At 28.9% G+C, this 72089-nt stretch overlaps 1 long non-coding RNA gene across 1 annotated transcript; it reads right to left on the bottom strand.

Moving 5' to 3' along the window:
- Positions 1-11928: 11928 nt before the first annotated feature.
- Positions 11929-67873, bottom strand: LOC129969458 (uncharacterized). Its single transcript, XR_008784519.1, has 3 exons — positions 67731-67873; positions 67536-67633; positions 11929-12170 (listed from the first exon to the last, which is right to left on the bottom strand). It is a non-coding gene; the product is annotated as an uncharacterized LOC129969458 (long non-coding RNA).
- Between the last annotated feature and the right edge of the window lie 4216 nt (positions 67874-72089).

The following is a 72089-nucleotide window of genomic DNA, read 5'->3' as shown; positions in this document are numbered from 1 at the left end:
ACCACCACAAGCATGTTACTAATAAGAAACAAATAGTCATGGCATACAGTTCAGTCGTGATGGCAAGTGTTTCGAAACAAAAATAACACATTTACAAAATTAAGCTCTCATTAAACTAGAATTGTTAAAAGGAAATAAAAAAAGTATATACTCCTTTCCGGAGGTTGTTATCTGGCTTATGAAGTTACCACCACAAGCATGTTACTGATAAGAAACAAATAGTCATGGCATACAGTTCAGTCGTGATGGCAAGTGTTTCGAAACAAAAATAACACATTTACAAAATTAAGCTCTCATTAAACTAGAATTGTTAAAAGGAAATAAAAAAAGTATATACTCCTTTCCGGAGGTTGTTATCTGGCTTATGAAGTTACCACCACAAGCATGTTACTGATAAGAAACAAATAGTCATGACATACAGTTCAGTCGTGATAGCAAGTGTTTCGAAACAAAAATAACACATTTACAAAATTAAACTCTCATTAAACTAGAATTGTTAAAAGGAAATAAAAAAAGTATATACTCCTTTCCGGAGGTTGTTATCTGGCTTATGAAGTTACCACCACAAGCATGTTACTGATAAGAAACAAATAGTCATGACATACAGTTCAGTCGTGATAGCAAGTGTTTCGAAACAAAAATAACACATTTACAAAATTAAACTCTCATTAAACTAGAATTGTTAAATGGAAATAAAAAACAAATACAAAAGAATATATATATATATATATATATATATATATATATATAAATAATTGGTGGACAGACATGATGCTCTAAAAGTGTTTTTCAGACTTATGAAGGGGGTCCAAAACATAGAGATTCACCAAAATAACAATTTTTTTTATAAGAATAATATTTTCTCATTGTGTACTTTGTATATGCGAGAAAGTTAAAAAAAATGAAATAATTTGGGACACGATTGTTTAATCACGCGCATGCTTATTTAAGTAACTAATATTCCAAATATGAATAAAAGTGACAATGACTTTCCGGAGTAGGCATTTCATTAAACACTCTTACCCCCATGTAAAAAAATGTATTCATAACTGTCGAAACGCAAACATTCCTTACCCAAATCCAATCGATGTCAGACGAGGCGAAGACAGAGAAGACAATTGGAACACACGCCCTAACAAGGTTCTTTCGGAGAACATATTGGCATCGGCACCGTCTCCATATTTCAAATGTTCCGATCTCTATCCCCACAGATAATGACCTCAAACAATGAAAGGGGAAACAGTTCCTTCTCCACCCTGCGGCATGCACGCGGAAAGCACGAAATCGAAATATGAATATTTCCACTCGTCCATCCAACATTTTTTTCTTTTCTTTTTTATTATCTTTTCCTTTCGGTAGAACCCAATGGTAATGATGTTATTGTTTATTTTGCCGAATGTGGTGCGCGAGAAGAAAGGAACAAATAAGAAAGTCACAGGGCAGTAACAGTCGATAGAAAAGACACTTGGAACCATTTCAGAGGACCAGTGGAGTAAAGAAGCATATGAGGCTGGTAATCGAATTTTGTTTGGTGTGTTCTGGTGCTAAATAAGGGAGTGTGTCGATGACGTGGTGATGAAAGGAAGGTTCTTATCTGGTTTACTTATTCATTCTTCTTGTTTAGTTATTATGCATTATAGGAGGTGGTAGATCTTATCATCGATGCAAAGAATGACATTAAACTGTTAAGATTAATGCCATTACATTAAACTGTTAAGATTAATGTCATTACATTAAACTATTAAGATTAATGTCATTACATTAAACTATTAAGATTAATGTCATTACATTAAACTATTAAGATTAATGTCATTACATTAAACTATTAAGATTAATGTCATTACATTAAACTATTAAGATTAATGCCATTACATTAAACTGTTAAGATTAATGCCATTACATTAAACTGTTAAGATTAATGCCATTACATTAAACTGTTAAGATTAATGTCATTACATTAAACTGTTAAGATTAATGCCATTACATTAAACTGTTAAGATTAATGTCATTACATTAAACTATTAAGATTAATGTCATTACATTAAACTATTAAGATTAATGTCATTACATTAAACTATTAAGATTAATGTCATTCTTTAAACTATTAAGAATAACAAAGACTACAAACAAATAATAGACTAGATCTTTAGACCATTAAAAACTATTAAGAATGATTAAATGATACTCAATTTTAAAATCCATCGTTATAATCCACCATTAATTTTTTTGTTGCCACTTTAGCGAAAGGAAAATCACTTGCCTTGTGGATGCGGCTTGTGCTATCACCACATCGCTCAAAAGCGCTGTTCTTTCTTCTATTCTGGAAGTTTTGCAAGAGCTAAGAAAACTAAAATTTTCGTAGCTAGTAACAACTATTTCTATTTTCGCCCATTCTAATACGAACATCAAATTGCATTTTCTCAAGGGATATGAAAAATAAATCAGAAACATTTGCCACTGGTTGCGAAAATTTCAATTTCTTTTCTTTGTGTTGCAAAATTCTAAAATAGAGGCAATGGTTTTACTTGTTAAGAGATATGTTCTTCTACTGTTATTGTTCGATTCATTTTTACAGGGTTATATCGAAATCGTGTTAAAAGAAACTTTCCTATAGAACGGAGTTAAAACGGTATAGAAGAAAATTCTGTTACTCAAGATGTTCACATATTTTTTTTAAAGTTTTATCGAGATTAAATAGTCGGAAGAGTGTTTTATAGAAGAATTATTTCAATTTCGACGTCCTGTCTATGAAAGCTATATTGGCAGAATGCTGTGTTATAAAAAGACTGATTGCATTATGTGAGTAAGTGTTGGTAATTTTTCTATATATTACTGAAGTACATTTTTGCAAATGTTCGAAAATAGAAGTTTCTTGTTTTATTCCATTCCAACTTTAATAGATTCTTCAGCAAAATATTTTAAAACTTCAAATTTTGATAGTCATATAATTCATGCATAATATTATAAAGGCCTTCAGTCATAACGTGATATGTATCTCTCTAATTTTCTGTTAGTTCCGGTAGAATTTATGCTTCAAATGAAAATGGAAATGACTAAACTGCAATTCATATAATAATATTTTTTACTGAAACAAAGCATTTTTTAATAATATGATTACTGATAGTAGAGTCACTGAGCCCTTAAACTTTATGTGCACTAAAGAATATCTTTCTTAATTTATGTAATATCTCAAGAATTTGTCCACAAAATTTTCTCAGATTCATCATGAACAGATCGATTAATTAATAATGTTTAGTTTTTAATGCATCAAACACTAAAAAAATAAACAGAATCGTCGAAGAATGTTAACCCTAGCCTCATTACTGTTGGGAGAAAAATAAACTGAAGCCTTACTCATTTGGCGGTGGGAAAAATGGAAGATTATTTTGGCGGAAAAGTTGGCGGTGGTGAAAATGGAAGATTTTTTTGGCGGGAAACTTAGTTATTAATTAATAATTAAAATTTCAGAAAAGGGACCCCAGGTGCACATTCCCGACCTCTAAGGTATACATGTACCAAATTTGGTAGCTATAAGTTGAATGGTCTGGCCTGTAGAGCGCAAACACACACACACACACACACATTGAGCTTTATTATAAGTATAGATTAAAAAAAATTAATAAGATTTAATCCTCCTTTATCTGCAATATTTAATAAATGTATCAGCAAACTGCATCTATTAGTGCGTTTAAAGTAATGCAAATTCAATTTTTACTTTCCTGATTTACTACATTTTAATTTTTACATTACTAAGAATCACAGTCATAAAAATGATCATAACTGGCTAAATGTGTTATAAAACAAATGCATTATCATTATTCTTAAAATTCAATGTAACTATTGAAACATTAAATTGATTGCAAATTACAAATGTTAATTTATTTACGCAATCAATTACAAATACTGAATTAAAATATGACAGTATCTTCGAAAGATGTTTAATATTTTTAAGTATTATCGTAGCAATACTATGCTGTAGAAGTGATACCATAATTTTTACGTTATATTATATAGAAGCTGACTGACTCTCTCATGGCACATGTGAAAGCCAGAAACAAGCGTCGAGGAAGAATGGTACTGGAGAGTTGCATCGAAAACTCTTTCACGCGGCAAAATCCACTCCATAGTAAATCATATTCATAAATACCAAGACCTCTTCACAATAACTGAGGCCAAAATGTCACTTGTCAAAATCAATTAAGTTATTCATTCAAAAGTGCAGTTCTCACGAAAGAAATCAAAACACAGGACATCGACTGAAGCTACAGATTTCTGACTCTACAATATTTGTTTATATGCTTATACATCTCATACAGATGCTCACAATGTAATTTATCAATTTTTCCTTTTCAGTTAATAATCTCATTTCCCTGTAAGTTCAACCCATTGTCACCCTTTGTTTAAGTATTCTTATCCTCTCCATTTAGTTATTACTTCACAAAAAATTGAATACAGTCGTGCAGGATTTGACACACATGGGATTCTCTCTGGAGATCTCTGGATGGTTTGTCGTCTCTTTCAACTTTTTTTTTTTCTTCCTTCCATCTTGTGCTCATCCAACTGGTTAGTTAACTTAATGTTACGTATAGAAGCTGTACTATCAGAAAATAGAAAATAGAAAGATCAATTGCAATTTCAGATGTAATTTTTATTATTTTATTCTTTATTACGAAAGCATATGCTCAAAATTTCGAAATTAGGAACTTGAAGATCTGTTTACATCCTACGGAATAACTCATGAATTAAATTTGATTTTCATAAACATGTTTGTAATTGAGATACAGTTTCAAACTATTAATCTCATTTTTTTTATTTATTATATTGTAACATAATACTTTACAAGGTGTATTTTCATTATTCACCCTTTTATTTTAAAATTTTATTATCAGTATGCCATGATATTTATTTCGACTACAGCAAATATACTTTTTATAAATTTTGGCTGTGATCTGAAAAGCTATATTTACAAAAATTCTGGAATTAAAAGCAAGCGATTTGCTCCATAAAACATCAAAAAAGTATAGAATGTAAAAATAAAATTCTATTTTTATCTAATTTTAATTATTAACTTTAAATGTTATATTATTTAATATCTCTTTTGGTATCTACTTAGACCAAATAAACCAGGAACATTGCATGCAACCAGTGGGAGAGGCATCCATAAAATGCTCTAGCATATTCTCTAATAATCTACCATATCCTTTCCCTGCGAATTAAAATATGGTCTTTAGGCAAGACCATAATCGCTACGAATACTCTGATTTTTATTTTCAATATGATAGTAGTGAGGTTCGCAGTACATTGGGGCGATTTTGCGATGAGCGAGGATAGAACCTGTGGTCTTGTGGTTCACAGCCCGGTGACATGACCATGATACAAAAGCAATTGTTCGTGCAGCGTAGTTGTTAATTGGCTTATAAGCTTTCACCACAGACTTTCCAACCAGTGAGTCGGAGGGGAGACGAACGATATGGTTGTTGAGTGGTGATATGTTTAGCTGTTGATTCTAGTACGCCTGTACCCATTTGAGTAGCGCCACGCGTTATGGCGAGCGACCGTGTGTGGGTGAGTGGTTGCTGTTGCTGCGTCAAGTGAGTCCGACAACTTTGTGTTGATGCGTCAAGTGAATCTGACGACTTTGGTTTGGTGGGTAGATGGCGCGATAACAGCTGTACGAAGGTTGAAGGTTCACCGTCCGAGGTCACCAATGTGGTGGTTTTGTTAAGAGTGAGAATAGAACCTTGGCCTTGTGGTTCGCAGCCCAGTAACATGACCATGATACAAAAGCAAGTTCTCGTGCAGCGTAGTTGTTAACTGGCTTATAAGCTTTCACCACAATACTAAAAAAAATAGGTACCTGTGTATTTACTGCATCTTTTAATGAGCAACAGATAAGAGGGATCAGTTTTTCTGGCGTAAATCTGATGTTTTTACAGAATCTAATTTACGATCTTTGGATTTTTTTTTCGATTATTCGCTAACAAGTGGTTAATACACAAGTATTATAAAATAAAAAATTATTTTGGTGGCTTTTTGAGTGCTTTGGTGGCGTTTGACGTCAGTTATAGTCACAAGTTCATGTACCAAATTTCATTTATTTAAGCTTTGCGTTTTAAATTATAGTGAAAGTATACATAGGCAATGAGTCACACCTCAGACAGATTTGATTCTCAAATTGTCACGGGATATGTCACTGTAAGTGCCAAACTTGTCTACCAAATTTTATTTACCTATTTCTTTATGTTTTGTAGTTATTGTTTCAATTATACTGCGGCAGCCTAACAGACTTCATCTCAATGAAATTCTTACAAAATTTCATAGAAAGTATTAAGTCCTTATACCTAATTTCATATATCTAGCTCAAGCATTTGTTAGTTATCATAATTTATGTAATTTAGAAATGTAGGAATTCAAAGAAATCTCGTGAATCAATTTGTTTAATGCTTTTATATTAAATATAGTATACTTTGTGTGCTTCGTATACGAGAAAATAATCAAAATTTAGATTATTGAAAGACTAACAAACTATCTTTGATAATTATTTTTAATTGAAATAGTAGTTATCTAATAACAGTAAACTATTTTTTAAGATGATATTGATGAAGTATTTTTGTCCGGAAATAATCTCAAAAAATTTAATAAGACAATAAAATATGTCGGGAAAATTGATTTTTAAATGGGGGAGGAATATTATATAACTCCAAGAGATTTTACTCCCTTGCTTTTTCTTTAATAAAGAAAAAAATATGGCTTTTTCAGAAATAATACGAATATTAAAGAATGTTTGAGCGAATCTGGCGGGAAACTGTTTAATGGCAATACATGATTAATTGATTGAAATTTCAGAAATAAAATATTATACAGACTCGTAGAGATATATATATTTTAAATATCCTGTAAATTAACTATTCTTTTTGCTGGTTATCGAGATTTAAAGGTGTTTAAAAATTGTTTTCCTTCTTTGGCCAATTGCCTGTTGTTCGTTCTTAGCAATATTTACACTGACGTTAATTTAAATTTTTCGAATTATTTTCTAATATTTGAAATTCTTTACTTCTTGTTAGTACCGTCTTTTAAGAGATAATACTACTTTAGTACTAATTATAAAAAAAGGGTTTGTGAAATATGAGAAGTTGACTATTAGGTTTCTTAATATTAAACGGAGATTATCATTTTTTAAAGACACTCAGTCTATTAATTCATAAAGACGCTCATTAGGCCTTCGATACCCAGGGGCTTTAGAAATATATCAAAGTAAATCGATTTTTTTTCAGTAAAAAAAACTCAAGTTTCATTATAGTGTCATTTAAGGTCATTTGGAGGTTAGCCAAAGGCACTTTGGAAATTTCTCCCATTTTCTTATCTTAGAAAATAGATGTTCAAGCCTCTGAAACCCATTGCGCATTCTCGCATTTTTAATATTAGATAGCTTTTACGAATGTTGAAAATTTTGTCTGTAATTTTGTAATATCAAATCTATTTACTATTCCTAAATGATAATTTCAATGTAATTCTTTTATTTCTGAACTTTCAAAGCACAATAATCTTTAAAATACCTTTAAAAACTATATGTTTAAAATGCATCTTAATGAGATAAAACGAAATTTAACTAAAACCTATTCTTTTGTATTTCACTTATTATGCGTTTATTAACTAATTTAGATTAGTTATTAGTATTCTATGCAGCAAATGTAATTGTCTTTGTGTTTTGTTAAGAATACTGATGCTCATAATCGACAAAGTGTAAGGAAAGCGTGTCTTCGCGAGTTGATATTGTCAGTCACTGCATAATACAAATGAAAGCATTGAAATTTTTAAAAAAACTATTACTACAAATTTAATATTAACTATTAAATCTCCCTCAGTAGAAAACATTGAACAGATGTACATAGAAATTTTGATACCAATTGAAATAAAATTAACTGAAATAATGCAGTTTATATTTCAACTATTTCTGTTCATTAGTTCTGAAAATATGAAAAAGGCTTCGAATGAGATAATCATACGTATTTTAAATTTACATATCTCTCCCTAAATGTTTGCGATTTTTGAATAATGGAAAGGAGGTTGTGTTACACAGATAATCATATAGCGGACAGATATAATTCTATCATTTTTTAATTCAGGAACATTTTAATTGATAAAGAAATAGAAATCTTGTCCCCCTACTCAAATATTTGACAAAGACCGGCTTGAAGACCTTCAATTTTTCATCAGGAAGTTTTTAGTGTGAATTTATTATATCAGTAAATCAATTTATACTGAAAACTCCTCAATGTGTGTTGATTAAGTAAAAAAAAGACAATGTTCGATGTAATGTTACAACAATTTACAAAAATAATCGTAATATAAAAACAAAATTAAACTTCTTATTTGTGTCAATAGTTTTAAATTTTAATGATAAATATGTATTTTGGAAGTATAATATTGTTTTATTTGTATTTCATAACGTCGTTAATGGATATAATTTTAAATAAAAGCGGTCTTGAAAGACGGCCTTGAATTTGTGAGATTTTATGTTTACAAAGCTAATAAAAATAAATTAATAAACTACCAAAATACTATAATAACTTATAAAAATACTCCTTATTATGTTTATAAATCTAATAAAAATAGTTCAGGTATCGTCCTCGTCATCTGACCGCGGTTCCAAATTACGAAGTCCATCCCAAAATAGCCATAGTGTTGCTTTAAAACGTGACGTTAATATAACTAAACTAAACATCTCTTTTAAAAAACTTTATGTACCAGTTTACGATTTTAATAACATTTATTAACATTTATTATATATAAAATAACACACACCAGAACCAATACAGCAAACAATAATAATAACATTGGGGTTAGATATGCCATGAGGATGTATATTAGCTTTAAATTTACTACCATTCTGACCAAACCGCTACAAATAAATTGCTTAAGGCTCGTTTTTGGATTACAAGACTGAGTTTTTTCGACGAATGTACTTCATTAATGGGTGACAAGCATAAAGAGGAAAAATCTGAATTCACCCATTAATAAATGTAAACATCTTATCTTTTCATATTTCCTCTTACCACCTTTTTGATAAAATAAACGCTTCCTGACTCATGCGCAAAGGCGCAGGAGGTTTCTGAATCGGCGAATGAACCTTTTTTTTTATCCTCGTCCTTTCACATTTCCTCTCATCACCTTTTTTTAATGTAATAAACGTTTCCTGACGCATGCACAAAGACGCATATTTTGAGAATCAAAGAATAAACAGCGTTATATAATAAACTTCTCACTGCTTGTTTATCTTATATGCATATTGTATTATGTCCATCATGCATATAATTATAGAACGCTCAGAGCTTAAAATTCATCGTTGCAATTTTCAATTACGCTTCATTTTTATCGTCCTTATTAATCAATTCTCCCCCTCCCCCCTTTGCATACCTTTAAGATTTTTTTAAATAAAAATTGGAAGTAATTCCGAAGCTGAACCGATTTTCCAAATCAATTTCACACATTCCCCATTTTTATACTTTCATGATCAAAGTGTCAAAGTCTTAAATTTTTGCTATAAATTTTCCATTTCTGGAAATATCTTAGTTAAATACATTGCTATTTATGTGTTGATAAATTTATTAACTATACTAGCCACGAAATTATTAAATAATGAGCTTTACTCCATAACCTAAGAAAAGTCAAACAGAAACTAAATTTCTCACATTCATTTCTGTTATGTAAAACTATTGCTTCGACGCAATGCATCTTCAAAATCACTAAAACGTTGCATATGTTAAGAAAATGCTTTGCTGCATCTGAAAAAAAAAATACTTTAATTTAAAATTTTACGAGATGCATTGCAGAATTCAAATTCTCCTTGCTTATATTGCAAGTTTACAAAATTTGTTTCTCCATGTCTATCCCAGTTCATTCTAAATAAGTGCTATTGCGTTGCTTATGTAAAATTTATCTTGGAAGGCCCATAGACATTTTCCTTTAGAGCATAAATTCCTTTAAACAAGATGTCGACATAAATTTTTCTTGGCAAACTTGGCACAACTAGGTCGTCTAAAAACAAATCTACGGCAGAAAACTCTGAAAATATTCATTTTATCAGCAGATATACTCATATATACATAACAACACACGTAAACTTCATAACGCACTTTGAAAAAGAAGCCAACAACAACTTTATAAAAGAAGGAGACACCGTCTCCTATTTTGTTATTTCTTCTCCAAAGCTATATATTCGGAAAAACATACTCGATCTACTATGCCTCTAGAAACAAAACAAAATGGCAGTAAGTCTATACAGGCTTCCATTTCCTTCCCATGAAACAAAAACAAGCTATCTAACAAAAATTTAACCGAATAAGTTTCCTTTCTGCGTTTCAAAAGAGAGGGTTTCCCAGTTTATTCATCGCATTGAAAAGCTGCTGTATTTGCATTTTTCCGAATCGGTTCGAACGAAATGAGAACGGGATGCCCCCAGGCGTTTGCAGTCCATTCTCCCATGCAGTTCAAGCTATGTGGAACGAAATTCATTTCGGAGTCGAATAAGAAATAATAAATAATCTTCGAATTTCTTATCATCTCCTCCAACCCCCCTAAGGAATAAATTATATTCACTTAAAGTAAATGTTTTGCATAAGCCCCAGGCGAAGGATGCTGTATGATTCGATGAACCGAAAGATATTTATTGTCTTTCCTGGATACTATTGGAAGTGGATTTTAAATGGAGTGTGGTATATCGGAATATGTGAGAGAATTGAGTCCGTTCCCGGAAAATCAATTCGGTTCGCCAGGAACGTATTTATAATAAATGAAAAATTCCTCGCCGTTCATAAATTGATGAAGTAATAAGTTTGGATTATTATATGCCGATTGATGACACTTGTATTTGTTCTTTTTTTTTATACATACGTATATATAAATGGAGAGAGAATTTAATAATGTGAAACGGTATTTTAGAGAGGAGAAGTAGGTTCATTTACATAGTTCAAAAATAAAATTGTTTTTCTTTAGGTAATCTAGTATTCTGAAGATAGCTTTTGAAATTCACTCTCATGTTCTATCTAATAAGCTATTTAAAACTGGAAACAATATTTGAAATCTCTCATTCAATTTAGATTGTAAACATTTTCGAAATAAGAGGAATTAAAAAAATAATTATTTGAGATGTTGAGCAATAAGTTTTTGGTCTCTAAGCCTATTTTAAGGGCTCTCCTCGTTTCAGTTAAATATAAATTATATATATAAATTCGAAGAGTTACTATTCTTGATTAACTTTATTAATAGACTTTTTTCATATGAAATTCGTTTTAATATCAATGTCCTGTTTGGTAAAATTGAGTTATTTGCACGTTACCTTAAAGATGTAGTTAATAATAAGGCTCAAACAACAACTTATTACAAGAGATATTCTGGATGTAAAGTGTTTTATAAGGTTTTTTTCCCAAACATTTCAAATATAAGCTCTTTAATGTCTTTTGATGTCCCGAAGAGTTATTATCGTTGTTTAACCTTTTTAGCAGTTATTTTCGGTACATATGGGAGTAAAATGATATATTTGCTGATAATATTTTTGTGATGAATGATTGTAATTGAATGTTAGATTCCATTTATAAATGATATATAAGCTAGTAGTCAACATTTATTTTACCATGATAAGGAGGGTACACTAATAGGTGGGGGATCTGGCTCATCCCATCGATGGCGGGACGTACTTCCTTCGGGGAGAGTTGTACCGTGGCCGGTGACGGCCCTTAGGACTCAACCACAGTTCCCACCAATTGCTGTTGCGGCGGTCCGGTCATTCAGTTTTATGGTTTAAATCCGTGTGCCTTAGGGCGGGTCGGAGAGTTAGATGGTTGACTTACCATGATAAGGACCCCCCCGGGGGGGGCACTTCGAATTGAGGATGAGATGCTTCCGGCATGGTGGTTGGATTTCGCCACCCTGGAGGGTACACTAATAGGTGGGGGATCTAACTTCTCCCATCGATGAAGGGACGTACTTCCTTCGGGGAGGGTTGTACCGTGGCCGGTGATGGCCCTTAGGACTCAACCACAGTTCTCGCCAATGTTGCTGTTGCGGTGTTCCGGTCATTCAGTTTTTAAGGTTTAAATCCGTGTGCCTTCGTGGCGGGTCGGAGAGTTAGATGGCTGACTTACCATGATAAGGAGTACATCAATAATAACCTGAAATATTTAAAATAAAATAAGATAAAAAAATTCTTTTTAAAAAGTATATTTTCATTAGATTGATATCCATTGTAGCTTAATGTCTTTATATTATTGCTATATTCCCTCCCCTGATATTTCAATTAATTGATATTATATTATTATTTTAATTGATTGGTACTCCACTGATTAAAATATTATTTCATTCTGTTGACTCTCAAGTAATGATAAAACATATTGTATATATGTATGTGGAGAGGTTTTTTGACCTAGAGCTGCCAAATTTAGGACAAAAATGTTTTAAATTTGGCTCTAGTAGCTTTCTATTTATCTATACTAATAATAAAACTGCACACGTGTGCATGTGCGGGCGCGCAGGGGTTGGCGCTCTATAGGAAAGACCCTTTGACCTGCAGCAAAATTTGGCTTATATATAGTTAAGGAGGGGATGTGCACTTTGGAATGTTTTTTTTAAATTTTTAATTAATAAAAAATTAAGTTGTATTTAAGACCAGAAAAGAGATTTCTTCGCAGTCTGAAAATTTCCTTTAAAATAACAATTTATTTGCTGTGCCATTTTTTCCTTCATTTTGGTGGTATCATTAAAAATTTTCTCAATTATTCTCAGTAACAGATTCGAAGTAGTTTCGTTATTTAATAGAAAAATTTTCGGCTATTCTTGAAAATTCAGGAAGAAAGAATGCTTGTTATCTGTGCAGTTTTCATAAGGTATCAGAAATTGAAATTACCTTTAATGGCACTATGATATTATGAGATTTGACACCATCAGGTAAGTTCATAATCATAAAAAACAAAAAACAAAAAAAGATGTAATTCTATTAAAATAACTCGCCTTTAAAAATCTGTCACGATTTGGTATTTTGTTGAGAAAGTCATGAAAATTGCATAAGAATATGAGATTTAAATGAAATTAAATGAAATCAATATTCTCTGCAAACTAGCAAGTATCTAAAGAATATTACTAATAAAAACATATATTTAGAGACATCTTTTAATTGCATTTTTAGAGCCTTAGCATGTAACTCTTTACTATAAAATATCTTGATAATTTAAAATCAGTTTTTCTAATTGTGAGTCAAATGGCGCCTTTCATATGTAAATAAAATTTAACTAAAATTAATCCATTGTCTGATGTTTAAGTTTTTAAAATATTAAAATATGTTTTTGACATCAAGAACACGCAACAGAAAAGAATTTCAAAATTCCATCTGGTGAAATTCATTTACAAAATTACATTTTTACAAACTTGAAATATATCAAGAGAATTAAGAATATGAAAAGAAAAAATATAGTCTTTCTTCAAGAAATTTCTCTAAATGAAAAAAAAAAAGTTCGGTATTTGAAATTTATTCTAGAATTTCATTCAATCAAATAAATAGTGAAATTGAATTTTTTACTTGGATTAGATCTCTCGACACAGAAAACTTCTCATTTCATGTTTTCTACTTTGTTTTATCTGTGGAAACAGTCTGCAAAGTGGTAACAATCAGAAGAAAATAGAGCACTTATTAGCCCCAATAAACAAGCACAAACATAAACCAGACACAATAAAATTTCCCAAGAATCTCTTCTTTCCCGCCGAAATTCTTAAAAGTTAATTTTACAGCCTCCACTCCAATATCAACAACAGCTTTGGCGAAACACTCAACTTCAGATGAGTAAGTTTTTACCGTGTATTTGCTGGCGAGGTCCAGAATAATGCAAGAACAACAGGAAAAAGCCTTCCAGCACGAGCTAATAAAAGAAACATATTCGCCCCACATTTTAGCAAAAAAGTTCGTGTCTGAAAGAAAAAAAAAAGTTTTTAGAGTCCCGGATTTGTACTTTTTGTCCCACTTACTAAGAACGTGCTTTTAGCCTCGACGTCTTGCCTTAACCGGAGTCGTAAAATATTTCTTTCAGGATTATGGTAGATATTTATGGCTCTTTTTCAAAAAAGATAAATCGATAGAAAAATTTGATGACTTTGGAATCACTGTATAGTTTGTCTTTGTATGTATGACGACGTTTCGAAAAGGTTTCTATGAAAAAAAAATATTAAGGTATCATCAGTTTGTGCCTCTTGATTTTATGAATATTTCGAAAAGGCAAATATTTTAAAAGGAACGTCGGAATATTTATCTAGATAGAGATCCATATTGTGGCCAATATTTATTTTAAAATGTTACACATGAAATATGGATAGCATGTACTAATAAAACGATATATTTTTGTAGGACTTTTATTCATTTTTTTAAAATGATTTTTAGAGTATTAGTAAACATTCTTAAAATTAAACTACGCATGGCATTTCAAAAAGCTATTTAGTCTTTACAAATTCTTTTGAATATGTGAGAGATAATTTATAATAATTTAAAAGTATATATTTTACTCTCTATATATTATTATAAATTAATGCGGTTTTTTGAGATGTTTCTCTTAAATTATTTCTACATAATTTAAAAAGACAACAAACTACTACAAGTAACAAAACTGCTACATTAAATTCTATATAAAGCAATATCGAATATCTTATATAATTTATTTTTGTATTAAACTGTATAAAAATTAAAATACATCGTGTTGAGCAAAGGAAATTCGTGATATCAAGGTATCAAAATATGTAAAATCTTCTATGATACTGAAAATTGATGCTGAATTATGCGACAATTATTTCTACATAATTTTAAAAGACAACAAACTACTACAAGTAACAAAACTGCTACATTAAATTCTATATAAAGCAATATTGAATATCTCATATAATTCATTTTTGTATTAAACTGTATAAAAATTAAAATACATCGTGTTGAGCAAAGGAAATTCGTAATATCAAGGTATCAAAATATGTAAAATCTTCTATGATAATGAAAATTGATGCTGAATTATGCGACAACTATTTCTACATAATTTAAAAAGACAACAAACTACTACAAGTAACAAAACTGCTACATTAAATTCTATATAAAGCAATATTGAATATCTCATATAATTTATTTTTGTATTAAACTGTATAAAAATTAAAATACATCGTGTTGAGCAAAGGAAATTCGTAATATCAAGGTATCAAAATATGTAAAATCTTCTATGATAATGAAAATTGATGCTGAATTATGCGACAATTATTTCTACATAATTTAAAAAGACAACAAACTACTACAAGTAACAAAACTGCTACATTAAATTCTATATAAAGCAATATTGAATATCTCATATAATTCATTTTTGTATTAAACTGTATAAAAATTAAGAAAAATCGTATTGAGCAAAGGAAATTCGTAATATCAAGGTATCGAAATATTTAAAATCTTCTATGATAATGAAAATTGATGCTGAATTATGCGACAATTTATTTGTTTATTGGTATATGCCATTGATAAAATAAGCTTATAAACCCAAGATTCGTTCGAGCAAAAGTGGAATCTGATATAAAGTTGTCTTGTTAATATTAAAAAAATCTAATACAACAAATTATAAATTTATTTCATTTTTCTATTCCTTATATTACACAAATTTTTGTATTAAGGACTTAAAGAATCACGGAGTTATAAGTAATTAAGTTATGAAATAAGAAATAGTTTAATATTTGTATAAGTAATTAAATTATTTTGTAGTTTTTTTTTTAAATTTTATTACAATAATTGAATGAAACAAATAATTGTTAATAAACGATATAACATAGATAGTAGCTCATTAAGCGTATGAAATAAATTTTGGAACACAAATTATTCGAATATTACAATATGTAATTTTTTTTTCAAATATTGAATATTAAATGTATGTTAATATCATCAAAATTATTTAATTTTTATACTAATTTGAATTTAACATTGTTTAATAATATTTTATGTTTAAGAAAGTAAATGGTTCTTAATTAATGATATATCTCAAGCAGCTTTTTTTTTTATTATCATTTTAGTATTTGAGAAAGGTTTGAATGTAGATGCGATAGTAGGTAATAAGAACACTCTACCGTTCAGTGCAATAACAAAATTTAATTACAAATTTAAAAAAATAATTAACATTTTAATATTTACATTATTGGGATCTTGGAATCAGAATCTGCAATCGATTCTTTTGCCTTCATTAAATAAATCAACGTATTCAACATAGTGTTACAAAGGAACATTGGCCTTTACAAAATTTTGGAAGATCTTCTTCAGTTTGTATTTGAATGTTATTTATTTTGTATATTTAAAACAATATGGGTCACATTATATATATATATATATGTGTGTGTGTGTGTGTGTGTGTGTGTGTAATTAATTTCCAAGATTTTTTCTTAATTTAGCCCATAGTTACTTCATTCTAAAAATATTCTCTTATTTCGTGATCCAATTCCACTTTCAGTTTAATTAATTCCTCTGAAAAACTAATGCGCCATCAGTACTACGTATGAAATGACAGTGATACTTCCGTTGCCCTTGTCAAAGGTCAACATATGTATTCCATTGGCGCGTGGCTGGAAATCCCATGATATATAAGACTAGTGATCATTTGTTTCGTCCCGTTTTTGACTTCTTATTTTGTGCCGTGCTGTGACGGACGTGCCTTGTCCACGTCTGCTTGTAAATAATTATGCTTTCCCGGAATGGATATTAAAATGAAATTCAAAAATACAACGTCTCGTTGAATTTTTTGTCTTCAAACCTTCATTCTGCTTCAACCAAAATAATGTTATATATATAATGTGTGTGTGTATGGGTTCCATTTTCGTGATATATTTCGATTAAAAAAACAATGCCATTTAAGAATATGACTAGAATTGTGTAGTCATTATCAGAAGAGACAACTACCTGCAAGCATAGAAAGATTCGAAATATTCAAACTTGCCACTGATTGATGAAAATGTGATGATGTGATAACATTCAAATGTAAATATATTAGAATTTAAAAGAAAAGGGAATGATTACTCTTTTCAAAATCTGTCTGAGACATATAGCTTTCAGAAACAGAAGCACTTGACTATTCGTAAGCTCCATTGCATCCTCCTCAAATTGGCCCTGTATGAATCACTAACATTATGAATTAAAAATTCCCGGAAACAGTTCACTAAATTTCTCACGAAATAATGTTATTATTCGATGTAAAAAACTGTTTTGAGAAAATGTTCGACATATTTCTTAATGATTAGTGCCATAATTTACAAAAACTCAGCTTAAAAATCATAACGTAATATTGGCATGCCTTTCGTAATGCTTGCGTACAATAATGATTTTCACTTGAAATAAATTCATTTTATCTGATAATACCTCAAAGATTATGCATCACACAGAAAATATTTTTTAATACTTGGAATCCTGTTACTGAATATAAAGTCAATTTTTATATTTTAAGTACATAAGATTAGAAGAGAAGAAATTTTATGGAAAAATTTATCTTCTATAAATTGAGCAAATTTCACTCTACATTATAATATTTTTCCTTCGCTGGATAAAACATATTCACTATGAAATTAAAATTTTGAAAAAAAAAAAAATTACTAAAATAACTGCCTTTTTCAAAAAAGTGAAATGAAACGATAAGTGAAAATACACTTAATTATATATTTAAAAATGCTATTAATAACAGTTTATCGGTATTTATAGAAATTATTATTTTTTTGAGAAAATGAACTGTTAGCGACAAATCTTTACAGCATCATAATATTTTATAATACTAAAACTGAAATTTATCAAAACCTTGCTTTTAGTAAAACACTACCCATCTCTCGTCATTACCATAGCAACAGCATAATTTTGCTAATAAAACAATCCCTTTATTAGGTTCCAGCTGATGACAAGCTAACAATTTCACGGCAGCTATTTTGCTTTAATTGCGTTCTTCGTCTCCCATATCTAGTGTTCTCTATTTATTTCGGTTTCGACCCAAAATTCATTTATCTAGATACAGCTTGTCCAAACCCAATCTCAAATTCCAGTACTTAACTAAATTATGGAAAGTGTCCATTTAGCCAAACAATGTCCGGGGCCCAAAACTGAGCAGGAGATGCATATATCCTGTACGTTATTACGTGTTTCTCTAATTATTATTACTTCACAGAGCTACGACCTTAATGCAGCTGAGAGAACTGTAGACGTCTCTGATGTCTATTAACTGTTAGTAATGAGAAAGTTCACTAGCGGCCCTATTTATTCTCTCCGACCATGGATGCCCATTATTTCACTTCAGTATCGGAATTAAATTCACACTGGCAGGGAGTGGTCTATTGGTATGGACATCCCTCCAGTGCGGCATTCAAGGAGTAATGCGAACGGGAGTTTGCACTACGACTTTATTATGTCTACAACAAATGCACGTTGGTTGGTTTGATGTATGTCTTTGTACAGATGATATTAGATAACATTACGCGTATCATTATACAGATGAATCCGTTATGAAATGCATCTGAAATATGAATGCATTAATGTCAAACGAGACAGAATGGTTTAATAGCGAGTGCTGAATTTACATTGGATCTCAGAGTATGAATATTAACTGTCTTGGGATGAAATATTCAATGAAACTGAGTGTTGTTCCCTGTAAGAAGCTCATTTACAAAAAAGAGGGAAAGTGAGACCATAATTTTAAATTATAATATTGTTTAATGTAAATTCATTAGAATAATGCTTTTTTTAAAATCGAATGATATGATTCAAGTCTATTTTTAATTCCATCATCAATGGATTATCTCTCAAATGCATATTTCTGATAATTAGGTAAATATCTATGCACTGAAAATAATTGATACTGGATTTTTTAAATGGACTTTTGTACACAAAAAAATTATCCTCCCACCTCAAATGATTGGTTCTGTTTTGCTAATTTTTGTTTCCCTTAAGAGATCAACCCCCCGGGAGCACCTCAGAATGAGGATGAGATGCTTCCGGCATGGTGGTTGGATCTCGCCACCCTGGAGGGTACAGAAATAGGTGGAGGATCTGACTCCTCCCATCGATGACGGGACGTACTCCCTTCTGGGAGGGTTGTACCGTGGCCGGTGAGGGTTCTTAGGACTCAACCACAGTTCCTGCCAGTGTTGCTGTTGCGGCGGTCCGGTCATTCAGTTTTATGGTTTAAATCCGTGTGCCTTCGGGGAGGGTCGGAGAGTCAGATGGCTGACGTCCCTTAAGAGATCGCAACATCTAAATATGTCATCAATGGTCGCTTATACTCTACCACATTTCATTTTCAAGAATGATTTCAAAAATATTACTTCTTTGTACATTCTCAATACTCTGCCATGTGAAAATGCAGAAATCTTAGATGAAATATAAAGAACAGCATTTGATCTACAGGATTTATTTTTCGTTTTGAATCGACGGGATTATAATATTCCGACATATTCCAAATTTTTTACTTGTGGTCAGACGACAAGAATGAAAACGAAAATGACTCTCACACTTACTACTTGCATGCCATGTCGATATGAAAATAACATACAAATACAAATCGAGTAACACAAATCTATTCAAATCTTGAAAATCAAACCTAATACCTGGTTTACACCATCATATCAACATGGTTTTTACAAATAATGATGCATATTTCTATAATCTGTTTTACTGGATTTCAATCGCCATGATTATTTGCACGTTCAATCAAATTACAGAAAATGCAATGGCAAGTTTCAGTATCCCTTTAGATGATAATTTGTTTTTTAGATTGGCGTTCTCTATCTAACAGAAGAATATGGGAATGTTGAGAGCATAATATCTATTTTTTTCTATTATACTTTCGGTTTAGATTAGTTTTCTACAGAATAGTACTTATCGATACTTTTAAAAAATCGAATTAATGTCTATCAATGTAATCGATTGATCTATTGATTATAAAAGTCATTGGTAATTATCATTATTATAAACTTAGAGCATCAGATTAGGAATTTTAATGCAGTAAAATTAACTATTGTTTCAGACACGAAAAGAATGTTGAATTAATTATTAATCGTATTTAATAGTACATGTGAAAAAAAGTGTAGCATGTAATTTTAAAATTAAAGTTCTTATAAGATTTTAAATTATGTATACATTTCAAAATTCATATTCTTTTATAATTGAACTGAAAGAAAATTTAGATATTTCCGCAACTTTATTCTTATAAATAATTCCTAAACACCAGAACATCAAAAAAAATTTTAAACAGTCTTCAAATATTAATTCAATATAAAAAAAAGTATATCATCATATCAAAATAACTTTAAATGAAATATGAATTGTTTTTTGATATATATTTTTTCAGCCTTAATATTTAATTACAAATTTATTATTTTTCATATGTTAAAATTTGTTATACTAAAGATTTCAATTGTACTCTTCATTTGAACAATGAAAATTGGGGTCCAGATAAAGAAAAAAAAAATTAATTATAATTATTTTTTTCTAATCTGTCTTATATTAAATATTCTTAAATAAATTTTTTTAACATATCTTTTGAAATTTAAATCAGAAAGTTATTTGGACCGGTACAGCGATAATTGGCTTTTATGCGATTGAATCTTTTTTGGTTCGAAATATAATTATAATCTGGTTAACCAAAGCCATTTGAATCTGTATTTATTATTTTATGGTCGATAAAGCTGAATCATTTTGGAAGTTATTTTATGTTAAATAATATTTAAACCACTCCCAATATCTTTTTATAAATTTGTTCTCGGCAAAAAAATTTTTTTGTCTACTCATCTTGATTTTAATTAGATTTTCAGAAGATTTTAGAATTAAAAAAATAGTATTTTTTAAAAGGATATACAGTCGTAGCGCATGAATAGATTTTCTGTTGATAGTTACACACTATTTTTACTATTTTTATCACATTTTATGCACTGGACAGGTGCAGAAAATACACACGCACCAAATTAAATTATGAATGCACAATTAAAAACCATGATACATTCATTTGTTGCAAATCATTCAAGAATACCTTCTTTTCAATAGTATTATTTTCTTAGTTTATATTTTTAATACATTATTCATAAGAAATGTAGATGATACGTTTTCATTGTTCACTATTGTATTACGTCCTTTTAAAAGGGAATTAGCTATATTTTTAAAAAAGGAAATATAAAGATTTACTTTTGCGATAAATTAAAATTATCGAATATACGTAAGCATTTACGCATATTCAGTTTAAGTGATATATGTAAAATATACGTCGAATATACGTAATAATATTTCTAGGTATATTCGAGAATTTTAATTTATCTCAAAAGCTATATATATTTTTCATACTTTATTTTTTATTTATGAAATAATATTCAGTTTAAGTGATATATGTAAAATATACGTCGAATATACGTAATAATATTTCTAGGTATATTCGAGAATTTTAATTTATCTCAAAAGCTATATATATATTTCATACTTTATTTTTTATTTCTGAAATAATATTCAGTTTAAGTGATATATGTAAAATATACGTCGAATATACGTAATAATATTTCTAGGTATATTCGAGAATTTTAATTTATCTCAAAAGCTATATATATTTTTCATACTTTATTTTTTATTTATGAAATAATATTCAGTTTAAGTGATATATGTAAAATTTACGTCGAATATACGTAATAATATTTCTAGGTATATTCGAGAATTTTAATTTATCTCAAAAGCTATATATATTTTTCATACTTTATTTTTTATTTATGAAATAAATTTTAGATTTCATTCTTAAAAATATGCTTATTTAAAAAAAAATTGCCAATTTTTAAAAATAAATAAATGAAAAAATCATTCTTTTGAAAAGTCTTTCTTTTTATAAATTTTAAAATGAATGCAAATGAATGATTTTTTTTAACTTTTTTTTCAAATCTTTAAACGATTATTTTAAATCTGAGAATTCCCACTTGAATAATGACATTCTTGATAGTTCTATGACTATCTTAATTTTAAGAAAGCATTTGCAAAACTAAGAATTAGTCATGTTTCAGAAAAACAATACCCATAACAAAATTATTTTTATTTTGGAAATAAAAGTATTATCCTTAATATCTTGTTACTTTAAAGTTCTATTTAAAATTACCGTTCGTAAAAAGAACAAAGAGGATTTTAGATTTTTGTTTGATTAAATGTAACCAACTTTTTTACAATTAAAATTTCAACATTGAATGATTAATTTAAGAAGATCTGTCTCTGTGCTTATATAATTAAATGACTGATAAATTTTTGTAAGTCATATTAAAGATCTATCATTATTTGAAGTTATCTAAATATATAATTCATTAATTTTTATAATCCATGCTTAAGATTTGTCATTGTTTGAATTGACGCAATCAGATACAAACCATATTTAAGATCAATTGTGATTCAATTTGAGAATCATTAATAGATAGAAAATGGAAATAGTTAAATATTGCATATAAACAGTTCCTTCAAAAATTTTGAAGGCCCACATAAATTTTTCATCATAATATGAAAAAAGTAAGAGAAAAATCCCCCTGAAACTGTTCTTTTCTTTTAAAAAGTCTCTGGGAAGAAGTACATCTTTAAATAATGGCAGCACAAATATGATTTCATACATTCGTTTTGCTTCAAGCATCTGCAATACAAATTCCATCTCAGTTCCCTTGTTTCAAAATCCATTTCAACCTCAACTAAACTAAGAAAAAAAAAGAATATATTTCCACATGAAGTTATCCAGAACCGCAGAACAAATACAAGACAAATCTGAACTTATGGAACTATAATTTAACGAAAGCTATGCGGAAGAAAAACCAGAATTCCTTCTCCTCCTAGTGTTTGCTGATTCTTTTTTCGTGCCCTATGGTATTTTGGTCTTTGTTCAATATAACAGAAGGTTCCGTTTGATTTGAAGAATTTGACCCGGAAACTTATATATCCATATATATACATCAGCAAGGATATATGTGATGCCAAATCCCAAAGCTTGGAAAAAGAATTTTTCCTCCTACATTTATTTATTTATTTCTGCGTTCGATTGAAAGACTTTTCAATTTTTCAACATTTATGAAATCGTTTGCTTTTTGGTGCGGGGGCCAATGTTTTAAGAGACTATTTGGAATATTATTGAATATACTTTTCCTTTTGCAGTGTGTTTTCTGCGATAAGTTTAACACCCGATAGATGACTCATGTCGTTCCATCCAATAAGTTTGTATGCTTATTTTAAACTGCAAAATAATAAAAATAACCGTCTTATTTTTTTTCGATATAATGCCATATTTAGCTTTACTTTACAATTGATACGATCATAGTTCTGGTATATCATTTACTCATACTATCAACTTTATAATGAATATCCAAGATTTTTATTTTAATAAGTTTGCAATTTCCTGTAAATATTTTTTCGACATTTTGTTATATGACAGCTATAAAAAATAGTTTGGTGAAAAAAATAATACAAATAGAATTAATGGCAAACCTTTTGCATTGCTATCGTCAACGATTTACATTGCTATCTTACGGTTCTTTCATTTTCACATTTAGATATGGGGCTAGACATAGTGCCCATTCTGCATATTGTTGTTTTAGACAAACAATCTCTTTGTCTGTCTGTCTCTTCGTATGCATCAAATATCTAAGAATATAGACAGGCATTGAGAATACATGCAGAATATAATGTCAGTTTATCGAAACTTTCCTTGTTATCGGAATATGTCCTTATTTTAGAAAACACACAAATGCTAGCAAATAAATTTATTTTTTTGTTCGGTATTCTAGTTCTCCTCTGAGATGTCATAAATGGCCTGTTTCGTAATTTTCTCTTCCCTTCTTTATAAAGCTGATTTTGCAACTGACGGCCAATCAAAATGAACAACATTATGTCTGATTAACAAATTTTTTTGAAGTCATTATGATCGGATGATGTACTTTCAGACAAATAATATATAACAGATCTACTATATTGAATAAATTTGCCTTTCTGAAATAATTTTTTTAAATCTAAATGTGTGTTTAGTCCCTTAAGGTGTAAAAATAAGCATATCTCTGCAATTATTTTAATAGAAATATGAAAAGTTGTGTTAGCAAGATGAATGTAAGACAAAATATTTTAGTAATGGACACTTTTAGGCAATAGAAGATGTATAAAAATCAATTAATTTATTTTTTACTATTACCCATCACAGTTTATTTTATGCAGTTTCCCACATTAAGTATTGTAACTTTGTAAGTGGAAGTATATATCTAAGTGCAATATATAGGGAAATAAATGTTTATTCCAATATTGGGGGGGGGGGCGAAGGAGGCACTATAAAAATAAAACGAGATATATAAAAGAGAGAGAGGAAGAGAGCAAATATACAACACATACTCGAGGGTGCAGCATCTAATATCTTAACCTCCTCCATTGTTATGATTTCATTTCATTTAATAATATATTCAGTTGAATTTTCTTTCTAGCTTATCTATTTTTATATTGCACATTCTATTATATGTCTCCAAGTGCATTCATTTAGGTCTTATTTTCACATTCTCTTAGTATGTTCTTGTAAATGCACGCTATAAACCATGCCTATTGTTGTAACTTACATAAATAAATCCATTTACAATTTTTAATTTATTGATATATATCAGTAAATAGATTATTTTCACTTTTGTGAATATGTAATGTACTGATACTAATCAAATAGAGGAAATATATTCACTATTCAGTTATTGTCTATTTCCACTATTTTCGTAAAAATATTTTTTTAAACTGTTTGGATTAATCGATGAAATTTCTTCATGCAATGGAATATAAGTGATAAAGAACGCTTTGATTTTATAATATTTAAATTTTTATAGAGAAATTTTCTTTTATTTATCTCTAGGTAGTTGTATTAAATATAGATGAATTATGCTAACAGGAAAGTTTTCTAATAATTCTCAAAAGATGACTTAATAGATATTAAAATAGACCTAACAGATATTATTTAAGTGGAATCATTCTTTGTATATCAACATCTTACGAACACGGGCTGTAGATATAGTTTATGAAGGCTGTAGGGAGGAAAGGAATTTTTTTTAAACTTTAAAGCAGAAATTAGAGCATTTCTGTAATTAAATGTTCTTAGAAATAAATGAGTTAATCAGCAAAGTAAAATATGTGAATTTTCTATTGGAAGCAGAGCAAAAAATAATTGATTTTTTTAAGCATCTGTACAATAATAAATATCATTCAATTAAGTTTATTTTTATATTAATTATGTCAAGAAGTTTTTCTATTAATTGATTTGAAAACTGTTTTATTCTTGTGTTATTTAAATCATGTCAATATATTTTGCAAACTATCTATGAGACTTTTATAGTAAGATAAACAGAAAAATAAATATTTTTAAACTTAAAACATTCTAATGGAATTAATTCGTTTAAATCTGTGTACTGTTGGGAATAAAAATGTAATACATTTCTTTATTAAACAAAAAACTATGTAAAGTTAATGAAAAAAATTCAGAACCTGTAAATAATGCAAATATGCAATTCATGTGTAGACTAAAAGTTACAACACCCATATGATTTACGATTGACTTAAGCTAATAATTACATTTAACAAACTTCAGACTATTATTAAATATCTCAAAGTAACTTCGCTTCACTTTAGAAAACTTAAAAATATTGATAAAAATGTTTTAAACGTGGGAAATTATCTTAATGATATTTGAAACAAGAAATGCATACAAGCCAATATGAAACAAAGAAAAAATCGAAAGATCTATACATTGGAAGATATATATATTTATTAAAGTCACCAGAAAATCAAGCACAGGTATTTTTTAACCCTAAAGTTTGTTTGTTTATCATCACGAGTACCATCGGAGCAAACATTTACTAAAGCATTTTATAAATGAAATCTAATATTAACTTTTTTTTATTATTTACAGTAAATACAGACAGAATAAACAAAGATAGCAAAGAAGTAAAATGAAAAAAAATCTTATTTAGGTAATAATGACTTTTTAAAAGTAATTTACAGTATATATTTTATTTAAATGATTCCTTTCGCAGGATTTTAAATTTTAATTTGGAATTCCAATTTGTTCGAACTAAAGAAAAAAATCCTCATTTTTTTTTTTTTTTTAATTCTAAGAAATGTCACGTTTAATCTCAGCAGCAAAGTGCTTTGCATAAAAGAATCTAATAGATCTCATTATTTTATTGTCTTATTTCGATTATTTTACTGTATTTATCTGGATTTTTTTCACCACTGTTTTGTTCGAGTTTTGTATTTATGCTTCATATACTAAAAAAAATATTCAAAATGGTTTAATAAATATAAAATTAAAGGTTTTAATAGATTAAGTTAATAGAATTTTATTTGCAGATACATAATGCATTATTTTTTAAACAACTTAATAGAGCTAGGATAGGAACATAAATCTAATTTTAGAAACATCAAATTATTTTAGTTATATGAATGACATTAAATAACATATATAGAAAAGATGAAGAATATGGAAATGAGATTTTTAAATATAACTAATTCGAATTTTACTCATTATAATCAACAGTCAAAAAATATTTATTAATAAACTAAATATTTTCAGATCTTTTATACCGCTAATTTTTGAAAATTAAAAAAATATCGTTGTGTTGTTGTTTTTTTCCATCAAAAAGCAAAAATATACATTAGAACTGCTTAACCTTTAGAAATAGTGAACATTTTTTCCGTAACAAAAATATTCTAGTATGACACGTATTAATCGATATAATTAAATTAAATATATCATAAAGGGGGAAAAATAAAAATCACAATAAATTAGCAATATAAAAAATAAGTCGATATTATATTAAATGTAATCAATCCAGCGTGTATGCATAATTACCTGTGATTTCTCGTAATAACCATTAAATTTGGTAAACGGAATAAATCATTCAACATTTATCAAATTTACCGGTTAATTTCTAAAATATCCAACTCGTAATAGTGAAAGCAATATATTGTTACGAACCTATAATATTTCTACCCGGCACGAATAGAGTCATCGTAAGAAAGACCGTTGTACTATCGGTCCTGTACGTGCTGAGATCAATGAACTTAGAGCTTGGCGACAGACTTGGCGAGCATTTGGCGGCTTGGCGATAAATTTGGCGAGTTTGGCGACTAAATGGATAATACCGGAAAATTCTAGAACTTTCACGATCCATCTAGTAAGACCCGAGGTACAGCCAGGTACGCCCTGATTGGTCTGGAAGACACTAGCCCCGCCTCCCGGAACTATAAAAGACAGGCACTCGGGAGTCGTGTGGATCGGAAGAAGTTGTGTGTATAGTCAGAGGCGGTGTGTGGTGAGAGTCGGAGTCACCGACACGTAGAGAAACTGGAGGATTAGACAGCAAGAAAAGTTGCTGAACTAATGACTAGTGATTAAATGTGCTACGATTAATTGACGGTATTTGTAATAGAAGAAATATTTTGTAACAATATTCTTAAAATTCTGTGGATTAACGAGGTCTTAATTCCAAAAAGTTAATATTTTTAAATAACTCTAAAACTTTCATTCATAAGAATCATAAGAACATCCAGATGTCTCTTAAAATTTACAATAACATTTCAATTTTTTAAAAAATTTAATAAAATTGGCTTTTTTATACTTTAGTTTCCTTAGATATTTTTGAAACAATTTATTAGAAAATGTCATAGGTTATATAATATATGCAAAAATGTTATATAATAATATAAACTGAACGAATTTTAGTGCAGTTTACTTTTATTACATTCTCTATTATGAGTTAGGGATTTTATAAACTAACCTTTAAAATTAGCTTTGATAACCTTGATAAATATTCTATAATTTACGAATGATTATTTATTACGAATGATGTAGTTTATTACATTTACCGTACATAAAAACAATTTAAATGAATAATTTTGTTTTAGATATTCAACGAAGTGCTTCAATTAAAGGTAGACTTTAAAATTCTATGATATAAGAATACTGCAGAAACAGTTTTTTTTACTGAATTCACAAACCTTTAAAATAAATTAAGCGACCCATCTTGGAACTATGATTCATAGTTAAAAGATATAAAGCCCTGCCACACAGCAAAGTCACTGGCGTACAAAGTTCCATATCCAAACTTTTAAAATAAGAATATCGATAAAGCGAGCTTTGCCACTAAAGCAAGCGAAAAGTCTGCGGCGACAATTGCATGGGGAGTTTCAATCCTCAATATTCGCAAAGGGCTTTGCTCCCGACCCTTCTGATGGGCAGCAGCAGAGAGAGGGAAGGTGTTTAAAAATACTACCAAAAATAAAAAAATAAAAAGGCGCAAGGAAAAGAAGTGAAAAAAAAGAAGCGTCGCCAAGCTGCAAGAGTATTTTTTAGAGAGACGCTGGAAAGATAGTGAAAAAAAAATATATACAAAAAAAAAGGAAGCAAATATACCTTTCGCGACGGACTCGAGGAAGTCTGGAAAATCCAATCTTTACGCAAAAGGCAGGAAATGAAGGCATTGAAGCGAAGGGTTCTGTAGAAAACAGAATTTAACTTTATGTCTCCAGACGTACGGAGTGGATTCAATAAAAATCCCATTCAAATCCTGAAATACGAGTCTAAGGCAGCTTGCCTTTTTCGGATAATATACTGCTTCGCTAATTCGGTTCCTACTGGTCCCTGAGCAAGAACTTTTTATCTGGATTCTCCATCTGTGAAGTTGAGGGGAAAAAATATCCAAAAGGAAGCGGGTTCAATTCTAGTAGTTCTTTAACTAAATAACGTTGAAATCTTCTTTGGAAAAAAAGGTACTATTTTCTCTTGCTGTTAAATTGTTTACTTCGTATGGGCTCATTGAAGTCGACCCATCATGGTTAGAATCTGCCCAAAGTTTAGGGGGAAATGGATGTATTGAAGTGTTTCAATGGTATATTTAGAAACCTCACCTTCGCGATATACAGTTTTATAGCTCATACTAAGTCATTGAAGCGATGTTATGAAATTTGATTATGGAAATACGCTTTTTAGAAATGTTAAGAAATGCATGGAACTGTTTTAAATATTACACGAAAATTTTTATTGAATTTGTCACTATTCGTCACAGAGTACGAAATGTTGTTAGCAAAGAAAAAAAAGAGAAAAATGATGAAAGACGCAATAAATTATTTAGGGCTTAAAGAATTCGGAATAAATTTTTAATGATGAATATGATTATTATACTTTTTAGGAATTTATGTGACTATATTAAGGAATACATTTTTAAAAATAATATAAAATATTTATATTTTTGAATTTTTACATAAAAATGATTGAAAAGAAAACTATGGATAAATAATTTGTCACTTAAGTGGAAAATGTTTTAAGAACTGGAAAAAAAAAATGTGTTTTTGTTTTGGCTAAAAATTTGAACGAATTAAAAATTTTCGAATTTTGAATTCAATCAATTGATTTGTTTAAAACATTGGAAATAAAAACATAAAACAAAGTTCCTAAAATAAGAAATAAGCTGTATTTTCATCCAGCTTTTAAATAATGAAATTCGATTGATAAATAATAAGAAAGTTTAAACTTTTTCTCATTATAAAGCATAAAAATAATTTTAAAATCTTTTTGAGTGAACAGAGTGCTTATTCTCTAATTTAGAAGCTGCAAAGCATATTGAAAAATCAAGGAAATAAATTAGAACCAAAATATGTATTGTGTTTTAATTTATACATTTTTTTAAAGAAAGTTTCACTGAAATTCGGAGTTTGAGGAAATAGCCTTCAAAGACGAAAAATAACATTAAAACGCACGTTATGGGCATGTAAAAATGAAAGTAACTTCTCATGCAATGAACGTTAAAATAAAATTCAAAGAAATTTAGAAAGAAAATTGCTGAAAATTAAGAATTTTGAATAAAAAATAAATTCAATATTTTCACTAAAAATAGATTTTTTTAATATTCACTTGCCTTAAAAAAAATATATGAAATAGGAATTAATTTAAAATGTCACTCAACATTAAGGAGTTGGGATATATATTTTAACAAGATAAATAATAATGTTCCAAAATCGGAATCTATTTCTTAATTAATATGTTACATGAAAATTCTTATTATTGGGTTGGCTACTAAGTAATTTCGATTTTAAATAAGAATGGACAACATAATTTTTGCTTAAAAATATAATTTTATTCAATTAGGTACTGCCCGTTTTTGCCAATGGCCTTTCACCATGGTTCATGCAGTGTCATAATTCCACTTTCGTAAAATTTCTGATCGTCTCTATAAAAAAAACCTAATTAAGTGTAATTTGACATCATTAGAATCATTAAAAATTTTACCTTTTGGGGAGTTCTGCATGGAACGAAATAAATAGTAGTCTGAAGGCGCAAGGGCAGAGCTATATGGCAGATGTGACAACTTATCCCAACACAGATCCAATAATTTTTATGACCAAAGATGTGCGAGGCTTTTCATTGTCAAGGTGGTAAACAGCACCCTTACGATTTGCCACTTCTAGTCGCTTTGTTTGAATTGCATCCCTCAGTTTGGCGAGATATTGAATTTACACATTTGAATTGATCGTTTGGTTGTTTGGTAAAAGTTCAAAGTGCAGAATTCCTTTATAATCCCTTCAGACTGACAGCATAATTTTTTTTTTTTGGTGAATCTCTGCTTTTGATGTCCTCTGGGTTGGTTCATCTTGCATCACCCACGATCTCTTCCAATTGATGTTGTTATAAATTATCCATTTTTCCTCTCCAGTAATTAGTCTTTTCAGAAATTGCTCAATTTCGTTGCGTTTCAGATGCAAATCGCAGATGCTAATACTTTGCGCCAAATGAATTTCCTTAAGCTGTTTGAGGGATCCATAGATCGAGTTTCTTCACGTAGCCAAGCTTTCTAAATTTTTTTCCAATGCATGTATGCGATATATTGAGCTTCTCTGCAACATCATACTATGAGGATCTGAATCGATAATGGCCTTAATATGGGTCTCACCGACTTCAGATCGTTGTCCGGATCGTTGGAAGTCCAGATCGTTGAATACTTTTCAATGAAAAATCACCAGAGCGAATTGTGGCAGCAATTTTGAATTTTGAACAATCTTGATACTGCCTTTCTTTCAAGACTTCGTTCCCATATACGGCACATAACTTCTTGTGTGCTTGCGATGCGTTCTTGTCTTTTTGGAAAAAAATACAATAAAATACGTCTGAAGTGCAAGTCTTGCTCTTCCATTTCTGAATTCGGATAAAAACAAAACTAACGAACTAATCAATTTATTTTTTTTTACTAAAAGAAAGGTAAAAGTTCAAACAAAAGAAAAAAATAATAGTTATTTACATTGAAGTCGTTAACGAAATAAAAGAATGTCGAAAATCCGTCTGTCGGTAAAATTCGCAATCACTTAGTTTCCAACCCAATATATTTATGATCACATTTCACAAAGCTCGCGATATTAATAACAAATAGGGAGATTGGTAACACAATCATTAAATTATTCCTTTTAGAATAAATTTGAGTAAATATTTGATGAAACAATAAAAATGTTTTGAATTTAGCAGCAGCTTTGTAATCTGTTATTTAAAATAATGTCAAAAATCAGGATTTTTTTTTTTTGATAATATTAAAAAATAAATTAAATCACCAACCATAAAGGTGGTTTGAATTTAATAGCAGCATTGCAATCTATTTTTTAAAAAAATGTCAAAATTCAGAATCTTTTTTCGATATTATTAAAAAAAAAATTAAATCACTTATTAAAAATAATTAATATCACTTATTAAAAATAATTAATATCACCTATTAAAAATAATTAATATCACTTATTAAAAAAGAAATATTTAAAAAAATGAATTTTAAAATAACTTTAAAACTTTTTTTGTGCAACAATATTTTTGGAACTATTGAGGAAAGCTTCAAAATTCAGCTTAATTTTTAATTAATTGAAATTCTAATTAAAATTAAGAAAATAACTCGCCGCCTTTCAAAGTATACATATATATGTCAATTAGTTAAAGGAAATTGTAGTTCAGAAAATTTGGTTTATAGAGCACCAACACACACACACTCACACACGTAAGGTTATTTTGTTTGCAGCAGATTGCAGGTTCGAAGACGTTGAAGAGACATGTTATATTTTTAAATTAATTTTAATATCCATTTCTTGAAAGCAATTATTATTTACAAGCAGAGATGTGGACAAGGCACGTCCGCAACAGCGCGACACAAAAGTAGAAGTAAAGAGAGACAGAGAGACGTACGCACACATTCATTTTTATTATTAACAGATATTTTGGAATTCTTCAAAAGACTTAGTTATTTAGATTATTATTACAATACCACGCTTTGCTAAAACACTGTTGCAATGTAATTCTTTGCTGGAACCTATTTTATGCCCACTCTTTAATAGAACAATAGTCTGATGTTGTTTCTGGTAAGTGGTAATCAACACTGTGACAGCAGAGCAACAGAAAACAAATTTACAAGGCATGCCATTATACTTCAAATAACTCTCGAAACGTCCACGTAACTTTCATAAATCTAATATGAGAATGAGTGGAATCCTGAAATTTTGTTTTCTAAAAAAAAATTCGAGTATGTAATTTATTTCAATTAGTAACGTCTCCTTGATTCTCTGCCCTTCAGCTTGCAGGATTTGCGACTTGATTGCATGAATGCGCTAATTTGCATTTAATAAATATAAAACTCTTTCATTATATGAGGGAATTTTTCAGTCTACAGCAGTTGTATGCATTATATATTATATGTGATATTTGTAATTTATTTTATTAAAATTATTTTTAATAATCATTTTTTTAATCAGAAAGTTTTTATCGTAAAATATATATATATATACTTTGCAAAACTGTCATTATCTAATCAAAGTAAAACATTTAAGATTTATAACACATTCTTTGTAGTAAATAAAATTATTGCAGCTATAATGAAAAATTGATTTGAGTATAACTTAGCTTTATTTGTTTCTATTTTTGATAATTTCAAAAAATTAAATAGTTATAAGCATAAATAAATATATAATATTTTAAAAACAACCTTAGTTTACATAAGAAATCAATGCAAATTTTTGTAAAATACAAATAATTTTCATCTTAAAAAAATAGGAATTACTGTATTTAGTTATTGTATTTTAGAACAAATTATTTTCAAATATACTTTTGTCCGATTTTCAGATAAATGTTGATGCATTACCATATAAAAAAATGTATATTCATTACAATTTTAATTCAAATATTTCATTTCATCAAAGGCCTTTCAGCTTTATAATGTATTTAAAATTGAACTTAAATTTTTACTACTATTTATTATTAGTATTTTCTAAATGGTATTTGAAACTCACAATTTTTTTTTTTAAGGTTTTGTTATCAAAAAGGCAAAATAGGCTGTTTTTGAGAGGGCTAAATTATGAAGCAGGCAAAGTAAGTAACTGTTTAGGGATCCCAACCTTATGAGGTTCTCGAAGGATTTTTTTTACATTATTTTCAGGGAAATTTCATTCATTTGCTTCGTTATAAAATGCAGACTCAAATATTTTCAAATTATAATCAATTATCTTTTAAATTTCAAAGCATTAAGAATCTTTATAAGATTAGTTTTCATATTTCCAAATCCGTTTGCAGGAATATGAAATTATATACATACCAAATAAGTAGCTTTGTGGAAACTGTGTCAAAATTATATAAAAAGAATTCATGTTTTCTCCCTATTTCTTTAGAAAGCAAAATTTGAATTATCCGTTGCAAGAGATATAGGCAATCTTCGATGTGTATATATAACTAAATGTTCTTTAATTTCAGTATGTCATAAATTCAATAGTTAAAAATTGCTTTCAAGTTATTTAAAAAAATAAAAATATCAAGTTTTGGAATTTGGAAGAAAAATCGCCCTCATACTTGAACTGTCTGTAGACTCCAATAAGACTTGAAATGCCTCTGGTATCATTATATTATAAGAGATTTTGCACTTCTCCCAAAATAAGTAAAAAATAGTACTGGATAAAGCTTTAAAAAAATATTGCATACTGCTGTAATGTATTCAACTTATAATTGTAAGGCTCATATAAAATGCACTGAACTAATTTATTTCTCGACTTCCTTGTATATCTTACAATATCAAAAGCTTCTATTAGCTAAATAAAATTTAGATAAAACATAGCATGATTGGTGTGCATGGAAGAAGAAGAGCAGGGATCCTATCTTCAAATTGAACACATAATAAACATGATTCGATGCCAAATAGACCACAGTACTTTGTAGTAACAAAATGCTGGTTGTGGCTATATCAGCTGCAAAGGATTTTACGGTACGTGTTTATTTTTACGGCTTCTGCGTTAAATCGCCAAGAAAAACATGATCGTCGCCAAATTGGGTATAGGTGATCAGCAACGTGGCCTTGGCGATCTTGGCATAATCTGAATCTCGCCAGGTAAACTTACTATCTTGGTGTAATTTGAAAATCATCAAGTAATCCTGTTATTTTGGTGTATTCTGAAAATCGCCAAATCCGGAAATAAACCATCTTGGCGAATTCTTGGTATCTTATATATAATAGAACTTGGTGATCTCCTCAAAATCTGAAAATCACCAAATAAACCAGGGATCATAAGAATAAACAAATACTGATTTTCCTAGTTTCCTTTAAGCCTAGTATAATTATGGCATATTTTCCACTGAAAGTCTTTGAGAAAGGTAATCTGTATATTCATGGAATTTGAGATACCACTTCAGATGATAGTAGCTACTTCTGATACTCTGATCTACAGAAATTTTTTATATGCTCCTTGGTAAAGACTATGGAAACAGTAAGATTGCGGGTATCTTCCTTTACAGTGACTGGTTCTGAAATCCGATACTGATCTCAAATATTAGCAAAAAACTCCAAACAAGTTTCGTTCGAGTAGTCGCGCTTTCTATTTAACTATTTTCTAGCGATTCTTTTGAGAGAGTGGATCTAAAATTTTATATTGACCTACGCTTCTTTGGATGTATCTATTATACTAAATTTCATGCATAGATATTTGTGTTTTCTCGTTATCACCTTGATATGGTATGGATAGATAAACAAACAGATTTTGCATTAATAAATATCGCCCAGAATATGATAGAAATGAGCAAATTGAGTGAAATGTCGATTTCCAAATTTCATTCATGTCGCTAGTTGTGTTTCTTGAATCATCATAATCACAGAGCGACTAACAGACAAACAGATATTATTTTTAAAGCGATTTTTGAATACAGGGAGATCTAAAAAATGGAGGTTCGTCAAAATCTCATTGACATCTCCTTTGACGATTACAATTCCTTTCTTTTATATAAAAGATGGTAAAAATTCAAGTAAAGAACATAGTTTTGATAACCGTTGTAGCTAAATAAAACCGTTACAACATTTCTTTAACAGTGCTTTTCTACCTTACTATAAATAGAGCAGATTATGGAAGATCTAAAATAAGTGACAAATGAGTTCCATAGGAAAAACTGGTTTATCGAGGTAGGCCAGTAACCTTTTTTCGACATGAATAATAATGTACCCGGGGCTTAGTAGCCAACCAGCTCTTCTAGCAAATGTCCCTGGGGATATTTCCAGCATCGGCGGTTGGAGTTATACGATCAATCTTTGTCCAAAGCCCTACTGTAGGCCCTGCTATTCTAAGGTAAGGCTGAAAAAGGCAGATCTACCATATTAAGATGGGATAAATTAGGCTTAATGTGAGAGGGCCACAGGGGATAGAAAGCGAGGGGTACCAGACCCCATGAGTCCAAAGTAGTAATTTTTTGGTGGAAGAAATTTCGATGAGATTCCAAGAAGATAATCGCTAAAGTAATAAGAAATGTGCAATATTAGGAACATGGTGAATTTATCTAAATTTTGCTTAGCTAGTAATATCTTGTATTAGAAGGACTAATATCTACTTCATTTCATAGTATATATTCACATATATATTGAAACGCACATTTTTTCATCTAAGATATGAAATATTATTAGAAGAGAACAATTAATTGTATTTAAATCTGTGATAAATTATTACCAAATATGTATTGTTGTACCTATGAATTCAAGCAAATTAGCTAGATTAAGGTACAATGAAAACAATTAAGAATTTTATGTATGACAATTTCGTGTATGCTCATTAATTTATCAATATACATAAATTATAGTGAGCTTTGTTTATAAATAGAAAGAATTAGAAATAGATTAGATTTATAAATAGAAAGACTTGGTCATTAATAATAATAATAATCTATACTTATAATAAAGCTCAATGTGTGTGTGTGTGTGTGTGTGTGTGTGTGTGTGTGTGTTGGCTCTCTACAGGCCAGACCGTTCGACCTACAGCTACCAAATTTGGTACATGCATACCTTGGCGGTTGGAAATATGCACCTGAGGGCCCTTTTTTGAATTTTTAATTAGAATTTTAATTATTAATTAAAAACTAACTTTCCAGCCAAAAAAACCTTTTCATTTTCCCACCGCCGAATGAGTAAGGCTTCCGTTTTTTCCCCCACTCTAAAGAGGTTTGGCTTAGCAAATTTTCGGCCGATTATTTCAAACGATTCTATTTATTATCTTAATGTTTGATGCATTTAAAATTAAACATTGTTAATGAATCGATGTTTCATATTCATTCCGAAGTATTTTTGAATTAAAATAAAACAGAATAAATGAAATTAAAAATTTCTAATCTACATAGCGTTACCCCAACTGGCGTTGAAAATTCACGCATTTGCGTTACCATAATTGGTGTTGAAAATTCACGCATGCGCATTGTGTTCTGATTGTTGACAACGGACACGGACTTGGTTTTGAAGGCTTAATATGTTTTCGACAGATTATTTCAAACGATTCTGTTTATTTTTTTAGTGTTTGATGCACTTAAAACTAAACATTGTTAATGAATCAATCTGTTCATGAGGAATCTGAGAAAATTTTGTTGAAAACTTCTTGAGTTATTATATAAATTAAGAAAAATATTCTTTAGTGTCCATAAGGTTTAAATTCTCAGCGACTCTGTTTTCAATACTCATATTTTTAAAAAAATGCTCCGTTTCAGTAAAAGAAAAAAAATTTATATTAATTGCTGTTTAATCATTTCCACTTTAATTTAAAGCATAAATTCTACAGGAGCTAACAGAAAATTAGGCAGATACATATTACGTTATGGCTGAAGGCCTTTATAATATTATGAGTGAATTATATGACTATTAAAATTTGAAGTTTTAAAATATTTTAATGAAGAAGCAATTAAAATGGGAGTTCCATAAAATATTTAATTCTTAAAATTTTAACGTGCATTAAGATTGGCGAACCAGCTGGTCACCAAAGGCGGCTAGTATAATATAAAATACTTGTCGCCTTCGGGAACAAGCTGATTCGCCGAGATATTGGTTTTACTGAATTCTAGTTAAACAGTTTAGATACTCTTTCATGTCTGTAATTCTATTTTATGGTTAGGCAATAAAGCTACGTTATTTTAAATAACTTTCATATGATATATTTATTGAGTACATGAATTTATGCAATGGATATCAGTCTAGTGACATCATAACTTTGCCAAACATTTTACCCAGTTAATGTATCGTAATTTATAATTAAAACTATCTATTCTTAATCCATCTAATAATAATTTATAAAATAAATTTCTTGCTTATCTAGTCGTCATAGACGTCCGGCTGGTTCTTCGAAAATATTGGCTATATTTGATTTCAGATAAATCTTTTTTTTCTTTTTTAATTTCAAGTTCATAATCGCATCGCATTTTCTGAGATTATAATTGTGGTATTTTCTTTTGGTAAAATTCCGTTGTAATTCTGTACGTGAACATTTCTATAGGGGGCCGTTCCATAACATCATAGCGCTATTAAAGATTATTCGTTTCGTTTTCGGAATTTTCGAATATTGCAACTTATCTTTTTTTATTTGTCCAATAAACTATATAGATATTAAACATAGAAACATAGTCCTTCATACTTTGCTTTCAACAATGGAAGAAAATCATGCGATTAAGTATTTGATGAAACATTGACAATAGTTTGAATTTCAGGGTAAATTGTAATCTTTTTTTTTCTTTGGAAATCAGACAAGAAAATTATTTTTAAAAAATAGTCAAAATTCAGCATATGTTTTTCAGGATTATTAAATGGATATCACCAGAAAAACATTTTTGTGAAATCTAATTTTAATTGATATTTTAAGAAATTATCATGGAAAAACATCAAAATTTAGCTTTATTTTTAATTAAAATTCTAATTAATTTTTTAATGTACTGAGGTGCATTTTCCTTATCTCCAATGTACACATGTACCAAATTTGGCAGCTTTAGGTCAAACGGCCCGACCTGTTAAACTCCAACATATATGCACTCTCACATTCATCGTTATTATTAATCTATACTTATAATAAAGCTCAATGTGTGTGTGTGTGTGTGTGTTGGCGCTCTACAGGCCAGACCGTTTGACATACAGCTACCAAATTTGGTACATGTATACCTTGGAGGTTGGGAATGTGCACCTGGGGTTTCTTTTTTCGAATTTTTAATTAGAATTTTAATTATTAATTAAAAACTAACTTTCCCGCCAAAAAAATCTTCCATTTTCCCCACCGCCAACTTTTCCGCCAAAAAAAATCTTCCATTATCCCCAGCGTCAAACGAGAAAGGCTTCAGTTTTTTTTTCTCCCAACAGTAATGAGGCTAGGGTTAAAATTTTTCGGCGGATTATTTCAACCGGTTCTGTTTATTTTCTTAATGCTTGATGCATTTAAAATTAAACATTGTTAATGAATCAATCTTTCAGATTCATTCTGAAGTACTTTTGAATTAAAATAAAACAGAATAAAGGAAATTAAAAATTTCTAATCCGCATAGCGTTACCCCAACTGGCGTGGAAAAAAATCATGTATTTGCGTTACGTAACCGGCGAAGAAAATTCACGCATGCGCATTCTGTTCTGATTGTTGCCATGACAACGTTATCAATGGATGATTTAAATTATTTTTGGGTTAGTTCCATGCTTTTGTAAGTAAATTGTATTTATGTTAGTTATATATTTTTTTGTATATGCTTATAGTTTTAAGTACATCGTTTTTTAAGTAGTTTTTTTAAAACCTGTTTTCAACCGTTTATTTTAAACGATGCGTTTTATTTTCTTAGTGTTTGATGCATTTAAATTTAAATAATGTTAATGAATCGATCTGCTCTTAATGAATCTAAGAAAGTTTTGTTGACCAACTCTTGAGATATTACATAAATTAAAAAAGATATTCTTTAGTGCCCATAAAGTTTAAACGCTGAGTGACTCTATTTTCAGTAATCAGATTATAAAAAAATGCTTTGTTTCAGTAAAAAATATTATTATATTAATTGAAGATAAATTCTTTCCATTTTAATTTACAGCATAAATTCTACCGTTTTCAACCGTTTATTTTAAACGATTCGTTTTATTTTCTTAGTGTTTGATGCATTTAAATTTAAACATTGTTTATGAATCGATCTGCTCATAATGAATCTAAGAAAATTTTGTTGACCAACTCTTGAGATATTACATAAATTTAAAAAGATATTCTTTAGTGCCCATAAAGTTTAAACGCTGAGTGACCCTATTTTCAGTAATCAGATTATAAAAAAATGCTTTGTTTCAGTAAAAAATATTATTATATTAATTGAAGATAAATTCTTTCCACTTTAATTTAAAGCATAAATTCTACGGGTGCTAACAGAAAATGAGAGAGATACATATTACGTTATGACTGAAGGCCTTTATAATATTATGAATGAATTATATGATAATCAAAATTTGAAGTTTTAAAATATTTTGATGAAGAAGCTATTAAAGTAGAAATTGCATAAAATATTTAATTATTAAAATTTTAACGAACATTAAGAATGGCGAACCGGCTGGTCGCCAAAGGCGGCTAGTATATATATAGAGAGAGATTATATTTTGAAGTTATTGTCAAATTCTCATCAAATTAAGAATTAAAATTTTTGATTTTAATTCTAGTGAAATATTCTCCCGCTGGTGACATGTAGAATTTTGAAAAGAGTATTGCCGATTAAAGAGCCATCTCTGCTATCTAACAAGGTTCTAAAAGGTTGTCACATTTGGGCGAGAGAAAAAGTAATTTATTTAAACTCTTAAGGTCTCTTTTTAGTCTTTGAAACAATACATTAATACAAATGAGCAAATCTAAGCACATAATATTATTTCTTCTAACAAAGAAAAACATTATATTTTTTGACAGATTCTTAAATGAACTTTAAAAAATTTCTGTTATAACATAGAAACACATGTACAGAGACGTTCGCTTTCTAATATCAAATCTTAGTCACCTTATGACAAGAAATTCACAAAAGATTAAGAATGAGAACCTTATTCCTCAACCCTCAGCGAAAATATTAAATCGCATTTCATGGTCAAAGAAAAGACTTCCAGAGAGCTAATATTCCACGCCGTCTGCCTGCCTGTGGAACAGAATATCTGTAAAACGCTCCCATGCAAAGGAAGGGGATTTTCGCAAAGTGACAGGCCGAGATTCTTCCCTGGAAAATAAGTCTGGCTCTTGACACGCAGGGAATAGAGCGTGCAGGCCGAAGAATGGAGGCCCTCGAGAAAAATATTGAGCATGATATATAACGCGTCAAAAAATAGGTTTCCGGGCTACCATAACTTTAACCGAAATGTCCCATTGACGTCAAAATCTCCTATTGGAGCATTCTTCAGAACCAAAGTTTTCGCTCCGTGAGAGAAAGCTGAAGTTTTGACTTCTGGTATATTTATTTAGTTTTAAAAAGGCATTTTTTTCCCTCCTCTGTTTCAAGATATAGATAACACGGAATGGGGTGCATTCTCTATCTATTTTTTTTCTATTCTTGTTTTGAATTTTGTAACAGCATCTATAGTATTTCACGTGCGGAGATGTACTATCTCAATTTATTCACAAATGCATATTTTTTGTTAGATGTGAAATGTATGTGAAGGAAATACTGTAATCAAAGAATTAGATCATATTTTGTCGAATTTTTTTATATTTCATTTATTGCAGGCTGAATAAAAGCCATTTTCAGATTTGTGCATGTTTGTCAGATGGCATTTAAGAAATGTGGGTATGTTCAGGAAAATTTTCTAAAATAATTATATTTTTGGATCTTTGCATAAATTACACTGAAAAAACGTCAATGAATCCAAAATATACCAGTTAAAGGTCCAAAATGGTTTTCAATAGGAAAAAAGGTTTTTTTTTTCTCTAAAAGAAGGCATAAAGCAAAACAAATTAGTAGTAGATGAAGAAGCTATATTTCTATTATTTTTTTTCCTTAAAAATTGGAGTCCCACTGATAAATAACACAAAATTTTCAGATTTTTTCGACAGCATTAAAACATTAAAATCACTATAGAATATTTCAAAATGGATATATTACTTATCCTCTAATTCAGAAATTGCAGAAATTATTATACCAAATTTGAACTAAAAGAATATACAATAGATTTTATTTTATGAGGCTTTTTTTTTTCCAAGAGAATTCTACCAAAAATTTGAATTTGGGAAAATATCATTTAAAGAATATACATAAATACAAATATGAAAAATAAATGTAACTTCTCAAACAATGGACTAGGAAACAAAATTCAAACTGCTTTATAAAGAAAATTGTTTAAACATTAAGAATATTAAATTTTAAAAAGTATATCTTATTTTCGCAAAAAAGTCCACTGTCTAACATGGTAATTCAAAACACAGCTAAATAAAATGCAATTACTAAAATATAAACAAGTTAGAGAAGCGAATATGAGCGAAACGGCTCATAAAAATTTTACTACAAAGACATGCTAATCAATTTCATTAGCATCTTGATGCATCTAATTATTTCACGGGACATAGAAGCAGCGTTTAAAAATGGGTATATTAAAATTCTTCACTATTACTTGATTTTGAAGTTAATTTCTTATATGCTTTAAATTTAGCCCTACTCAACATAAAATAATATGCCGAATCTCTATAACCTGAGCATCACCAATGAAAAACGAGGAATAAAATATTAGTAGCAACGCTAACATTTTAGTTTGACGGTTAACAGTTAAGTTGACATTTTTTTAAGTTTGACGTCAACAAGGAAATATATTTTTGTTATATGCATTTAAAAATAACTTTTTAAAGTGAATTAAGAATAGAAAACCTTTATGGCAAAGAATGCGTATTACTGAAAAGATAACTTTTAATTTTACGAAGGAGTTCTGTAGTATACTGTTTGAAAGTATCAAGGAAAAGTGTCAAAATGTCGCATAATTTTAAATTGATTGAAATTTTCAAAAAAATTGTCCTGAGTTGCACATTTTTACCCTTTCCCTCCCTTCAAAATATTACCAGCGTTAGTTTGATAGTTTTAAATTCCAAACTATTGAAAATAATATATATATATATAGACACACACACACACACATTTTTTTTAATTATGAATACAGAATATTTATCTGGATTCCTTTGCTTCCTGTTTCTTCCATTTTCTTTATCTTATTACATTAGAGTTCAAGAATAATGTTTTAATCAATGGATTAACTTTTGGAAGATTGCAAGGGGATAACCTATCAAACATTAAAAAAAATGATGATTAAATGGAATAATATTTTCTGTATTTAAAAAAAAAGCAATCTTCATTATTTTTAGAAAAAATATGGTGCAGACATTAATAACGTTTCACATTTTTAAAAATTTAATTTATAAGTTATTGATTTCTTCGAGTAAGTTTTTCTAAAAAAATTTTGGTGGGATCAACATGCAATGAAACAATTATGTAAAAAATTTTGCATTATAAGTACTCTACAAATTATACTATAAGTATTCTGCAAAGAACTCAATTATTTAAGACTGTAAAACAATCTTTAAAAGTCCTTTCAGAAATTTATAAAATCTAAGATCACAATTATTTTCTAATTTTAAAGTGTTTTTTATTAGTTACATTTTTATTCTTGAATTCGAAGAATAAAGAATAATTTCACTTGTGTCAGTTTTGATGTATCTCAAAATGTAAATAAAATTACACCAACTAGTAATTTATTAAAATAAATGCAGTTATATTTAAAATTTGAAAAAAACTGAAATTTTAAACAGAGGGTTTTTTTTCATAAAATTTAATACATAAAAATGGTAAACGAAATATATGCTTCCTTTTATACATCAAAATGCTATGCTTTCCAATGTTCAAAAATGTAGAAATATTTCTTTCCATCAAATATCGCAATATATTCATTTGGAACTATTTTTTGGGAATTATTTTAAATACCAAAAGATGTGACATTTATTTTTTACTACATTCCAAGAAATTAAAATTTAACAAAACAGTTCAAACTTACCCATAGTCTAATATTTGAAATTCTAATTTCCTAAAAGAAGTTACTTAAATTCAGAAAATAAATGTTTGTTGTCTTAAGAAAATTAGTTTGAAAAGCTCTAATTTTTTAAACGAATTTTCAAGCTTTATGAATATTTTATTTACTTTCGCAAATAACGAAGTAATTAAACACCCAAATTAATAAGTCAGTTTACTTTATAGGTATGTGAGAAGATAGAAGTTAAGAACAAAATGATCAAACTACAAAGCTTTCGATATACGAAAACAAAAATAAAACGAAAGTATACGAAATACAATAATGTAGAAATAAAAATAAAACGAAAACAAAAAGTAATATCATTCTTTTAAAAATATTTATCCGCCAGCTGTTTATGTTAGATAAATTACCACTGTTGGTTATACATATAATAAACAAAGGACATGTGCATCGATTCCTAATTCAAATAAGTGCAACTATAGCTTTGTTTATTTAACGCCAACAATGACATCTGCAGTTAAAAAAAGAAATAGTCTAACAATAATATAGTTCGTTAATTCATTGTTTACCCTAAATCCCTGGGAATCATTTAAACGAATGAAAAGCTAAGAAAATTTCCTTCCATTTCAACGGTAAAATATTTGTACAGATTACGGTTTCACATAAATTACTTCTAAGTAACCTACCTACGCATAATGCTTTTCTTGTTCGCTAGTAGGAGATTCTAGGCGAAGGAAACTGAAAGCGATAATTATTTGCAAGTGTTTATTTAGCGGCATAGACGTTTTAATTAACACGTCTCGGCGTTAAAAGAAATATTTAAAGGGCTGTTCTAAAGGAGATTCTGAGTAACGGATTAAATGCGCTAATGAAGTAGAATTTCAACGGTTCTCTCAAATGAAAATGAAGTTTCAGTTTGTAAAAATTTTGCGACACTGTAGCTATCTTATAGTTGACAGTTAAATGGATATTCCATTACCGGATGCAAAAGAGGCGATTATTTTGAATAGAATGCTAAGCTTTATCGAATAAGTACTGCTGCTTTATTCTTTCGACAGATCCTAGCAAGACAGTGTAATTAGGCTATATTTAGTCAAAATAAATTAATTAATTAAGATAATGAATGGCTAACAGGTACTGAATTGTTATAAAAAAAGAATGAATATGTTGGTAAAAAATGGAATGGTGTAAAAAAAGATTGAAGTTGAAACACATGATTTCGTTTTTAAAAAATAGTTTGTGTTTTAGAAAAATAAATTCAATTATTTGAAATTTGACTGTTACTTCAACTGTTAAAAAAAAAATCTCTAAATAGATCATGTTTAACCAAAATATATTAGAAGAATTAAAATCAAATTCATTAGAATGTGCTTGAAAGTAAATTATATCGTTGATAATAACGTATATTATTGCCCATATTAGACTAGAGAATTTGCCCATATTAGACTTTGCACATATTAGACAGGAATTAAGTCGTTATGGTCATAGCTAATTTGTACATTGGTGTGATGCCAGTCAAATCTAAACAATTCGACTATTCTCGTTTTATTCATTTTCACTGTTGCTGAAAATTTTCAATTGCATTGCTTGTCTTTGAACTGAAATTACGTCTCTAACAGAATCACTACTATAGATATACTATATTAGTCTGTATCAGTTTACTGAGTGCAAGTCAATGTTCAAAAAGGCAAACTCAAATTCTTACTTTCAGTTTCACGGTACACATCTTTCAGATTTTTTTTTTTTTTTTTTTTTGCCACTTCAGAAATTTTTTTTTTTTTTTTGCCACGTTAGAATATTATTATTATTATTATTTTTGAATTTTAAGACATAAAAATTTGTTATTACATTTAAAATAAAATTTGTAAAATATTACTTGGAATTTGTTGATAAGCATCGGAAATACATAAAGTGTAATATATAATCAGCTCGATTCTTTCCTTTGGTGGCTGATACCAGACATACAATAGGAACAGTAATTAGGCTTTTGAGACTGGCATCAAACAAACAATAGAAAAAATAATAAGGCTTTGGTGGCTGACACCAGAGGTACGATAGGAACAGCAATCATACTTTGGTGGCTGACACTAGACACGATAGGAACAGAAATTAAACTGGTATAGGCACAAGACTTACGATAGGAACACTAATAAAACGTTGGTGGAAGACTCCAGACATACGATAGAAACAGTAATAAAGCTTTTTGCGACTATGAAAGCAACGAATTCACAATTTAAGTAATATAAAGAATTAAAAATAAGTGAATGAATATAAGCAAAGAAAGTTAAAATATAATAATTATAAAAAAAGGAAGATATTTGTGTATTTGTACTTTGATACTATATAAACTAAGTTTCTGAAATTAGAAGTACCCATTTTCCATACCCATGTTTTGCTCGTTTCTTAAACATTTCGATGCTACTAATTTCGCGTATGAAAAATATGACCAAGACACCCCTAGATGGCATTATTTTTTTTAATTTCAGTGAATTAATTTTAATTGCGGCGATTTTTTTAATATCTAGAAAAGAATTACTTTATAATGTTAAATAAACTATCGTTCAGTAATTAATAGCCCAAAAAATCGCGAAACCTATCATGTTAGTGAAGACAATTATTAATTAGCTATTAAACAATGCATAAATTTATTTGAGTATTTATCTGGGGGCACGGCAGTGCCCCCGCCAAGTCGAGCAAAAACAAGCGGCACGGCCGTACTATCCTTTTCTCGAAGCAGTTCAGGCCATTTTCAACCCCCTATAACTTCGTTGTAGATAAAACTAGAAGCCTGAATTTTCAGTAACCAAGCAGGCATTATATAAACACGGTATATTTCAAATTTCATTAAATTTGAACCAGTAGTTTAAGAATTATAACTAGTCAAAATTTGTGAATTTTGTCACTGACTGACTGACTGACAGATCATCAAAACTCTAAGGCACTTCTAGCAGACATAGAAGCTTCAAATTTAGAATATAATTAGTGTTTAGTGTATAAATCAAGGAAAAACTAAAATATCCTTGTAATAAGGGACGGATCGATAAATTTTTCGAAGTTTCGAGCATTATCCATTTTGTCGGCAAATTCGTCGCCAAGTCGCCAAATGGTCGCCAAGTTTGTCACCAATCTCTCGTATCACTGGCTCGGCATCCGGCAGCATCCAATACAGATTACTATAAAACGGTCTTTCATATGATGACACTATTCTCGCTGGGAAAAATTAATTAAATCTCAAAATTACAGGTTTCTAACTATATCTAATTTGAAATAATTCAATTTGAAGCTGTGGAAGCTGCAAACGCAATGGGTGACTTTCAGAAAATCAATCTGGTAGAAGAAAGCAAACTGATCTTCAAAGTATGATCGCAAAACTTAATGTCGATCAAAAAAAAGTCTTCGATATGATCACAAATAAAATGGACACAACCGATAATAACGCTGACGTTTTACGCTGTTTTGTGAGTGGAACTGGTGGCACTGGAAAGAACTTTTTAATAAAAACTCTGAAAATTTGGGTTAAGATATATTTAAACAAAAAAAGTGGCAGTTAGTACTCCAACAGGAATAGCTGACTATACATAGAATAGATTGACTATACATACACTATTGCAACTGCCTGTAGAAAACAAGCAAATACCAAAGTACAAACAACTTTCTGATGAAGTGCTCCTTCTGAGATCAGATTTGAAAGAAGTAGTGTTGTTTATAATAGACGAAGTGTCGATGACATCCAATGTTTAGCATATATTTACTTACGCTTATCTGAAATATTCGACACAAGAGACGATCAGAATGGGTAGTTTGAAAAAAAACATCTTGTAGTTTTCGGAGATCTCTTACAGCGTCCGCCGGAAAGAGAAAAGTCACCTTTTGAAAAACTCTCAACTGCTGAAACTAACAAGTTATTAGGTTCCCTCAGTGTACCGAATCTGTGGACTGAACTGTTCATATACGATGAACTTACAATTAACATGCGACAGCTCAATGATTTTGACTCTGTTGAAATGCTAAATAGAATAAGATTAGGTGTGACTACACAAAAAGACCACGACTTACTCTCGACTAGATTAATAACTCTCAAATCCAATTCAAATGAAAACAGATTAATTCAAATAATTGAACACCTCTCGAAACTTCCTGATGATATCGTTTGCTTATTATCTACAAAAAACATGTGTCAACAATTAAATACTACAATGCTTAAATCTCTTCTACATCCCAAAATAAAACTTACAGCTGTAGATAGCATAAATTTCTCCAGATACCTAACAAAAAGAGCTCGTGAATGCATAAAAAATATGAAGACAATGCTTCTATGACTGCAGGCTTGGAAGAGAACATAATTATAAAAATAGGAGCAAAAGTCATGTTAAGGCGAAATATTGACGTGAGTCTTGGTTTAGTTAATGATTCTATTGGTATAGTGCAAAGAGTAAAGGTTGATCAGAAAAATACAAAAAATAATTAAGAAAATATACATTGCATTTAATAAAGAACATGTTTACGAGCTTAGTCCGGTCAAAACTAAATTTGAAATTATTAATAGAGCTTATGTTCATCGCGAACCTTTTCCCATATGTATAGCCTATGCTATAACTATACATAAAAATCACGGTCTGAGTCTAAATAATGCACTGATGGATATTGGTTCTGCAGCGTTCACATCCGGTCAAGCTTACGTGGCACTTCCGAGAGTTACAAGTCTGGACGGCTTACATCTAATAAATGTCGACTTTGCAAGTATTAAAGCGCAAGAATCCTCAATTTGTGAATACAACAGACTAAGAAGCATTTACCGTCCAGACTTGTCAAAAATTGTAACATCAAAGCTTACGAGAAAAACCCATAGAGACAGAGACTGGGCTTTGAGAAAAACTGTGGCTGAATCTCAAGAAGTAGTACCGGAAAAGAAAAAGGGGAAGACTACATACAAAAATAAGAAAAGGACTATCTACAAAAAGAAATGAGATGCCATCAAAAAACATAACTTGTAAAAAACAACCAAGTCTCGCAACTCAGTTCTTCAATCGTAAAAAGTTGTGAGATCCATGTAATACCAAGTCGGTCTATTTATTCAGTCCCTACTTAAGGGTCCTTCTGTCTTAAGTTATTACGTAATTAGCTAACCTAACAACATCTTATGGTGACCATATCAATATTAAAATTCTTTTATGGTTTAAATAAATAGATTGACTTGGCAATCGCACTAAACAATCTAATTTAATATAATATGTTAATATAATCTAATTTAATGTAAAGATACATTGTGTTTTCATGCGATGGCCAAGTCAATCTATTTATTTAAACCATAAAAGAATTTTAATATTGATATGGTCACCATAAGATGTTGTTAGGTTAGCTAATTACGTAATAACTTAAGACAGAAGGACCCTTAAGTAGGGACTGAATAAATAGACCGACTTGGTATTACATGGATCTCACAACTTTTTACGATTGAAGAACTGAGTTGCGAGACTTGGTTGTTTTTTACAAGTTATGTTTTTTGATGGCATGTGTTATTCGAATAGCAACAATCAAAGATTTCATGCTTATTGCAATTAGCAAATAATCGCCAATAAATCTCCAAAGATTCCATGTTATTCTATTGATTTTGTCCGCCAATTGCATGCGGTTAAGCTAAAGTTCAGCAATGGTATTCGAGTAATATGTTAACACTGAAATAAAGTAATGTATTATTTAGTTATTAAATTTTTATCAAACTGTTAAAATTACTTGATGTTCCTTTTTACAGTAATCCTTTTTTCTTTTTTTAAAAAATTTCTTGAGATACTATTTATTGAGAGATCATAGTTTCATTTAGTTTAGATTTTCATTTCATTTACATTTGTTATCAAATGATACTTTTATGACTGATTCAATAATAACAAAATATAATGAATATGAAAGGAAAGCTTGAAAAAGAACCGAAATTCTAATATCTTAAGAAAAATGTTTAAATAGTCAAAAGTTTCGAGTTAAAAATTCCCATGAATCTCGATGAGCTGTTGCAAAATATATTTCTGTGGCTGCTTCGATGTCTGATTTTCTACAAATAGGCCGTTCTTAAAAAATAAAATAACCTACATTTTTCAGTATATTTGTCCCTACTCAAAAGAAAAAAATATTTTTTAAAGATAAATAAAATTTTATTGCACTGTTAAAATTAAGCACTATTAAATTAGTTATTGCACTAATTTATTACACTATTAAATTGGTTTTAGGTTTACTCTGATTTCTGTTATGTTTTCTCCACAAGCCGCCTTTGATGACCAGCTAATTCGTAAATAAGCTGATTTATATAAATTGAATCTTTTAAGCTCTATCCTTAGTTTGATGTTCATGCTACTTCCACCAAAGTATTTTTTACTCTTGCAATGAATCTTTCAAAAGTACTATCGAAACTAGCCTTGCACTTACTCTGTTCAATGTGTACATGAACATCTCTAAAGCCGCGACTTCTCATGCAAAAACGACTGATGCTTACACATGAGCATTCGGCGCATCTGCTTGCAATGCAATACCTCCCAAAATCTGAATTTTCTCCCCATGTGAGCATTTTGCTCTTTATGCCTCCCAAGTGGATATGAAATTTTCTAGGATTCTCACATTATAATTCTCCCCATGTCAGCATTTTGCCCTTTATGCCTCTCAAGTGGATATGAAATTTTCCAGGATTCTACCATTATAATTCCTAACAAAGATATCGCTAGAATTCTTGTTTTTTCCAAAGCCCAAATTGTTGTCGACAAATCGTTGCCAAGTCACTAAATGGTCGTCATGGTCAAGTACCATGCATTCATCTGCATATATAAAGACTTTGTAAATCTGTCTTTTTAGCAATGATATACTTAAACCCATTACAAAGAAAGCAATATTATTATTTATAATAATATCCTTATGAAAACGCATGTAAAAATGGATATTGAAAGGAAATCATTTATATATGCAATTATAAGTAATATGACAGTATTTTATTGAGAGAATCATTAAGACACAATTTGGAAAATTTTTAATTTTTAGCAACCATTATTCTCTGCGATCAACTGGTCGCCAAAGGTTATTAGTTTTATAATGAAGACTATAAAAATGAAGAATTATCATTTACATTCATCTGACACTTCTTAGTAAAAGTAAACTGAATGCTAATGTAATGATAACATTTTATAAGTTTATATTTTCAAATTTCTCTCATACATGACACTTCTTTAAAAACTTGCTGAATAATTCTTAGTTAGATAATAATACAGAATTTAATCGAAAGAGAAATACGTTTTTTTCTTGAAAAGATGAATATAAATTTAGAATTAATCTAAATTGTTTAGCAATTTTTTTATGTAAAATAAGAAATATTAATCAAAAAAGAAAAATCTAATTTATATTTTAAGCCAAATACTTCACAAACGGATGTATATTTAGTAAAATGAACTATAAGTCCTTTTGTTTTAATTATATATTGGTATTTGTTAACATGATATGATTCCAGAATTAATTAAATGATAATTCTAGAAGCTAATATTTACTTTGTGGTTTAGTCTAAACGTATTTACTTTCCTCAAATTCATATCAATATTTGATTTGATTTCAGAGACGCAGATTAAACAAATAATTTGAAGTTACAAATACAATTTTTCACTTACGCTTTTATGTGAGTTCTTTCACATATTTCAGTGAAAGTTTGTGTTTCTTGGAAAAAATTTTCTGACGATAAATTAATTCTCTTCCTTATGCGCAAACAGCGATGATTTATAGTCACTTAAAAATAAAGATTTTATTTCTCGTTTGAAATTTATTCATTCTGCAAAAATATGCATTTTAAATGTGCGATTTTGGTGTTCTTATTTATCTTTTTTTTCTCTTTAATTCCGCTTTAATAACGACTAGATTAGGAAAAGCAAATCATGCTTCATTGCTTAATTTAATTATTAGCTTCCGGATTTTATAGCGGATTAACTATTTTAAGAATTTGATTTGATATTTTTTTTATTATATATGATAAAAAAAATGTAGAACAAAGTTGAAAATGGAAAAGTTATTGTGAATTGCGTTCATTTAATTTTAAGAAAAAGGGAATAAAAACTTATAACAGGCACATAATTGCATTTCTGTTGATTTTTTTAACAGACCGTGCATTTAAAACTTATATTGTATAAACATAAATAATTGCAAAATTACTGAAATCGGGATATCAGAATAAAGAAATTTTAAATCGTCTGCAAAATATCATCAATAATGAATTAAAGTTTTAAAAACAGATTTTTTTATGTGTTTAATTTTTTTTTCCTTTTTTTTCAATGAATATTTCTCAAATTCAATAGCAGATGGCGACACTGGTATGAAATTAAATTTTGCTTAATTTATGACTGACTGATAAATTCAGGATTAAAAATATTAAAACAGTATATTAACATCATGAATGTGCAAGAATTGAAACTTTTAAATCTTCACTATTCCAAACATTACACATTGCAACTCAAATAATGTTGAAATTTATTTACATTTGATGTTGTAGATTGCTACATTTTAGTCGGTCATTACTTGTTGAATTTAATGAATTTAAAATCGTTGCTTAATGGTATGATTTATATATAGATACATAAATTATGAATTAAAAAGAGGGAAATTAAAATGTAAAACAAAATCTGAAACAAGGTGATCAACACATTGATTACGCATCAGGGGAAGAAATCAATATGGACCTCAAAAGGAAATTATAGTATTTTTAGTAAACAGTATTGAACATTTAAGTGAAAAGATTATGTTTCCTCCCCTAATTTTATAATAGACCAATGCGGAAAGATGGATAAACAGATGAAAGATTGAAATACAGTATAAAAAATTCCGATTACGGTCGACGCTGATTTCAGCCCCTGATGAGCAATGAATGTGTAGATCATCTTGTTTTACATTTTATCTGCAGCTTTATTTTTGATTTATTATTTATTTTCACGGCATATCTTTTTACGCATTCTTATCACTTACGCTTTATATTTTTCCTCCGTTTTTTTCATATGTTTTAGGCAATTTTATTCTTTTTTCCAGTTTAGCTTTTTTCTTTCCAGTTCCTTTTGTTTTCTGTTACATTTTTATTTCAATTTCCCCTTTTCTTTGTATATACATTATTGTTATTAAATTTTTAAATGAGAACTTTTTATATTATTCATGTTTCAAAAAAAATTCTGAGATCGATGATCGTACACATTTGTAATTAATGTGATAACATTCCAATCGTTACACATTTTATTTTAGGATGGCCGACATAAAAAGTGGGATAAAAGAATGACATTCTAAACATCACCATTGGCTTATCATTATCCAGATTATTAAATGAATGATTTGTTATACATAAATTCCGGCAGACTATTATTTAAATATTTAATTTCTACTATCACAGCATTCTTTCAATAAAAATCAAATTTTAATTTTAAAAGGAGACACATAAAAATAGCTATTACCCTTCATGCCTCTTACCAAACTCCACGCCACTCGGGTAAACCGAACAATCATTTTCCAATTGAAAATAAATTTCTCCCTCATAAGGTCTTGCCCAAAACTGTCCACTTTCTCCAGTGTTCCAGAAATGTGGTCACTGAAATAAAGGGGTCCTTTTGAACCCTGCTCCATCCTTTTCACAAGATGAACAGCGTCCATTCCAAAGAACACAAAAACAATGACCGCGTGTGGCGCCCGAAGAAACATGACTGTCCTCCTCCGCCCCTGTCGTCTGCTGGTAAATAAGTGGCCTCGCTCTGCAACACAAGAAGACCCCCAGTGATCAATGAGCTGACAGTAGAATGTGGACCATTCCACCAAAGAAGCAGTAGGGCTCTCTAGTACGTTAGAAAGCATTTGTTTCTGGATAGCAGTATTTCTTTTTTTTCCACGGGTGCGATCTTCATTTTTCCACCCTCCTTCCTTTTTTTCTGTCTCCTTTTTTTGTTACTTTTGGTCTTCCACCGCGAAGGGGAAACATTTGCTAAATGACTCATTGTGGATTTTGGCCCTTTTGTCCAAACACATCGTTGTGTTCACTAATCACCTTCTGTCTGCTAGATAAAGACAGGTTTTTACCCTCAGTGAGTCCCAGTTAAGTTTTTTCTTCTACCGTCAGTATGCCTATGAGCACGTGTCACATTGGTTCGATCACGTGACTGTCTTTGTGTCGTCGTGGAAGGTGAGAGATGGTTGTTAGGTTGGCAAGATTATTAACGATTCTTGTTTGACAAGATTAAGTGCGTCCAGCTTTTGTTCTCCAAGAAATTAGTAGCATAAGAGTTGTTAAAGACAGGTTTTCACTTAAAAATGATAATATGACATCTATTAAATAAAAGGGCGATAATTAATAAATCAAGAAAAGCTTTCCTCACACATATCGTTTATTTGCAAAAAATTGTTTCGCTTCTTTTCCCTTTCGATTTAAATAGTTACTCAAAAATGAAATAAATATGCAGGTGATAACACCTGCAATATAAGTCACCTCTTTTATTAGTTTTTACTCGATTTGAATTTAAATTTGCTTTATTTATTATTAAATTTGCTTACCAAATTAATTTGTTATTTCAATGAAGTATTTTTTTTTTTCTTTTTTGAAATTTGAGAAAATGTGATTAACTAAAACATATTGGTACAATCAAAGGACAGAAATCAGGTGATGTGATGTTACGGTCAATAATCAGATAATACGGTGAATAATCAGGTATTATTAATACTAACCAGTTATTATTGATATTAACATGTTTGGTTATTATTAATAATAACCGGTTAGTATTAATACTAACCCATTATTCACATTGACCGTAACATGAATATTATTAGATTAAATGGATTAACTGATACAGGGTGTTAAGATGGAGAATAATATTTCATCTCTTAATTTATTTACTTAATCTGCAGATTACCTGAATAATTTACAAATAATTTGCAATTAAATATTTTAGCTGCAAATAAAATATTTGATAGAATAACAACAATATTTTTGTTTGTTTAAACTAATATTTAAATGAACTAATATTTAATCAGGTAATCTGCAGATTACCTGAATAATTTACAATCAATTCTTTTAGTTGGAAATAAGATATTTGATAGAATAATAACAATATTTTTGTTAGATTGAACTAATATTTAATCAGTTAATCTGTAGATTACCTGTATAATTTTCAATCAATTCTTTTAGTTGGAAATGAGATATTTGATAGAACAACAACCACATTTTTGTTAGTTTAAAATAATATTTAAATGAACTAATATTTAATCAGGTAATCTGCAGATTACCTGAATAATTTACAATCAATTGTTTTAGATGGAAATAAGATATTTGATAGAATAATAATAAGGTTGTTGTTAGTTTGAACTAATATTTGATCAGGTAATCTGCAGATTACCTGAATAATTTTTAATCAATTCTTTTAGTTGGAAATGAGATAATTTGATAGAATAACAACAATATTTTTGTTAATTTAAGCTAATATTTAAATGAACTAATATTTAATCAGGTAATCTGCAGATTACCTGAAAAATTTACAAATAATTTTCAATCAATTCTTTTAGTTGGAAATAAGATATTTGATAGAATAACAACAATATTTTTGTTAGTTTAAACTAATGTTTAGATAAATAATTCAGAAATACTAAGAGCAATAATCAGCAGGTTGTAATAAAAAGTGCTGACAGCTACGAAAAAAAAAAATATTACTTATCTATATTTTCGATATCTAAATAATCAAGTTGATAGAAGCCACTAATTAACAGAATAGTGATAAACAAAGGCAATCAGGCAATAAACAAAGTAGATGCTAATTATTAATTACATAATTTCAAAAGCTTTAGAAATAAAATGAAATACTAACGAGGAATGAAATGAAATATTTATATCTTTGTCAAAGATTCCGGATTCAAACAGAACAAATCTGCAAATTCACTAGGGAAATTTGGTCGTAATAGGTTTTATAATTTTGATATTAACGTGCCATACTTAAGTCCAAGAAATCAGGTTTTAAAATTTCGATAGTTGTAAATAAATAATTAAATAAAAAGGAACAAGGAATAAAAGAATATTTTAGAATGAAGTTAACCTCGGCTAATTAAAGATAAAAATTTGGAAATTAATTAAGATTTAAATTAGATTAAAAAGTATTATTAACATCAGTAAGCGAATCAGCCATTTTCCCGGGAATGTTAGTTATATTTGATTTCAGAAAAGTTATTCAGTTTTAGCTTCATGTCTCCATGAGTCCGCCTTGTATGACTTTAAAAATGTATCGTTATTCTAATCGTCTTATTGTGTGTATGAATTCTCATAATGGGGATTTTTCCCATGGTGTCATTTTTGAAAATGTAAATGTCATATTCATCTTCCTGTAATATTGCCATTCACTTCCTGTAATATTGTCATTCATGCAATATTGTCACTTCACTTTTTTATTTGTCTTGTAAATGCACAGATTTTAAACATAACGCTACTTCTTTAGCTTTCAACAATGGAAAAAATCTCGTGATAGAATATTTCATGAAACAATGAAAACGGTTTGAATGTCAGGTCAAAAACGAAATTTATTCTTGAAAATTAGGTAAAAGAATATTGTTAAATTATTTCCAAAATTCGAGAAAATTTTTCTCGTTTATTAAACAGGTATCATTAAAAAGACGTTTTAATTTTAAAACGATATAACGTTTATTTTTGTGCAAAAATAGGTAGTTATCGTCGTTATTTTAGGAAGTTATTGTAAAATTTCAAAATAACTCAACGAAATAATAACTCAACATTCTTTAATAAATTAAATACTTTACTCTAAATGGACTTATTTGAGAATGTAATATAAAGTGGTTGTAATCAAGGACTCATTTTGAAAGAAAAACAAAAAAGGGGTATTTCGTATGTTTAATATTTAGACCACTGAGAATCAATTTATATCGAATAAAAATGTGCGCTATTCTGACAAAAAAGGCAAAAGTGGCACTACAAGAAGAAGCAGTGAAATCAGCATATTGAAACAGTAAAATATAAAAATTAAAAAAAAGATATGTTTTATGTTTCAAATATCTAATGGACAATTTTGCAAAGAAACGTTTATCTAACAGATATATTTCATTCTAATATTTAACTGAATTTTTACATATTTTCAATTCGCTGACTTTTCTTACAATAAAATATTTTTATGGACTTATTTTCTACGACTTTATTTCCTTCATTTCGTAACTAACTATATTCGAAATGTGTATATAAGTTTTCCTTGTATATTTTTTTTATCATGAACATTTAGAAAACGGCGCCATCGATTACATGATGGTAATCGATGGTGAGTACCTTTATCGATTTGATTGATATGCGATGTTATATGGTTAATTGAATTGATTAAATTATCCTTATTTACAAAATGATTGATTAATGAATTGATTTATATCATGCCACAACCAAAAATCAAAGACGTAAGATCAAAGGTTCCTTTTTTTAACGGCAAATTGTAAAGTATAAATCTAAAAAAAAATATGTATAACTGCTAAATAAATATTTTTGTATTTAATATCCATCAAATTTTAATCAGTTAATAAAGTGTTTCTTTTATAAGTTTAATATCTATTTTTCTCCATATGTCCAGTAATTTTGCCTGATGTGCCAAAATTGTTAAATTCTTTTTACCAGATTTATTTATAAGTTAAATAACCATGGCTAAAATATCTTGCAAAAGAATAAAATATCTTGCTTTGAATCGCTTTCTTCATATCCTTTTAATTGAACTTTGAACACTTATACTTTAATTATGAGTAGTCTGCTCTCACCCACCCAAGCCCAAAGTAATATATGCATATATATCTCTGCTTCTTCAAGGTTTCGTTTTCAAACGTTAATCCAACTAAATGAATAAAGTAAAAATATCTGTATGTTTACAGAATTCATACCTTTCGGCACTTATTAAATTTTCAATGCTCCGGAGTAAGTTTGAAAGTATTTTCTGAGAAACAGTGGCAGTTCAAATCGATATAAATTATTACTCTCGCGCCAGGAGGGAAAAGAAGAAAAGAAGAGAAGGAATTGGAAATGAAAGCAGAAATTTAAAGAATAAAAAAAAAACTTAAAGCAGCAAACGAAAAGGGCGAAAACCAAACAAAGAGTTTCACCCTTTTACGATTTAATAAAGACGCCATCGTAAAACTCAGCAGGAACAGCTCAGGCTCTCCGATCACGATCTTTATATTACCTTAAAGACATCGTTCCTATGAAAGGGGATTGCCGAAAATACGTCTGCATCGAGCGGACAAGAAAAGAAAAGGATGGGAGGAGGAGGAAAAAAAACTAAGTAAATAAGCAACAAAAGTTCCCCAACAGAGGATTATGAGGCTACAGCAAATGCCCATTAGAATCCTTCCCAAAACTGTTCCTCCCCTTCAGTTCTATGTTCATCTCTTCTTTTATTCGTTCTGTTGTAGACAGTGTTAGTTTATTCCGGGGGTATTTGTGGAATCATAGAGACTTCTTCCACCCTAAATCCCTCCGATGAAATGGTGGTCCCTGCAAACCTTCGCTAATCACTTCGGAAGAAGGGGGACTATTGGAGAAATGGCTGTGTGTCTGTATGTCTGTCTGCCTTCCACAGATTTTCACTTATTCCTTCTGCTCCTTTCTTTGCCAGAAGACCAATAAGATTCGAGAGGGATCGAGGCACTAATGTAGGTTTGGGTGAAGTGGCCTGAGATAGAATGATTAGCTGTCTTTTCTGGAGATCCTTGAAACAACAGGACAGGGCTTCTTTGTCCAAAGGATTGTCGTTAATTGTCACTGTTGTTACTTGATTGAATTTAGGAAACTTATTGAAACTTCTTCCCTAGTATGGTCAAAATTTACAATCATTTGTCATTTTTCATTTATTTAATTTATTTATAATTGCGAAAAAAATTTTATACTTTTTGGAAATATGATTACCAGAAAAATAAAAATGACGCCAAGATTTTGATTACTGAATATCGAGTCTTGCATAGCCGTATCAATAATAATTTGAAATATTATGAAGTTAGTATATTTCTTTTGAATCTTAGAAGTATGTACTTAGCTAAAACTTTTATTTAATTGCTGCGATAAAAATTGTAATTTTCTTTGAGAATAATTCATTTGTGTTGAGAATTGTAATTTTCTTATTGGTTTCTTTTTTCGAACAAAAGATGTTATGAGGTAAGAATCATATACATAGATGTAAAATTTATTATGATATCTCTAGAATAAATTGTAGGAAAATGCATTTCATGTGCCTTCATAAAAAATTATATATATTATATTGGCGTAATTATATGCACGGGATATTTGGTTGCTTCTTTAATACTTCTTAAGGCATGAATTAAAGAAGATTCTAAATTACATATTGGCAACAATATTCTTCTTCTCTCAAATACAACAATACGATCACCAATCGCACTAGAGCAATTGGGACGAGAAGCTAATCATGAGAATTAATCTGCTTAAAAAGTCAGATTCTTCTCGATTCAAATTAACATGGTGAGTGTATTTTTATAAATACAACTAACTAGTTATTTAAAAAATTACGCCAATTATCTTTAATTTCTATTTTCCCATTTTTTTTGTTTAGTGTAAAAATGTTATAAAGCATGTGCCCAAATATCCCAATTCAAAAATTAATTGGGAGAATTCAGGCGAATGAATAATAAAGATTGAGGTAATCATCCCTTAATTTTAACTAAATATATTTTGTACTAGTCATTATTTAAACCATCACTGTTGAGCTAATAATATTTGTGAAAGTAATATAATTTATTATAGGATGGCCAAATTACCAAATAACTCAAAACCATGGTTTTTGAGGGTGCAATTCCAAAATATTTTAATTTTAATAGATCAACTACTACCCTATTCTTGAAGACAAGAAAAATAGGTGGTCGAACTTTTTAAATTTGTAAGGAGACCCAACTTCTATATTTTCGTTGCTGATTTAAAGACTCAAAAGGAAGAGTAAAATGAAAATGAAACTTCTTGGAATTAAGTTAAATTGGTAATAAATTTAGATTAGTCAGTACGTTCCTTAATTAGAAACACAATACAAATATGAAATTTTTATTTCTTAATCATGAAACTTGCCATTTATTAGATAACAAAAGAATAACGAAGAAAGAAAAGAAAGTAATTATTAAAATATCTAATCACTTTTCCAAATTTGACCACCTTATTCATAAATTGCATTCTAACATATTTAGAAATTATAATGGACATTTTGATAAGTGATTAATTTCAAAATGTTTCAGATACCAATACAACAAATAAAAACTTCTGAACATTTTGTACACATTAAAATAGTATATATGTATGTGAAATTAGAGTTAACAGCAAGATTTAAACTCAGAATAAATTTTTGAAACTGTAATATCATCACTCATTCCGTCATTAAATATGCTAAAAGTAAGAAATAATCTAGAAATAAATATTTATTATCACTAATTTTTTTTATATTTCTCATAAAATAGCAAAATGGATTTATTATTATATCTTCTTTTATTCTAATACGTTAGCAACCAACTAATAAAAGCATATGAGTGTTGATGATACTAAAACAAACAAAAACGAAAAAAATAATGCAAAAGTAGCTGGTAGAAAGCTTACAAGATAAGCAATCATTCAATTTGTTAGTGGTTATTATTGCAGTTGAAAAGATGGTGTCTGTATTTGAAAGCGAGCATATAGTAAACAATAAGGTTACCTGAATATTTTTTTCGAAAATTATTCCAAATGTAAGAAAATTGTCAAGTAGAAATTTACCTAGCGATTGCGATTTAGAACGAATTGACCGTTTTTATTCCTGATTTTCACTTTACACTTAAACTGAATAATGCGAATTTGAATTTTTGACATTCGAATCCATTCTACAGCGTTTATTTATTCCATTTTTTTTAAATCATGCTGTTTGACAGCAATTTTTCTGTATCTATTTCTCACACCCCTTTTATTTTCTAGTATAAGAATAAAGTATTATAATTATCAAATTATAATTACAAAAAGAAAGTATTGTAATTATCGAAAAATTCAAACTCGAGATTTTGACGAATCTTTCTATTTCAGATTTCACACTGTCCGAAAAATATATTTTTGAAATTTTGTCTGACTGTGAACACGATAGCTCAAAAACACCTTGAGTTAGACAAATTAAACCTGATGTATAGATTTAAAGTCAAATTTATATAGTTCTATCAAATTTTGAACAAAGTCCTCCTCAGAGGAAGTCTCGCTATCGAAGGGAGCAATTTAATTAGAAAACGTAAAGAGATATACAATTTCGTAATTGGCACACAATTTATGCATATAAAATGTAGTATACATGAAATTTGGAGCCAAATTTGGCAAAGGAGGTAATCGTGTGCAGTTTTGTATGCATATGTAAACATGATAATATTTTTTTAAAAAGCAATAATTTAGGTAAATGAAATTTGGTATGTGGTCTTGTGACTATATATGTAGTTTTATGTCAAATTTTGTTTTCAATTTCCCAGAAAATAGGCCTTTAAAATACACATTCAACTGCATATTTGCCAGCGTCCTAGGGGTCGCGTGTCTTCCCCGTGATCTATGCGTCCCGGATTCGAGTCCTGGTTCGGGCATGGTTGTTCTCTTCCTTGTGTTCTTTTTGTAAGGTGCGTGAATGAGCCCTCCTGTAAAAAGGGGTTGTGCAAGCGAGTGTGTGTGTGCTATCTTCATTTGAGCTAGAAGTCAGACTTCTACCATCGGGTGCTCATGGGTCTTTACCCTCAGAAGCTACTGCGAAAAAATTTAGCTTAAATAATCACTAGACAAAAAAAACTGTATAGTTTCTATGTATCTATACATATAATAGCCAAAGATCCAACGTTAGATACATTTAATCGTCCAAAACCACACGCTAGATTTATTTAGTAAAAGCATTAGTTTCCCGCCAAAGATAAATAATTTTTAATTCTTGTTCTCCAATGCCACGTGATTAATATCTAAGTACCTTTTTTTTACTACGAAACAAACAATTCTTGATGAGAATCTAAAATTAAGAATCTGAGTATATTTGATGCTTACAGCCATGTCCATGGTTAAGAATTTTATACCAAGGAGAAAGGAAATAGCACCTTTTTTAGAGAAAAAGAGAACAAGTAGGTCATTGCGGTGAGTTTGTAACTAAATCATCATAAGTAGGGATAGAAATTTCGGTATCTATGTTTGAAAGACACTGGACATGGTTCTATTTTATTACGTTTACTTACTTTTCTATATGTATATACAACATTCAAGACGCAAGTTTAATAGAATTAATAGCAAACTGATTGAAAAAAAATGTATAAGAAATGTATAAGTAATGTATCCATCCTGTATAACTCAATAATTTATAAACTTTAATAGTATATATAATTCATTCCCTTTTTGCTTTTACGAATTATAGACTAACAAAGTATTGTAATCGTAAGAAAGAGAGTCAGTTGATGAACATTCACGTTTAAGTTTTGTGAATCCGAAACAGATTTTTTGAAATATCTTTCTCTGTGTTTATTGATCTGTCTGTAAATAAAATAATTCAAAAACGGAACAATCTAGAAAAATGAAATTTGTCATATTTTCAAAATCTCAGAATTAATTTTCTTTTTTTAAATTTTGAAATCCATTAGCAAACTGTTTGTTTGTCTCCCCGTTCTTGCGTTTTTGAACTCAATAATTCAAAAACTGCCATGATAAAGATAGATGGTATTTGACACGTTATTTTTATCACAAGTTTTGTAAGTCGGTACCAAAATTTGGGAATAGGGAAAGATAACAAACGAAGCGAATTCAATACTGTGAATGCCTTAAATAAGTTGAGAGGAGAATATTCTCTTTTGTCTCATAAATAAGGAATTTAATACAAATTAAATAAATCATAGAACAGAGTAAAAGGTCAGATTGCTATAATATATTTGCCATTAGTTGTCATTGCCGATCAACTAGTTGTGTAGGATTAATGGTTACCATAAAATTGGAAAATGAATCATAAGTTTGTAACTTAGCCTTAAGGGCTTCCTTAACAAGGAACTTAAAATATCTGTAGTCATGTGTATTAGGGAACCTCGTACAATTTTGACATTGTTAATAACGTTTATATTGTGTTATAGCTTCTTTAATTTTTTTGTCATTTCACTGAAAATTTAATTTTAAATTTTAACAAAGAATGATTAGATTTTAGCTATTTAATTCAAATCTAATAGTAGATTTGCTGAATCGAACATATCATAAGAAAGGTAAATATAGAAAAGAGAATCATTCAGGGTTGAAATTTTATATGTGTGACAGAATATATTTCTGGATTTATGTCACAAATCAAATAATTATTCAATAAAATATCTTCGATTCTCTAAAAAAAGTAATAATATAAAAATGTCTAAAAATTCACGTGCTTGAAAAAGGTTCATCATATATTAAATCTAAAGTTAGGCAACAGCTAAAATTTTAAAAGAATTCAAAAAGTTTTATAAAAACATATTTTTAGCAAAAACCTATTCAATATGGGAAAAGGGCCAAGCTTTCATATCTTGATCATCAAAAATGAAAAGAAAGAAAAAAAAAGGACGAAATATTAATAGCAACGACTGTTACGATGAAATATTAATAGCAAAATAATTTCAGTTTCATTTACTACTAAGAAAATATTACTGTTAAATAAGATTCGCTGTAAGAAAAGATAAGAACACTTCTTTAAAAGTTAATTAAATCAAGAAAACGTAATAGCAATTAAATAGGTTGCTATAATTTATTATATTTTTAGAAATTTTAAAATGATGTAAAATAAATTTTTAAGCTGTAATATATTCGAAAATTATTAAATTTAATTCCTTAATTTTTAATTAATTAAAATTTTAGTTAAAATTTCAAAAAAAAAATCACTTTGCGGTGCATCCCACCTTTTAAAGTATATATATATCAAATTTGTTTAAGTGGAACAGTCTGTCTTTAACAGCACCAACTCACAGAACACTCACTCACATTTTCCTTTATTATTAGTACAGATATTTATAACATTATACGTAAATCTTCTCAGCAATCTGAGAATTTTACAATGGCAAAAATATTCTCGGAAGAAGGCTAAAATTTTTTGTTTTAATTTTTCAAAACAGTTATAAATGCAGATTTAATGCAGATTCAACCCATGGTATTTCAAAATATAACTAGAATGCACTACATGTTTTAAAAGTTGAAGAGTCATAATGTGTTTCAACCAATCTCAGAAAGTGGGAAGATTGCTAATGCTACAGACACAAAACACTCCTGAAATTTCAAAGACCTACCGAGTATTTTATCCTTTATTAGATACGTGAAAACTGTTTCACTGGGATTTTATAACCAAACTTCTTAAGCTTCCTTCGTCTCCTTATAACAAGATTAAAATAGCATACCAGACAGTCAAAAATGAAATCCTAATCTTTTGACTAGACGAATTATTTATTATTGCAGTCGTGCAAGAGATTTGGTGTCTGATTATTTATTTATTTATTTATTTTGCTTGATAATAGACTCAATTTTAATGTACTTTAAGAGCTATTTTGAATTTTTGTTATTTTTGCTCGACCCTATTAAAAAAATATTCATAAAACAGCATGCAATATTTTATACTATTATATTTCCAGTTTGTCTGGAAAAATATAAAATAATGTGAGTATATAGTCAAGTATTAAAAATTTTGAACAATGCAAAATCCAGTTCTACAGTTTCAGAAATATTTTAGTTCAACTTATTCAAATGAAAAATATGTATAGACAAAAGACTCGGTTTTAATTTAGTTTAAGAGATATTTTGAGCTTTCGTTATTTCTGCTGAACTCTATTAAAAAATATTTGTAAGATATTATACAATACCAGCCACCTTTGGCGACCAGTTTTTTCGCCGAAATTATTCGATTTTTAGGCTGTTAATTAATAATATGAGATGCATTTCTTTAAAAAATATATAATTCACCTTATAATTTGATACGATTAAAATACATGAATTTAATTAGAAGTTTAGTGCAATTTACAAAGTGTATATATTACAAAACAAGTAATATAAAGAAAATTTAAATTCAATTCCTATTTAGAATAATTTTATAAAGTATAAATATAATATGAAGAATAATATATATAAAGAATAATTTTATTTTAATTACTTTTTATTAAATAATTATCAAAAAAATTATCAAGCCTCAAAAAATAAGTATAAAAAATCATTGATTTTCGCAAGAATTGAACTCGCATTCTTCACCTTCACGTGAAAAATACTGAAATCCTTGCATTTTACCGATTGAGTTACTTACTGCCTGTGGATTTCAAGTTTCGTTAAAAACTGCTAAAACTCTATTTAAAGTATTAAACATTAACTAAATATAATTAATGAATTAATATATTAGAAAAAACTGTATTAACATCAAGTGTCATCCACTACAAGTTTAAAAAATGTATTTGAACTTAAGTGGAGGAATAAAAAGTATTTTATTAACGATTGAAAATTTGAATAAGATATATAAATATATATAGGGAGAGTGTGAACTTATAGTAGGAATTGAAAAAAAGTGGAAGTGAAAAATCAACTATGGCTTGAATGATTAGTAAAAGCACATACTTGAATGTTTTGAAAGAAAGTTTGAATTCCATAATATCATTTAAAAACATCGTTTCTGTATTATATATAAAAATGAATTAATATTTTCCAAAAAATTTTTAAGATAATTTTTTAAGATATTTTTTAAAGATAATTTTAATAAGATAATTTTTTTGGAAAATATTAATACAGTGAAATGAAAAATTGTAATGATATGAATTTTAAATCATTAAAAAGTTTACTTTTAAGTCTTAAGATAATACAAAATATAAGATAATTTTTTAAGATAATTTTTTAAGATATTTTTTTAAGATAATTTTAATAAGATATTTTTTATAAGATAATTTTTTTTGGAAAATACGAGTATAAATTATATAGTAATACTGATTATAGTTGAACTTTAATATACGAATGCCAAAGTTGAAACATTTTGATGTATTTCTGGCCAAACATAATGGTGGCATTTTTTAATTGCAACTTTATAAGTCGTTTGTTGACATTTATGTTATATATTTCTTATTATATTTTGAGACTTCATTAATTTGTTAAGCGAAGTATCTGATTCTGTACAGCTGTAAAAATGTTCAATGAATGAAGTAATCTAAAATCCGTATGATTTTTATATTTGATTGTTGCTGCTCGGCAATTAGAAATAAGTTCGATTTCTATACCACGCACGTTATATATATATATATATATATATAATATTATACTGTTATATTACCAGTATTTTATATTTGTTCACAAAAATATGAAATAATTTTGAATATATAATCAAGTATTATAAAATAAAATTTAAATGTATTCAAAAATGTAATATTTATTTAAATAATTTCAATAATATTTCATTTCAACTTATTTAAATGAAAATAACTATTTTAATAAATAAGTAGATATATGATACCACATCTAATTAGATTAATATTAATAATATTACTACATTTAAATAGTTTTCGCAAAATAATATTAAAAAAATACAGAGCTTTAGTTGAACGGCTGGTGGGTTATCTTTCGATTAAATTCAGTGAAGCCTATTAATCCATTTACTCGTTTTATTGCTTGTTCGTTGCACTGACGGCTATGATCTTATGATCTCACAGATAATGTATCATTTCATGAAGAAACAAAACTATAGCTAAATATTTTAATAATCAAGTTATAAAAAAATTATAATTCAGATATTGATTAAATTTCAAAATCGAATATCACGTTATTTGAAATTAACAGAATTTAAAATAAACAGAATAAAAAGTTAAGCATTTCATAGTAAATTTCCTTTAAAAAAAGAGAAACCAGAAGATCATTTCAATAAAATCAAGTTCTTAAATTAATATTTGCTGTAATAAAATTATCTAAAATTTGGCAGAATAAGCAGTGGCAAGAGTTATAATGTGTTAAATCTCCTGTGATGAAAAAAGGATAAGGAAAACAGCATATTCGTTTTATCAAGAAGTATTATTACAATAAAAGTTTTATGAATGTCAATCGGGGTTGTTCAATTATAAAAAAAAGAATTAAATGGATTTACCAAATTTTTTATCAATTTTTGAATCATATTAATATTGTTTAAAACGTGAAAGTATGTAACAATGGCAACAAAACTTTATTAAAAAGTATGTATGTACTTCAATATTATATGATTAAATTAAGATTACTATTGAATAAATTGTATTGAATAAATTTTTGAAGCTACTTTATTTGGTATCGGTTCCTTGGATTAGATACTAAATAGGTTTTACTGAATTAATTTTAAATATATTCAAAGGGAAAAAAATGTATCCTTAACAATAATAAAGATGAAAGATGTATATGTGTATTGGCCAGATCATTTGATCAAGTAATACATATAATATGTATATCACAAAAACACACTTCATTGATGGAGTGAAATTCAAATCGTTTTCATTGTTTTTCCAAATGTTTCATCCTGACTTTTTTCTCATTGTTGATACTTGAAATATGAAAATTGGTCTTATTTTTCTATAAAGAGTAAGTTTCAGTTTAACTCTTTCTAGGGCCATGGGAAGTATGCTTCCCACCAAATTTATTAATCTTTGTATGAAATTATTTTATCAGAAATTTATTTATCAGAAACTTAGATGCTTCAGTTCTTTATCTCAGACAAAATGATGTGTCTTGATTTGTTACTTAATCATTAAATAACCAAATTAATTAATTAATCAAATTAAATTGATCTAATAAGCTAAATGAATCCCTTTTCTTATTCTAATTTCAAGCCTAAAAATATTTTAACATAATATGACTAGAAAAAAATGGCCCTTTAAAGGGTTAAGAAACGTTTTTAAAAAATGAAATTTTTTGTTAAATATTTGTTTGTAATAATTAAGATTATATTTCAGAACTAAACAATTTTCCTGAAAAATCTAGTTGCACATTCTCATTGCATTTACTTGGACCTGCTTTTATACGTTGCAGCCCCTTTCCTGTGACATAATTAGATATACAAAGATATAAGTAGAAAATTAGAAAAGCAGAAAAAAACTTATCATTGTAAGGTTTATAAAGCAATTATATATCTATCAAAATTTGAATTTTAAGTATATATTTTACCATTATTATACTATTCAGACTTAATTATACAAAATATTCAATTGACATTTTAGCAATAAATATTCCAGACGAACTTATTACTTACCAAAAGCAAGTAGAGTAAATAAATCGTTTGTTGAGTATTGTTCATTAATAACATCACAAGTCCTGATTAAATTTTATATCGCCTTTTTTCTGGTACCACTGCAAGAAACAAATGAATAAGTGTCAATGGACGCCAAAAAAAAAAAAAACAGACACTTAAAACAAACAAACAAATAGAAAAAAGAAGCCAACCTACAAGATAGCTGGATAACTTATCAACGCAAACAACCAAAACATTTCTGAAAGAATTCTTTCTTTTTTTTCCTGTATGAAAAAAGAATTCGAAAACAAGGCCTAACCAAGTATCTTGTTGCAGCTGCGACAAGCTATGGTCCAATAACAGGCACTTCAGGCACTGTGTCTGCTCAGAACACGACATTTTGTCGGGCCGAAACAATAACAAAGGGCTCTTAACGTCTGCAATAACGACGACCAGTTGAAATCGAACGAATTATTGCTACTGGATTCTTTCTCTTCCCTCCCAGCTCTCCCTCCCCTTATCCCCACACACTCGTTCTTATCGTTTGCTGTGTTTCGAAAATCTTAACGTCGTGTGCTTTACTTGAATCTCTCGCACTTCCATTTTGATTGGCACGGAGAAAAGATCCAAAAAAGGAATTTCGTTTTGATGAAAGCAAATATTTCACGAGAGAAATAAAGAAAAAAGGTATTGAGGATGGGTGAGGAATTTCTAGTATTTTGTCATTCGAAGTAAAATTATTCGAATTGTAAATTTTAAAGAACGGCTTTGATGCACAATATTTTAATAAATTTAATTAGCGAAATGAGTTAAATTCATCAGATATTTAACGATTTTATTTAAAGTTAATATATATATATATATATATATATATATATATATATATATATATATATATATATATATATATATATATATATATATATATATATATATATATATAAAAGACTAGCATGATATTCACTTCCTCTAATTCTTTCAAATATGAAAGCAGATCTATTTAGTTTAATTAAATCTTCAGTGAAAAACGAGAAAAAAGTCAGAAATTAACAAACAAAGTATGGGCAAAACGCATATTATTTTCACGCGCTTGTTATTAGTTATAAAAAATGAAATCTACGTAAACCTTTAATATAAGAAATATCAATTTAGTGTGGAATTAAAAGTTTATTTAAAACACAATACATTAAAAATATATAAGCCTTTTTTACTCTCTCGTATACGTAGTGTAGAGAAAATTCCAGGTGTTCATTAATTATTGTCGGGGTTTCCGTGCCTCATAACTTTCGAATAAAAAATATTACGCAAAAACCGATTACGTATTCGTAAATTACAACTCAAAGAATTTTATTAATGATATTAAAGTGTAAAGCTTGCACAATTTGCACTTTGTAGGCATTCAGCTGAAGGCGATTATGTATTCGTAAATTCGCTGAACAAATTTTGACTCGAATTGAGGATGATGAAAATTATCTTCGGAAATGGTTCTTCAGTGACGAATCCACTTTTCATGTGTCAGAAAAAGTGAATAAACATAACTGTAGAATATGGGGCTTGCAGAACCCGCACGATTATCAAAAGTCAAAATTTGTTCAGCGAATTTACGAATACATAATCGCCTTCCGCTGAATGCCTACAAAGTGCAAATTGTGCAAGCTTTACACTTTAATATCATTAATAAAATTCTTTGAGTTGTAATTTACGAATACGTAATCGGTTTTTGCGTAATATTTTTTATTCGAAAGTTATGAGGTACGGAAACCCCGACAATAATTAATGAACACCCTGTATAGTAATCGCCAAAATCTTCTAACTCCAGATTTTCATGCATCTTCACGTTTAGACCACCTTAAGTTCGGAAAACACATTTTTGGAATATGTATGCCTGTTTGTTATAAAGATAACTGAAAAACGCATTAATCTAGATGGTTGAAATGTTGTATACGGTCTTTACACCAATTTCTCAGATTTCTAACAAATTTTGCGTCAAATCTCTTCAGATTAAGTCTATCTGTCCGGATGTTCGAATATAGGTTAGCATGTTAATTATAAAACGAAGAAAGTTAGATTGATCAAATTCGGTACACAGATTTAACATCGATAGTATAGAACGCCTATCTAGTTTTAATCCAAATCTATCCCTCCAAATATTGACAGTCTGTGCTTTTAGCAAGTCTGTAAATGCAATAATTCGAAAACGCGATGACTTAAATATATCAAATTTGGTATGGGATTTTTTTTGAGGTGGGATTTTGATATGGAATTTTTTTGCAGGTATGTGTCAAATTTTTGTTTCTATCGATTGAGAAAAACATGTCTAAAATCAAAATCGATTTTCAGATATTATAAATCGGATGCCAGGGATTAACAGCCAAATATTTCGTGAAGGATGACATGATACATTAAGTGAAAATGTTAAATGTGTGCTAAAATTTAAAGTTTCGTAACTGTTGTACACCAATGCCACGGAAGGCTTTCTTTCCCGTGACATATTTATTAGAATTTAGAAAGTTTTCGGGAGAGAATTCCCACATTTCAAATCTTCCTCGCGTATCCTCGATGACATTTATCTATATTTATTTATTCAGAATTTAAATATTAACTAATCATTAATTAAATTTTGATTCCATATATTCGTGCCTGCAACTTACAATTTTCAGAAACAAATGTATAGATCGTAAAATATAGAAGAAATAATTGAAACAAAATATAATTTTTTTGTGTGTGTTTAAAGAAACAATAAAAGTGTTTCTTTAAAAAATATTTTTTATTAAAATTTACTGATTCTGCAAACGATTAGGAATATAACGTTTATGCAGTACACGTTCGAATTAAATGCATAATTTTCTTTCGTTTTATCATTATTAGTTTCTTGCATATAATTATAACGTATTGTAATTTTTTAAGTAACTCAATCTGGTGATTTTAATTATATTTCTCTTTTTTAGCTTTCTTTAGTACAGAATTCACAATTTTTAAAATCTGCCAATCTTTTAAAATATGAACATTTAAAATTAGAACCTGCTTTAAAAGGAGTAGAAAAATTGCATTTTGGTTTACAATCTTTACATTATATATAGGTCTTTATCAAATTTGGATTCGAGTGCGGAAATGGCTCATTTACCTGCTGATCACAATGCATATCAACAAACAAATGTATTCTTTTGATCTTGATTCTTTTATACGTAAATGAATGGTTTAGCGTAAATGAATAACCGGATGTTAAATATCTATATATTCAAAATCATTATAAGTAATATAATCATTAATAAATAAGAAAAGAGAAATATTCCATTTTTTTTCAGTTAAATTTTTTTGATGTATGAGTCTTCTGTAATTAGGCAAAAATCTTATTTGTAGTCAAGATTGTTCCATGGATTTTGGAGATCTGCACTATTATAGCTGCTTATTGCAGCATTGAGACGCTCATTAAGTTCATTGACTCTCTCGGCAACGGAAGCAAGTCTTTGGTGTTACCCCATAAGAATAAATCACATTAGGTAAGATACCGATGTCTTGATGACCATAAGACGAAATGTTAAAAAGTGTTACCTGCACATCAAATAAATTATATTAGATAAGATTCCGAGCTCTTGATGACCGTAAGGCGAAATGTTAAAAAGTGTTACCTGCACATCAAATAAATTTCATTAGATAACATTCCGAGCTCTTAATGACCGTAAGGCGAAATGTTAAAAAGTGTTACCTCCACATCAAATAAATTACATTAGATAAGATTCCGAGCTCTTGATGACCATAAGACGAAATGTTAAAATGCGTTACATGCGAATCAAATAAATTACATTAGATAAGATTCCGAGCTCTTGATGACCATAAGACGAAATGTTAAAAAGCGTTACCTGCGAATCATATAAATTACATTAGATACGATTCCGAGCTCTTGATGACCATAAGACGAAATGTTAAAAAGCGTTACCTGCGAATCAAATAAATAACATTAGATACGATTCCGAGCTCTTGATGACCATAAGACGAAATGTTAAAAAGCGTTACCTGCGAATCAAATAAATAACATTAGATAAGATTCCGAGCTCTTGATGACCACAAGACGAAATGTTAAAAACTATTACCAGCACACCAAATCCAGCGCTGTGGTAAATCGTCACTTAGGTAGGCTAAGAAGAACCAAAATAAAATGAGATGGGATCCCATCATATTATAAGATCATATACGTTTTATACTCAATATTCGCTCTCATTTATATTTTCAGTTCCAGTAAGCATATTTAAAATATCTCAGATAATTTCTACTTATTAAGGTATGTTAAAAACAAAATTTCAGATATTTTTTTTCAATTTATTCTATTACTACGTATATTATATGTAATAAATCTAAAACAATTTTTTAAAAATCCATTCATTCATTTATGCTAACATTATATAAATAATATGAACCTGCAACAGGTTAGAGGAATAGAAACTGATATATGATCTTTTTGCCAAAAAAAAAAAAAAAAAATAGAACTGTACCTAATTTTGAATGGTCATGCCATGGGTAATATAAACTAAATAACGAAGACAAAATTTTTCTAATATATATTGTTTAAATCAACAA

The sequence above is a fragment of the Argiope bruennichi genome, chromosome 5 (genome assembly GCF_947563725.1).
Source record: "Argiope bruennichi chromosome 5, qqArgBrue1.1, whole genome shotgun sequence".
Classification (NCBI taxonomy): domain Eukaryota; kingdom Metazoa; phylum Arthropoda; class Arachnida; order Araneae; family Araneidae; genus Argiope; species Argiope bruennichi.
This window is presented reverse-complemented; position numbering and strand designations above follow the sequence as displayed.